The sequence below is a fragment of the Triturus cristatus genome, chromosome 5_1 (assembly GCF_964204655.1).
Source record: "Triturus cristatus chromosome 5_1, aTriCri1.1, whole genome shotgun sequence".
Taxonomy (NCBI): domain Eukaryota; kingdom Metazoa; phylum Chordata; class Amphibia; order Caudata; family Salamandridae; genus Triturus; species Triturus cristatus.
Window position 1 is genome coordinate 906193948 of NC_140587.1, and position 72089 is coordinate 906266036.

The following is a 72089-nucleotide window of genomic DNA, read 5'->3' on the forward strand; positions in this document are numbered from 1 at the left end:
GACAAAGCTATACCTCTCTGAAGAGCTCTAATTAGAGCGAAACACTGTGTCAGGGGTTGCTTTTACTCATTTCAGGTTGGCTTGATTGGTATTTTACCAATTCAAAGCTGTAATACTGTGCCTGGAGTGGTAAATGGCTTTTGTCATTTTACAGCTCGGCAAGGTCAGCACTGTGCTAGTCCTATGCTTAAAGACTTTGCTGTAGAAATGGCAAAAGACTTTGTCCATTTCTATCTCCGCGTGGATAGCACTGTGCTAATCCTATTCTTAAAAACTTTGCTAGAAAAGCAGACATTTGAGGTGAGCAGATCTAGAGTGTTGGAGAGTGCTCTATACAGGAGCTGCTTTCCACCTAAACTTGAGAACTACCCAGAGTTCTCTACTTCTTTTTTGCATAATTTATTTGTCACTCTATGCCTGAAAGGGTATTTTTTTGACTTATACTGGGTGCTCCCTTGTGTCTGGACAAAGCTATACCTCTCTGAAGAGCTCTAATTAGAGTGAAACACTGTGTCAGGAGTTGCTTTTACTCATTTCAGGTTGGCTTGGTTGGTATTTTACCAATTCAAAGCTGTAATACTGTGCCTGGAGTGGTAAATGGCTTTTGTCATTTTGCAGCTCAGCAAGGTCAGCACTGTGCTAGTCCTATGCTTAAACACTTTGCTGTAGAAATGGCAAAAGACTTTGTCCATTTCTATCTCGGCGTGGATAGCACTGTGCTAATCCTATGCTTAAAAACTTTGATAGAAAAGCAGACAATTGAGGTGAGCAGATCTAGAGTGTCGCTGGTGTTGAGAGTGCTCTATACAGGAGCTGCTTTCCACCTAAACTTGAGAACTACCCAGAGTTCTCTACTTCTTTTTTGCATAATTTATTCGTCACTCTATGCCTGAAAGGGTATTTTTTTTACTTATACTGGGTGGTCACTTGTGTCTGGACAAAGCTATACCTCTCTGAAGAGCTCTAATTAATTCGAAACACTGTGTCAGGGGTTGCTTTTACTCATTTCAGGTTGGCTTGGTTGGTATTTTACCAATTCAAAGCTGTAATACTGTGCCTGGAGTGGTAAATGGCTATTGTCATTTTACGGCAAGGTCAGCACTGTGCGAGTCCTATGCTTAAAGACTTTGCTGTAGAAATGGCAAAAGACTTTGTCCATTTCTATCTCGGCGTGGATAGCACTGTGCTAATCCTATGCTTAAAAACTTTGATAGAAAAGCAGACATTTGAGGTGAGCAGATCTAGAGTGTCGCTGGTGTTGAGAGTGCTCTATACAGGAGCTGCTTTCCACCTAAACTTGAGAACTACCCAGAGTTCTCTACTTCTTTTTTGCATAATTTATTCGTCACTCTATGCCTGAAAGGGTATTTTTTATATATATATATATATATATATATATATATATATATATATATATATATATATATATATATATATATATATATATATATATATATATATATATATATATATATATATATTGTTTCCAAAGTTCCCCTGCATCGAGAACGCACACGCACAACAGGTAGGTTACTCTTCCTTTATTAGCAGCTTGAAGGTGCAGTTTCCCCCCGACCAATACGTCCTCATGCCAACGCGTTTCGAAGTGTCTGCCTTCTTCATCATGGGCATCCGCAAGTGACACTGATTTTACTGGCTCGACACCAATACCCCTGCATGCTCCTCCTATTTACAGGCCTCAGGTGTGCCTTTCTTGATAGCTCCAATTTGCAGTGCATGCTGGTCTAGGTAGTCTTAATTCATTTAATTTAAACCCTCCGGTGGGTCTGTGTGTACTTGCGATATTCAAAGGACCAATTTCGCCCTCCAGTGGGCCTCGGGAAGCCACTGCTCCCTCTCAGTACTCTGCCCTGCTGCGCCCGCTACGGCCGAGTGCTAGTTCCCAGCCAGCGGCCCCACATCAGTGTCCAGGGCGGTGCAGTCCTCCACGGCCGGAGGCGCCGTGTAAAAATTGTTTCCAAAGTTCCCCTGCATCGAGAACGCACACGCACAACAGGTAGGTTACTCTTCCTTTATTAGCAGCTTGAAGGTGCAGTTTCCCCCCGACCAATACGTCCTCATGCCAACGCGTTTCGAAGTGTCTGCCTTCTTCATCATGGGCATCCGCAAGTGACACTGATTTTACTGGCTCGACACCAATACCCCTGCATGCTCCTCCTATTTACAGGCCTCAGGTGTGCCTTTCTTGATAGCTCCAATTTGCAGTGCATGCTGGTCTAGGTAGTCTTAATTCATTTAATTTAAACCCTCCGGTGGGTCTGTGTGTACTTGCGATATTCAAAGGACCAATTTCGCCCTCCAGTGGGCCTCGGGAAGCCACTGCTCCCTCTCAGTACTCTGCCCTGCTGCGCCCGCTACGGCCGAGTGCTAGTTCCCAGCCAGCGGCCCCACATCAGTGTCCAGGGCGGTGCAGTCCTCCACGGCCGGAGGCGCCATGTAAAAATTGTTTCCAAAGTTCCCCTGCATCGAGAACGCACACGCACAACAGGTAGGTTACTCTTCCTTTATTAGCAGCTTGAAGGTGCAGTTTCCCCCCGACCAATACGTCCTCATGCCAACGCGTTTCGAAGTGTCTGCCTTCTTCATCATGGGCATCCGCAAGTGACACTGATTTTACTGGCTCGACACCAATACCCCTGCATGCTCCTCCTATTTACAGGCCTCAGGTGTGCCTTTCTTGATAGCTCCAATTTGCAGTGCATGCTGGTCTAGGTAGTCTTAATTCATTTAATTTAAACCCTCCGGTGGGTCTGTGTGTACTTGCGATATTCAAAGGACCAATTTCGCCCTCACGAAGCCGTTTTCCTGAATAAAAGGGTTTGTTAACCTTACTCTTGTGGAGTGCTACTTCGAAGCTTGGGGGTTTTTGAAGAAATAAATACACGGCGCTTCCGGCCGTGGAAGTATGCACCGCTGTTTTCAACTGGACTTTGTCTGCGGGCTGGTTATCAAACTGCGGCCCCTTGCAGCACAAGGGTACAAAGAATGGAAAACGAATACGTGCAATCTGAGGCCCACCGGAGGGCTGAAAATTCATGCAAATTGGCAACAAAAACATTGTGGGTAAATACATGGCTGTACCTGAACGGAAGAATTGGGACTTCCACTCCCGGCATACCGCTTACTGGAAGGCGAGTGCCATATGGGTATTAAAGGTGGACGTCTGTTCCATGTTTTACTTAACTGCCGCCCTATGATTACGGTGCCTGGAGCACTGAAACGCGTCAGGGAGAGAGATTCATTTGGATTCACGAAGCCGTTTTCCTGAATAAAAGGGTTTGTTAACCTTACTCTTGTGGAGTGCTACTTCGAAGCTTGGGGGTTTTTGAAGAAATAAATACACGGCGCTTCCGGCCGTGGAAGTATGCACCGCTGTTTTCAACTGGACTTTGTCTGCGGGCTGGTTATCAAACTGCGGCCCCTTGCAGCACAAGGGTACGAAGAATGGAAAACGAATACGTGCAATCTGAGGCCCACCGGAGGGCTGAAAATTCATGCAAATTGGCAGCAAAAACATTGTGGGTAAATACATGGCTGTACCTGAACGGAAGAATTGGGACTTCCACTCCCGGCATACCGCTTACTGGAAGGCGAGTGCCATATGGGTATTAAAGGTGGACGTCTGTTCCATGTTTTACTTAACTGCCGCCCTATGATTACGGTGCCTGGAGCACTGAAACGCGTCAGGGAGAGAGATTCATTTGGATTCACGAAGCCGTTTTCCTGAATAAAAGGGTTTGTTAACCTTACTCTTGTGGAGTGCTACTTCGAAGCTTGGGGGTTTTTGAAGAAATAAATACACGGCGCTTCCGGCCGTGGAAGTATGCACCGCTGTTTTCAACTGGACTTTGTCTGCGGGCTGGTTATCAAACTGCGGCCCCTTGCAGCACAAGGGTACAAAGAATGGAAAACGAATACGTGCAATCTGAGGCCCACCGGAGGGCTGAAAATTCATGCAAATTGGCAGCAAAAACATTGTGGGTAAATACATGGCTGTACCTGAACGGAAGAATTGGGACTTCCACTCCCGGCATACCGCTTACTGGAAGGCGAGTGCCATATGGGTATTAAAGGTGGACGTCTGTTCCATGTTTTACTTAACTGCCGCCCTATGATTACGGTGCCTGGAGCACTGAAACGCGTCAGGGAGAGAGATTCATTTGGATTCACGAAGCCGTTTTCCTGAATAAAAGGGTTTGTTAACCTTACTCTTGTGGAGTGCTACTTCGAAGCTTGGGGGTTTTTGAAGAAATATATATATATATATATATATATATATATATATATATTCACTGAAAAAAACCAAAGGTTTCACACACGTTATAGTTAGGAATTAGCATTTAAAAAACCTTGCAAATTCACTGAAAAAACCATAGGTTTCACACATGGTATAGTTAGCTGGACATTTCACTCGTGAAAAACCAATGAAATTCCCCCGTTATAGTTAGTTCAGCTAACTATAACTCGCGCGCCCGCAATGCACTGCTGATGACGTCACATATTACATCACTCATGACATGGTCAGTGACATCACTCATGACATCACTGATGACATCGCAAATCAGTGATGTCATGAGTGATGTCACTGACCATTTCATGAGCGATGTAATATGTGACGTCATCAGCAGTGCATTTCGGGCGCGCGAGTTATAGTTAGCTGAACTAACTATAACGGGGGAATTTCATTGGTTTTTCACGAGTGAAATGTCCAGCAAACTATAACGTGTGTGAAACCTTTGGTTTTTTCAGTGAATTTGTACGGTTTTTTAAATGCTAATTTTTGTATTATTTAATTTTAAAAAAATGTTTTATATTAAAAATAAAATTCCTATGTATTCATTTATATATTATCTGTATCTTTTTATTTTTTTTTGCTTTTTTTAAAAAATTTCAATTAGGATAAAGTTGAACAGTTTTTTTATTTTTTGCAATTAATTTTTCTCCACTTTTTTTTTTATATATAAATTCTTGGAGTGCACGCTCTGAGCGTGCTCCTAGTACAATTTCATAAGTTTTTTATGAATACCGCCGTACGTTATTTACGTACGCAAATATACGTTGAAGTGCGCGCTGGGAGCGCGCACCCAGTATGTATGCGTACGTACGTACACATGCGTGCGTGCGTCCTAACCGCTCCACGCGGTTTACTTCCGCATACGCTAAAATTACGCGCAATACCGGTCACGTATACGCGTGTTCAACGTATGCACATGCGCTCCTACGCGTTCGCGCATACGTAATCACGAGGTGTGCGCTCGGAGCTTGCGCAGTGCGCGCACCTCGGGTATATGCATAATAAAACAGCACTTCTTATTGGTTATCATTACTTTCAGTTTCTGATTGTTTCAACACCACACCCAATCCCCTCATGGCAAGTCATTTGATCAAGAATCATCACTTTTGATTGGTTTGAAGTACTTTCAGTTCCAGATTCTTCCCAAACCACACCTACTCCCCTCATTATTAGTTCTGATTCCTTTGGAGAAGGAGCTATTCTGTTGTTGAGAGACAATGGCTGAACAGCAACCATCTTCAGACAGTGACCAGGACACTCTTGAGAGGCAGAGGAACAGGAAGCAGAAAGACAGCTTTATATGGCAGTTTTTCACTTTTCCAGAGGGACAAAAAAAGGTAAATGCACCTAAAGTTACATGTGTACTTTGTCAAAAAGTCTTGTCACGTGGGAATCCTAACGAGAAGTATTCTTTTAGCATTAACACTATGTTGAGGCATGTTGACAAAATGCATCCAGTGACTTTTCGTCGAGCTTCTGGAGCAAACCCTCCTCCTGCTCTACCGACGACATCTGCAGCAGCTCAGCCGAGCACATCTTCAGCAGCTCAGCCGAGCACTTCTTCTGTAGTGGTGCCTTTGCCTTCTTCAACACCTCTTGTTTTGCTAGGTTGTCCACACGCTGCACTGATTGCGGTTAACTTATTTCTCATTCAGAGAAAATTTGATGCCCATGAGTGCAAGTAGGCCATAGATGTTTTTCTTTTTTTTCGTTTTTCTCTTCCTGTTTCCCTCCATTAACTCAAGGGCTCTTTTAAGAGCCACTTATAAACTAAACCCCCCAAAAATTTTTGGGAGGGATTTTTTTTAAAATTTTTTTTGAGGTGCGCGCACCCAAGGTTTTTTTTTAAAAATTAAAAAAAATAAAAAATTTAATGTACAAAAAGAGGTGAAGAAATGGAAACATGAAAAGGGAGGATTGAGTAATACTAATATTTTTCACTTATTTTTTTAAAAAAATAAATTTTTTCGAAAAAAACATTTTTAAAAGTATTTTGCAAGGGAACAGAATTTTTTTTTCTTTTTTCTTTCCAGTTCTGCAAAAAAAGAAAAAAAGTATTAATATTCAATCATACATTACAAAAAGCATTACATGTTTTTACATATTTTACTAAGCAATTTTTTGGCCTTTTTTTGCTGTTTTCAGAATTTTTTATTTTTCACTTAAAATAGTGAAAACAATTGTATTCATCATTTAACAGCGGGCAAAAAAAAAACAATCTGAAAGATTGCTTAAAAAAAGCCCTAAAACTTTCCTCACTAAAATATACCTTGTTAGAAATATTACATCTATATTACAAGTACTTCTCTAGATGAATAAAATTTTTCTAGACAAACCGTCTTTAAACCTTGTTGCAAAAGCACACATGCCAAAATAATTTCTGTCAAAGGAGTCCACAATTGTTTTTATTACTTTTCCTTTAGGCCAAATAGTAATTTCAAAATCCTTTTTAAGTGATATCTTCAATTATAATCCTTTAAAATTACAAAAAATGCTTTCTTCAGATGCAGTTTTTAGTTTTCAAAATTTAGGTTTCAGAAAAATTAAGTAAGAATTGGGAAAATCATAAGGCAAACGTTGCTTGAAAATCAATTGGGAATCATTACACAGTGTCCAGCCTTTTTCACATTTAAGATAAACTGTGTAATGCCCAGAAGTTACAGTAGGTCCTTCATGAAAAATTATTGCAACTGTAACAAAAGTTTTTCCAGAAATTGATAATTGCTGTCCTGTAAACTTCTTTATTAAAGTGTCCAATTTTGAACCATCAGCTCTACAACGTTGCATCATTAAAATTACATACTGACCATGTTTCTGTAAAAATAATGTAGAAAACATTTCAGATTTACATTCAGAACATTCCATGTTGTGATTGGCATCTTTAACTAATTTACTAAAAGTCACTGATTTACTTTGTGGTAATGGTAAAAATATGAACCTTTCTGAATCAACATTACTACTACATGTGTTCATACAGTTTTCACAGCAATGTTCCCATTTGTAAGAGACACCTATTAAGTTTTCTACTTCTACTCCTTCATCTTCAAGTACGCTCAGTATATATATGAAGAATTCCTGTGCATCTTGCTGGACATTTTCTTTAAACTGTGTAGATCCAGAACATACATCTAAAAGATTTCTAACATCAGAAGCACTTTCTATTTCAGTTTTATCATTACTCAGATTCTCATAAAGGAGACTCAGCAGAGAACACAATCTTTTTCCATGATTTACTATTATCTGTTCTAGCAACTTTTCAAGATAAAATACAACATTCAGCACTACATTTGCATAGCAGTTGACACCAGAGCTATTTTCAAAATGGCAACCAACAACTTCTTCAACACTGTCCTTTTTCTTTTTCCTTGCTATCACATCACTGTCCTTTTTTTTTTTGTTCTGTTCATCCACATTACAGATATTCTCAAATCTCCTTTTCCGACAAACAACATGTTTTTCAATCACAGGATACTGACCCAAATGAGGAGCATAGGTTCTTCTTAATCTGTTATACTCCTTTACACAGTTTGTATCAGCACTAACTTTTGAGTCATCAAAGTCTATCATAAATAAACCAGATAATGTTTTCACTCGTGACAAAGCAACATATGCCATACCTTCTTTGAACACAGTAGAACCAATGTTTACAAAAGCACTATCTACAGTCAATCCTTGAGACTTGTGAATAGTTACAGCATATGCTAGAGAAAACGGAAACTGCTTCCTACGTACATATAAGTCTTTCACAAGCATGAAACGAACTGAACAACGACAAATGTCTTTAACTTCTTCTATCTGATCAAATTTTATTTTTAAACATTCAATTCCATCTTTTTTCTGGTAATTAATACAACCCACAACTCTTCCCATAGCTCCATTCACTAAACCTTTTTCTACATCCAAATTTCTCCTTAAAATCACTCGACAATTCATGCAAACATATAGATTTTTTTCTAATCCAGCTGTTTTGGAAATATTCTTCTCTAGTGAATCCAATTTATTTTTCAGTTTGCCTGTTAATGTAAAAGTAATTCTTTCATGCTGAATTTTGTCCTCTGCTTCCATTTTCTTAATCTCTTCCTTTTCCAATTTCAAAAGTTCCTCATTGAATATTGAGCACTCACGTAGTGTTGGTATTAAGCAGATTACAGTATTTTTTTCTGCAATGTTCTGGTATATTTTCTCTGCAACTATTTCTTCATTTGGAAATAAGTTATGTAGCAACCGACTCTGTAATGCTTTTTTGCCAACTTCTGTGAGTAGTCCAATTCTTATATCTTTCAGAATACTAATACTTGCATAATCTTCGTCGTTTGCTTGTCTCATATTGGTAGTGAGTTCTTTGTACTCAAAGAACGACCAAATATTCGCATTACCAATGCTTCCTAATGACTTCTTCGTGTCTTCATGTGTCACAGTATTAAACACTGGTTGTCCTTTAACTGGAGTGAGCTGCAGAAGATCCCCAAAAACGATGACGTGTTTTCCTCCAAATAACACGTCATAGTCTTTCTTAAGAATTTGTTGCATTCTTAAATGCACAAAGGCAAGCATTAAATTTGAAACCATGCTCACCTCATCAATAATGAGAACTTGCATCTTCTTCAACACTCTTGAAACTTCGAGGCATGCTTCTCCAGTTAGCTTGTCGTATTCTATTTTGTTCTCATGCTCCACTGGTAACATTAGCAAGCGATGTAAGGTAATTCCTTTTATGTTATAGGCTGCTAACCCAGTTGGAGCAGTTACCACACAAGACAAATTTGAAGCTGTTTTTTGCTGTAGGTAGCTTCTGATGACTTTTCTCAAGAAACTTTTACCAGTTCCAGCTTGTCCACTCACATACATCCTGATTGGTTCAAATGATGTGCATGAGCACTCTTTCTTTTCATGTAGTAATCCATGATCAATTTTTTGGATGACTTCTTCATAAATTTCTTTTTGTTCTTCATTCAGTTGTTGTTCCAGATTTAGTAAGTCGATTGAATCTTCCTGTGCTTGATTCATAGCCGTTTCTACTTCAGTCATGGCTACTGCAGCTTCATTTTCTATGATTGGTTGTCCTAGGGGATCTTGACTAAGTGTTCCTGAACTGTCTCTAGCTACTTCAGCTGCAATTTTTGCTTCCTGTTCATTTTCTTCATTTAACATTTGGACATAAGTTGTGAAAGTACTGCATTCTATGCTGTCTTTGCTAGCATTAAAAGAATCTTCATAGCTTTGAAATTCTCCCAGTAGTTCGTCCTCTGAACGCCATGGTTTAAACAGCTGTAAAAGAGCCAAGTAGTAAAATTCCTTTTTGTCAGTAGTTTCGCAACTGAGCTTCCTGTGATTTATCAAACTTCCTTTTGTTTGCTTCACCAAACATCCTTCCTCACCAATGACTTTATTTTTTCCATTGTTGATGTCTTCTGTGGCTTTCCGTGAATAAATGTAGTTCTGCAGCACTTCATAGAGACACATGTTCTCAAGATGATGACTTCTCTTTGGGTAATATGTGTCCAACATGTTTGATTTCAAAATATCTGTACTTTCTGGGTCATTCTCGGCCAAATATTCAATTTCTCCAACAGATTTCAGTACCCGATTTCTCATTCCTGCAAGGCCTAAGCTTACCCAAATTATTCTTCTGGATTTCGAGTAAAGACTTGCAGATGATAACCTATCTGAGCATTCGTAGGATCCAATTTCTCGATGCGATAACATCTTTAAACTGAAACTGTACAGCTTCTTACTGACAGTCTTCTCGTGAGAAATCTCTTCCCACATTTCCTTCAATTCTGTTTTCTCAGATTTATAGATGTAAGATGTCACATACCGAGCAACAGCAATAGAATTGTCTGCCACATACTGAATATCCATGTTAGCATTCCACATGGATAAAATGACTGGGTTGAAGTCATTTATAAATTTTGACTCTTCATTTCTTTTTAGGTTGTAGGTATTTTTGGGAGATTTTCTGGTTATAGTATGTCGCACAGCTGACATAAAACTGTTAACTCTTCCTTTTGAAAGAACAGGTCTAGGAAATCCAAATCGACACTTTGTGTAGAATTTATCTTTCGTCTTGTACTTCCGTCGACAGTATTTTCCACACCGATGACTTTGGAAACGTAAAACTTGCTCTTTTAACTTTTTCTCTTCTGTGCTTTTAGGTATAGCACATGTTGCATATTCTTCAATGAAATATAACACTGCTTCATCAGTATCTGTTCCAAACTTTGGGGCATCCTTGATCCACAACAGCATATGAATATGAGGAGCACCTCTTGCCTGGTACTCTTTTCTCCAAAAGAAACCCACTACTTCTCCAAGAGGTGGATTTTTTTTATTGCAGATGAAGGACATCATAGCCTCAAATCTATGATTGAAATATCTGCAAACATTAACTGGATCCAATGAGCACAGTTCTCCAGCTGTCTTGTATTCAATGTTTTTAATGTTTGAATTTGCCTCTCTTAGAAAATCCAGTAAATCATCCCAAGCGTACTCGGCACAGCTTAGGGTTAGAAACCATGTAGGAGTTCCTAAATTCCGTAACATGCATTTTAATTCACCATGGCGTCGGTACCAATATTAATTTGTCCCACGCTGACAAGCCATCAGATTGATCAGTTGTGTTTCCAAATGATCATCTCGGTGCTGCACTTTCTCCATAAAATCCTTAGCAGACACATTTTGTAAATGTACTCCACTTTTTAAAATGTGATTTACTGCATAAGATAATGCAGACAAGTCGCTTTCAAATAAAAGATGGAACAAATAAGGAATACTTTGACGAAATCTTGGATCTTCTGCATATAGTCTTGTAGTCCGATACTCAGAAGCTGGAATCTGTTCTGGACGTTCATCGTATCGTCCTCCTTTTCCTGTAGGAAACAGCTGAGGAAAACATCGAGCTTCCAAGCTCTCCTCCCATACACTTACGGGAGTTCCTTTTGCTTTCTTCATCTGAAACAGATCAATAGTGTCTCCCATAACTTCTTTTGAATGAAGAGGATGTATGCTAAAATGTTCATAAATTTCTTCTTCCTTTGACTTGTCCACTTTTTCAATTTGACCAGTTGGTGTTTCTGTGTCTTCTTGTAAATCTTCTTCTTCTTCTTCTATATAAATTGATTCATACCATTTATTATTTTTTTTCAAATACAAATTTGCTCTTTGTACTTTTCGTACATCCACCAGCTCCTGCCAAATCTTCTTATTCTTTGTCGGTACACCATTAACCAGAATTACTAATGGTTCAGTTTCCAAAGTATCTGCATCAATAGTTTCCATATTTTTTTTCAAATCCAAGGGCAAATACACCACTCTTACTTTTAAACCTCTCAGTAAATCAGAAGGAGGTAATTTACCAGTTTTGGGCTCCATACGTACTATGGTCTGGAACGGATGAACACATTGAATGAGTATAGACTCATATGTATTTAATTCAGAAAGTTCGGCAGGAATAGCATCCAATTCTAAATTATTATGTACAGCTCTGGTCGGCATTCTATTTTCTTCTAACTTATTATAACAGTATTTACAAATACGCTGATCTTCACCCAATTCAAAACAATTTTCAAGAAATATATATGTTGCAAAATCCTTCCACTTATAATTATCTTCATTTTCACTTTTTTTATACAGATCAACATTCCTTGTTTGAATTTTATAATGACTTCTGCGGCAACAAATACAAGTAATATTTGGTCTTTCATTAGAGGTGATAGTAAATTTTGTCATTTCATCCTCAAAATTTTTAGTAATAATGAGTTCTACATTCTGTTCCTCATTTTCCTCATTTACTGTGTCCTTTTCTGCACTTTCTTGTTCTGGACCAAACTACCAAAACTGAATCTCATCAGTAACCTTCACTACATCTGATACAGATCCACGGAACAGAGCATTATTCAACTCATTCAACTTTACTGCTGGACTTTTAGCAAAATACAATGTTCTCACAAACTTTCTCATTTCAGTATGATGAACAGCCAGCATCCTAAAATGATGAAAAACACTTTTACACACTTTTCTAGATAGACAAGCCAGAGAATGTCCCTGCAAACCAGTATTTTCTCTCACTCTGCATGGATCTAGTGTTTGAAGCACCTTCATCTTCTGTTTTCCACTCTTTTTACTATATTCTCTTAGAAAGTCACGTAATTTATCAATAGATTCCTGATGCACAGTACAAATACTACTACAGTTCCAAGTGTACACAGGGGCTTTTGGACGTCTCCCCATAGCCTCAGCAGCCATTACTTCTTCCTCATTTCTTGGGACCATTTTCTCTTTTTGCATCACACAACCATCCTTAACTTCATATGCTCTACCATTGGTGTCAACTGCATGCAACAAACTATTACTTTGAAGATAACTCTCTTCATTAAAAAATGGTTCAGTACTTGAACTGTGTTTCCATTCTCCCAAGAACACTTTACAAAAGTTACTTTTTTTCACTTCTCTTTTCCTTTTGCTTTGTGACTTCATTGCATTCACTAATTTATCTAATCTACGCATCCTATTCAAAATTAGAATAAAAGGTTTTCTTTTTATTTCCAAAGCCTTACTTACAATATTTTCTATAAAAAAAAATTCTTTATAAATGTTGTTTTTTTCTTATATTTTTTCACATCTTTTAGCAAATTTAACATCACTCTTCTATGAAACATTTTTCGACTAATTTTTTGAAAATCTAATTTTCGTGTTAAATCAGGTTGACATACTTCTGATTGTACATTAGCTTTTTTTTGCTGTTGACTCTGTTGTTGCTTTGTACATAAAACTCTCTTTGTTTTACAGTTATTTTTGCCATTTTTTTGTTTTTTGAAAATCTTTTTATCTCTGCTCTGCTTACCAGTAGACTTTTTCTTTTTGCCATCACCAGCTTCTCCTGCTATTTTTTTTTCCCAGTTTTGTCCAGATATACTTGTTGTTGCTTTTCTTTCCTCTTTCTTGTCCTTAAAGGCATTTTTTTTTCACTGTTGCTCAGCAATACCTGCAAGGAACTAAAAAAAAATCCTTTTTGAAATTATAATTCATTAAAATATTTTTTTTTACTTTTCATTTATTTCAAATGTTTTTCCATTTGTCTCTCATTTGTGATTTACTAATGTGTGCACAGTGCTAACCACCACAGTTGAAAAAAAACAAGCTGCCCCTTTCCTGCAAGTGCATTTTTTAACAGAACAACTGCAACACAAATTATATCTGTGGCCACAATTCCTGTGCGCACACAGCCTCATGGTGTGCTTCTAAGCAGAAAACAGAATTTGATTTGCAAATTCAAAGCACATTTACTACTCTGGTAGATCAAGTGATAATTGCTGTTACAGCCTTACACATTTTCCTTGTAGATCACAGAGGCAGAAAAGAGCACATTTCCTAACAGCTACTTCATACCATAAGTATCTGCAACCTGGGTGAGTGTTTAGAGTAGAGCAAAGAAAATGAGGCCTTGGTGACGTTGAATGTGTTTGCATTACACAGTGCTATCTGAAACAGCACACAGAGCTGAGTACTACACATGAGAGTGTTTGAGAAGCTGCTGCGTGTGTGCCAAGAGTGTGTTTCTGAAGACTGTGTATTGTCTGGTGCAAGACAGATGAGCAAAGAGACTTCCAGAACTGCATGAAGACTGCAGGGATATATGTAACAGTGCGTGTTTGCTAAGGGATAATTTGTGTAAACACAACAGGCTGCCCCTTTCCTGGGACTGCATTTCTTACTGAACAACATCTTCACAAGTTAAATCTCTGCCCACAATTCCTGTGCGCACACAGACTCATGCCATCATTTTACACACATAACACAGGCTGCCCCTTTCCCGGGACTGCATTTCTTACTGAACAACAAATTCATAAATTAAATCTCTGCCCACAATTCCTGTGTGCACACAGACTCATGCCATCTTTTTACGCACATAACACAGGCTGCCCCTTTCCTGGGACTGCATTTCTTACTGAACAACATCTTCACAAATTAAATCGCTGCCCACAATTCCTGTGCGCACACAGACTCATGCCATCATTTTACACACATAACACAGGCTGCCCCTTTCCTGGGACTGCATTTCTTACTGAACAACAAATTCATAAATTAAATCTCTGCCCACAATTCCTGTGTGCACACAGACTCATGCCATCTTTTTACGCACATAACACAGGCTGCCCCTTTCCTGGGACTGCATTTCTTACTGAACAACATCTTCACAAATTAAATCTCTGCCCACAATTCCTGTGCGCACACAGACTCATGCTATGTTTTTTTAAACAAAACAGTGTCCCTCAATAGTACCAAATTACTGTTACTGCCTGACACATTTCCCATATCATTTACAGAAGCAGAAAACAGCACATGTCCTAACAGCTCCTTAAAACCATGACCATGTGTTACAGGGTGAGTGATTAGACTAGATCAATTTAAATGAGGCCTTGGTGACGTTCAATGTGTTTGCATTACACATTGCTATCTGAAACAGCACACAGAGCTGAGTACTACACATGAGAGTGTTGGAGAAGCTGCTGCGTGTGTGCCAAGACTGTGTTTCTGAAGACTGTGTATTGTCTGGTGCAAGACAGATGAGCAAAGAGACTTCCAGAACTGCATGAAGACTGCAGGGATGTATGTAACAGTGCATGTGTGCTAAGGGATAATTTGTGTAAACACAACAGGCTGCCCCTTTACTGGGACTGCATTTCTTACTGAACAACATCTTCACAAATTAAATCTCTGCCCACAATTCCTGTGCGCACACAGACTCATGCCATCATTTTACGCACATAACACAGGCTGCCCCTTTCCTGGGACTGCATTTCTTACTGAACAACATCTTCACAATTTAAATCTCTGCCCACAATTCCTGTGTGCACACAGACTCATGCCATCATTTTAAGCACATAACACAGGCTGCCCCTTTCCTAGGACTGCATTTCTTACTGAACAACAACTTCACAAATTAAATCTCAGACAACAATTCCTATATAAACAGAGACTCATGCTGTGTTGGTAGGCATAAAACACAGGCTGCCCCTTTCCTGGGTTATCAATTCTTACAGAACTAATGCTTTTTTCAAATGTGCTGCCATTTTCCTCTCTTTTCTTTCAAAGTGATTTCTGCTAAATGCTAACCATCACAATTAAAAAGAAGCTGTCCTTTTCTTTCATCTGTAAGTCTTACTTTTCAACAGCAACACAAATTAAATCTCTGTCAACAATTCTTCTCTGCACACAGACTCATGGTTTGATGGTAGGCACAAAACAGTATTCCTCATTGTTACCAGTACACATTAACTTATGGTGAAAACATACTCCATAATATTTTACATATTCAAAACAGTTAAATATCTCCCAAAACAGAAAATGTAATTCACAACTTTAAACAAATAATCACAATTCTTTTTTTTATACCTAAATTTACCACAAACACCCCCTCTCAAACTCATAACTCACCTTTAAAATTAGTTAGTTGTGAAAGAAATGTGGCAGTCACACAGCAGTTTATCAGACCAGAATCTCTGTGCTGAACACCTCTCTCCTCTCAGCAGAACCAGTTAATGGCACAGTTTCCCTCTCTTTTTTCACACATATACATGTTAATTTCAAATCTCAGTGCTTCCCACATTTTTTCAAATAAAATCACACATTTATATTGGTTGAAAACTTCAACCCCTTTCCAAATGTACCCTTCCCCCAACTTGTCTTCTGCCTGCTACCATAGCAACAGGTCATGGAACACAGGTGTGAGCAGAGAGGTCAGAAGTTCAGCAGACAATGTTTCATTTCCAAAGAGCAAGAGTGCTTGACTTTTCAAACCTAACAGCAAATCCAAACTAATGTTCTTTGCTCACACATTTTTCTAAACCAATACAAAACATGCTTTTTAAAATTTAAACATACAGCCTAGTTTTTAGTGTAGAATGGTTTGAAACAGCCAATGAGTTCTTTTTATAAAAAAAAGTATGTGTGCCCCCATTTTTCAACTGTCTTTCATTTCTTTTTGCCTTTCTACTGAAAGACACCTCCTGAGTGCATCCATATCTCCTTTGAAGATGTTCACAGTGTGGATTGTAGGTCACAGCTATGTCTTCTGGAGTGAAAAATTTGCAGAAAAAAGAGGTATGGTGAGAGACCTTGCTTTGCCAAATGTAGACATTCAATGGATTGGTCAGAGAGGGTTAAAGTGGCACCAATTAATGCCTTTGGTGAAAACCTTTCTACATCTCCCACAGCCTAACCTTATTATTGTGCACTGTGGTGGAAATGACCTAGGCACTTTAACTGGGGTAGGTCTGGAAATGCTTATTAAGGACACCTTTGTGCAATTGATGTCGCTTTTTCCACAAACTGCCTTCGTATATTCTAACATATGCCAAAGGCAAAAGCGGAACTGGTCCAACCAATTTTGTCCGCAGATTGACAAAGCAAGGAAGCACGTCAACAAATCTATTTCTGCTTTCCTCAGAGACTATGGTATGGATTCTATATACCACAACAACTTGCGTTACAACATGCAAGACATTTATAGAGGAGATGGTGTACACTTCACTGATGAAGGCAACAGAGTCTTCCTCTTGAACTTTAGACTCTGCATCGGTACTTACTTGTAGGTACCAAAAAACAAACAATAAACACAAGGGCTCTTTTTAGAGCCACCTTATATCTAAACACTTAAATGCGATTTTTTATTATTTTTTTTTTAAAGTTTTTTTTCGGGTGCACGCTGGGTGCGCGCACTCGGCGATATTTTTTTTCAAAATATAAATCTTTTTTTTTGCCCTACAAGGTCCTACTGTGACCCCCTTACAATGCCTAGTGGGTCAATATCTCCCCACTCTGCCCCCTTTTCAAGTTCTCCCCCTTTGTTTATCACCCCCTCTTTATACGAGAGACAAAATGGCGGCCACCGCTTCCTGATTTCCACCGATTCGAATGTTTACTGACATCTTAGAACCAATCAGAAGTGCGCTCGCGATCGGCAAGGTGCGCGCACAGGACTTGCTCAGTGCGCGCACGGTACGCGCGTACAGATATATATATTGATTTAAATGCTAATTTCTCAGGAAATACTGAACAGATTTACACCAAACCTGCAAAAGGCACTTCATGGACCTTATAGCTACCTCTCTGCCAAATTTCACATAATTCTGTTCAGCCGTTCGGGCTGTAGCTGCGACTAAAGTCCCTATGGAAAAATGCATGGGGAAAACGTGTTTTGGGACCCCCCTTTTTTCTCAGCCCCCGCTTGACGAATCCCCCCGAAACTTTCAGGGTAGGAGCTGAGCGGAGCGCCCCATTAGTTTTGAAAATTTCGCGAAGATTCGTCAACCGGCGCCAAAGTTATTCAAAATAGAATTTTGAGATTTCCTATGGAAACACGGTCCTAACTATAACTACCTACTGGTGACCGCCAGTAGGTAATATATATATATATATATATATATATATATATATATATATATATATATATATATATATATATATATATATATATATATATATATATATATATACATACATATATATATATATATATACATATATATATATATATATATATTCACTGAAAAAAACATAGGTTTCAGGGGCGTTATAGTTAGCTGGACTTTTCTCTCGTACAAAACCATTGAAATTCCCCCGTTATAGTTAGTTCAGCTAACTATAACTCGCGCGCCCGCAATGCACTGCTGATGACGTCACATTTTACATCACTCATGACATGGTCAGTGACATCACTCATGACATCACTGATGACATCTCAAATGACATCACTGATGACATCACATATGACATCATCCAGTGAATGTGTGTTTTTCTGAAAATTACATTTGTTTTATATATGTATATCTCAAGGTAGATGGAAGAATAAATGGGTATATAAGTGTCCAAATGGATGATTTGTTTTTGAAAAATTTATTGTATAACTGACTGGTTAAGTGTATCTTAGTGAATACATGGCTTAGTGAGTAAAGTTTAAATATGTAAATATCTGTATCAGTCTCTCACTTTGTGTATAAGTGGCTGCATGTGTTGGTGAGTAGCTACATGAGTGTCTATACAGGTTATTAGTTGGTTTTTTGAGTATCAGTATGAGTGTCTGAGTGTCTGTATGGTTTGGTGGGGGGTATTACATAGTGCATAGGTGCATGAATGAGTGACTCACTGTTTATATGTGTTGAAGACAGCATGTGTGCAGGACTGTATGGGTGGATGAGTGTGTGCATGGGTGTGTTAGTGAGTGAATGACACTCTCAATAGTGTCTTTGTTAGTAACTACATATGTTTTGAACTAGTATATGTGACTATTGGAGGGTTATCTCTTGAGTCAATGTTACCTGAGTCTATCTCATGGCTACCCCTTCCGTTGGGAATTACATTAGAAGAAAGCCATGAAGCAATTTCTTTAAGCAAAGGAGGTAAGGCCCCTGGCCCCGATGGGGTTCCGCTGGATTTATACAAAGATGAACCAGCTTTATGGGCTCCCATCCTGGCGAGGATATTCAATTGTGCGGCAGAAACTAATTTCCCGTCTACTTGGGGTCAATCGGTCATTATCCCTCTACATAAGAAAGGTGATAAATCAGAGGCCTCTAACTACCGTCCAATTTCATTATTGGACGCCTCTGTGAAGGTGATGAGTAGGATTTTGCTCAGGAGGCTGGAAGATTGGGCAGCTGATTTTAATATCTTAACTAGAGTCCAATATGGCTTTCGGAAAGGCCTGGGCACATTGGACCAATGTGTAAATTTGGACCTTTTAATTAACAAATATACTGTGGCTAAAAATGGCAACCATTTTTTATGTTTTGCTGATTTGAGCAGTGCTTTTGATTTGGTTAACCACACTATTCTTTGGGAGGTTTTGCTAGACGCAGGGGCCCCGAGGGAAATAGTCCATTTTTTAGCTAGACTTTACGAAAAACTTTCTTGTAAGGTCCGCTATGGCACCCTTGGAGAATGTACCCCGTTTTTCAAAGTGTCTCGGGGCATACGCCAGGGATGCGTTTTGGCCCCGTTGTTATTTTCCCTCTTTATTAATGACGTCGACCGTTCCTTGGTTGACATCCCAGCAGATGCCCCCTTGATTGGTGGTAAACCTGTTCCGCTGTTACTTTACGCGGACGACGCTGTTCTCATATCCCGCACACAGATGGGCCTTCAGCGCCTAATCGATAATTTTATGCAGTTTATTCAAGTTAGGCGGCTCCGCGTGAACAAAACTAAGACGTATGTTATGACATGTGGACGGGCAGCTAAGCAGGTAAAGCATACCTTTTTTCTGGATAAGGAAAAGTTGACTCCTGTCAAGTCCTTTTGTTATCTAGGAATTACATTTAACGATAGTGGGTCTTGGACCTCGGAATTTGATTCTATCAGACTAAAAATGCTGCGGTCTACTGGCAGTATTTTTCGTTTTGCCTCTAAACTCGGCTCACGAAGCATTTTAGACATGATGAACATATACAATGTTTGTTGTGTCCCCTCTGCACTGTATGGGGCAGGTGTATGGGGCCATAGTGTGGGTACATCCCTGCAGAAGGAGGAAAATAAGTTTTTAAGGAGGTTGTTATGTGTCCCCCCTTCCGCTTCCATTCTGCTGATCCATGAAGAAGTTGGGATCGAGTTTATTTCTGATTTAGCAGCAGTCCGGCCACTTTTATTGTGGCGTTCTATTTGGGCTAAACCAGAGACTCGATTTACTCAGGATATCATTCTTGATTGTATAGGCTTGGACCACTCCTCACGTATACAGTGGTTGAGATACATCCACCGCTGGTATTTCCTTCTTTTTAATATTGATGTATTCCGCGAGCCAGAAGAGGTTGTTTCTATTTCAAAAAAAGAAATTAAGACAACGTTCTTAAACTTCCGAAAGGCAGAGCGAGATAAAATTTCTGGTAATCTTATTACCGTGAAATTTTATAAAGATTTAAATTTAACTTCGGGGTTCCAATCCTATCTTGTGTATGTGACCCGTCCCTCCCATCAGTATGTTTTAACACGTGTCAGATTGGGTATTGTTCACCATCTGGTTGCATTTCCAAACACAAGAACCAGTTCAGATATACCCTGTCCGTGTGACAGTATTTCCCGGCAGAATAGTTGCCACTTTTTACTTCTCTGTAAATTTTATCATTCTCTCAGGTTAAAATACCTTAAGCCAATTTTTATTAAATATAATATTCGTACTACAGAAACAGCACTGATACTTTTATCCTCATTAGAGAACGAGGAGATCTGTTTTTTCCTGGCTACTTTTATTCTGAAGTGTACAGTTGTCAGGAAAAGTATTGTACTATAATATTTTGATACTTACCTGTCTGTACCTATGTTATACAGCTGCCAGGTATTGTATTACGCTGCTATTACTGTTTACATTTTTGTCTGTATATATACGTCTTCAAGTTTTATACTATTTTTGTAACTAAAGTATTATTTTTATTTTGTTGATGTCCACAGTATATTATGATTATTTATAAATTTTGATGTACAGCTGCCAGGAAAGGCCCATTGAGTAATTCCTACTGATCTCCTGTCTGTTCATTCATGTACGTTTTGCTTTTATAATAGTACGTTGACCCAAACTGGCAAGATTACTCCTTAATTGTTGCACTTCAGACTTTTGCACAACGTCTTATCATCGTTTCATATAAGTGGTCATATGGTGATTTTAAACATTTTATTATGTATTTTTTTTTTTTTGCTTGTATGATTTGTATGTACAAATCGAATAAAAGCTTTAAATTGACTATTGGTGTATATAAGTGAGTATATGTGAGAGTGAGAGCTTGAAAGAGTTCCTGTATGAATAAGTATGTGTTTCTATAAGTGATTGTTTAAAAGACTAAGTATGTGTAAGTTTCTGTAGAAGTAAGTGTGGTGGTGTGTGTATAACTGTATATACAAGAAAATGGATGTTTGATTCTTTATTAGCATGAGTGACTATGTGTGTGAGTAACTCTATGGATGAGTGGCGTTGTGTAACAGGATGTATAGGTGTATGAGTACATATGATGAGTGAGTACATGTATGAGTGACTGTATAGGACTGTTGGTGAATGAGTGGATGTGTATGTGGATCTTAGAATTACTGAATAGTTGTTGTAACTGGTATTGGTATGTCCATTGTTTTGAAAATTTTAGCTTCTATATTTGAATGTGTGTATCAAAGGTTATATTAGGGGGAGAGGAGGTCTGCCACTCTATCACAAGGATGATGTCATGAGTGATGTCGTGAGTGATGTCATTTGAGATGTCATCAGTGATGTCATGAGTGATGTCACTGACCATGTCATGAGTGATGTAATATGTGACATCATCAGCAGTGCATTGCGGGCGCACGACTTATAGTTAGCTGAACTAACTATAACAGGGGAATTTCAATGGTTTTGTACGAGTGAAAAGTCCAGCTAACTATAACGCCAATGAAACCTATGGTTTTTTCAGTGAATTTCTAAGGTTTTTTAAATGCTAATTCCTAACTATAACGTGCCTGAAACCTATGGTTTTTTCAGTTAATTTCAAAGGTTTTTTGAAAGGTAATTTCTAACTATGCCTACAGAGATAGGACATGTGAAGAAAGAAGAAAAAGCGCACAGAAAGAAAAAAAAGAAATGCAGAAAGAAGCAACATAAGTCCTCAAAGATGAAGAAAAGTGCAGGAAGAAGGATAACGTGCAGAAAGAACAAACAGAAGAGCAGAAAGAAGCCTTGTTGCAAAATCATCCTGTACCCTCAACTTTTTCAGACGGATACTGGTGGTAACTGAGTCTGGCTAACCAGTCCTAGAGCCAGTGCTATGTTAAAAGACACTCAGAATACAGTGAAAACCCCTACATACACTAGGGAACACTATGCGTTGGGGTCTCCCTGTGATTAGCATGACCTCCTCTGTAAGCCCCTAGTATATAATAGGGCAGGGGATTAAAACTACCTCTTAAAAGGCGCCACAGGGCGTGTTTGCACACGTCACCTCAGGCCCCGTCCCCTCCCTTCCCCATTGTGTAAACATGCCCTGTGGCCATTTTAAAATGAGAGATTAAGTCCCCTTGAATCCTGTAGGTCCCTAGGGTCCAACTAGACCATTAGGTACCTCCAGTAAGCGCCACAGAACTGCGTTGCAGAGAGATGTAAAAAGGGGCATGGCCCAGACCACCTCTCTGCAATGCAGCACAGTGGCGCTTACTGGAAGCACCTGGTGGGCTAGTTGGCCCCCAGGGTCCCTCAGGATTGAAGGGGAATTATTTCCCCAACTTAAAACGCACCACAGGGCGTGTTTGCACACATTAACTCTGGCCCCGTCCCCTCCCTTCACCTCTGTGTAAACACGCCCTGTGACAGTTTTTAGTTGGGAAATTAAGTTCATTTGAATCCTGAGGGTCCCTAGGGTCCAACTAGCCCACTAGGTACCTCCACTAAGCGCCACAGAGATGCGATGCAGAGAGGTGTAAAAAGTGGCACGGCCTGGACCACCTCTCTGTAACGCAGCTCAGTGGCACTTACTGGAAGCACCTGGTGGGCTAGTTAGCCCCCAGGGGCCCTCAGGAGTTAAGGGGAATAATTTCCCCAACTTAAAACGCGCCATAGGGTGTGTTTGCACACGTCACCTCACGCCCCGTCCCCTCCCTTCCCCACTGTGTAAACACGCCCTGTGGCCATTTTTTAAGTTGGGAGATTAAGTCCCCTTGAATCCTGAGGGTCCCTAGGGGCAAAATAGCCCACTAGGTACGTCCAGTAAGCGCCATTGCAGAGAGGTGTAAAAAGGGGCACGGCCTGCACCACCTCTCTGCAACGCAGAGCAGTGGCGCTTACTGGAAGCACCTGGTGGGCTAGTTGGCCCCCAGGGTCCCTCAGGATTAAAAGGAAATTATTGCCCCAACTTAAAACGCGCCACAGGGCGTGTTTGCACACGTCACCTCAGACCCCGTCCCCTCCCTTCACCACTGTGTAAACGCGCCCTGTGGCCGTTCTAAGTTGAGAGATTAAGTCCCCTTGAATCCTAAGGGTCCCAAGGGTCAAACTAGCCCACTAGGTACCTCCAGTAAGCGCCACAGAGGTGCATTGCATAGAGGTGTAAAAAGGGGCTTGGCCTCAGAACACCTGTCTGCAACGCAGCTGCCTGGCACATACTGGAGATACCTGTTGGGCTAGTTGGCCCTCAGGGACCCTCAGTATTGAAGGGGAATTAATTCCCCAACTTACAACTGGCCAGGGGGCGCGTTTGCAGAGTGCTGCAAGGAGGGGGCGTGGCCTCCGGCGCAATGCCGGTCTGTTATTTATTTAATTTTTTTAAGAAGGAGGGCTGTGTGGCCCCCCTTCTTTTTTTAATTTATTGGCCCTGGGGACCCCATCACCAGGGCCTGCACCCTAATTTTTTTGTTGAAAAAAATAAATTTGGCCCTCCCAAGGCCTTAATCGGCCCAAAGACCCCAACCCCCGGGTCATGGCCTTTTTTTTTTTATTCTTTAGGAGGGGGGCTGGGTTGCCCCCCTCCTCAGGCCACTTATGGCCCCGGGGACCCCATCCCCCGGGGCCGGCCTTTGTTTTTTATTATTTTAAAAAATATATATTTATAGAAACACCTAGGACATGCTGGAAAAACTGTATGTACCTATCACCATGACGATTTGTGTGATATTCATTAAAAGGCGACTATGCATACAATGAATCCACGTGGAATGTATTTACACCGCTACTGAAGCTCTGACGTGTCTGACGCCCTACCGTGCCTAATCCCGGCGCCCCCACTGGTGGGTAATCTCCAAGTAGACACCCTTGTCATTTATTTATACAAACATGGGTAGCTATTGACGGGCACATTTAATACACACACACACCATGCCATTCAAAGAGGATTTGACAAACATTCGACCAAACTATGCAAGAAACCCCCTTCACGGTTAATAAAACACACATCCACCACCGGATGTGTAATACTTTTTATTTAACTCTCTGGAAAGGAGACAAACCTCACTTGAGAGTCACAGCGTGCTCCTGGCTGAGCCCAATGCTGTGTTACACCCACCAGTGCCCGCCGAGTGCCACACACCACTGTGTTGTATTCCACCAGCTAGTGCATATGCTATGACACTCTCTAGCCCATGTGCACTGTAACACCACCCCGTGAATATGTCATGCCACACTTGCCTTCACACAGGTTATATTGCCCCATCTAACGTGCCTTCCTCGGTGCCTATGTTATAACGCACAGCGCTATGCCATACATATTATAATCTGGGATCCATATCTTTGTCACAGTGCATATGCAACGTTACACTCCCCAGCACATATTTTATATTACAACTTTAGAGACTAGTTAGGTTACACAACACTGCCCTGTGCATATTACACTCCAAGGTGCATATCGCATAGCACGCGCTAGTGCCTGTGTTTCTCGCGCTCTCCAATGAATCTGTCATTGCGCACAATGTATTGCATATTATATTTCACGCCCGGTTCATCTTATATCACACTTTTTGGTGCATAGTTTATACCATATACTATATCTAGTTTTCATTTTCAATCGTGCTCTCAGGACTATGTTCTATATAACTCACGGGCATTACATTTTGCGATGGGGGGTGGTGGGTCAGGGGATGTTTCTGCCAAGTGAGCCCGGAGTCACAGTCACAAACGTCCTCTTCTTCCTGAATAAAAGTGAGATTATGCTGCATACTTGTTCATATTTTAAGTAGTTCGCACAGACACACATTTTAAAAACAATAAAGTTCCTAATACCCACCTTCTCTCAACAGTTAGCTTGCTGCCCCATCCACCTCCTCCCTATCCTCTGTTGTCTGAATCCATGGACTAGCCTCCTCCCTCCTGCCATGCATGGTCTGATGTGCTGCCACTGCCCTCCATTTAGCATGATGTACCAGTCCACTCCTCCTGCCCTCCATTGCCCAATTCTATGGCCCATCATTGACCTCCTGCTTAGGCTCTGTGCTTAGCTTGCTGCTCCTGTTCTCCTTTCCCCCTGCCCTCCGATGTCTTTGTGCATGCCCCTGCTCCATCCTTTTTGACCACCATGTTCTATGGACCTGCCACTCCTATCTACTCTGAGTGTTCTTTTGAGCTGCCACTCCCCTCCCACCTGCCTAGCGTTGTCAGATGAATGTAACCTATCCCTGCCACCTCCACCCTGCCTGTCCACATGCCATGCCCCTATCCCCTTCCTCCTGTCCTCCATAGTCCATTTTACTGCCACACCCTTCTGCCCTCCCTGGTCTGTTGTGCTGCAACTGCTCCTCCTGCCTGCCTCGTGCGGTCTGTTATGAGGCCCCTTCCTCTGAACTCTCTTGTCTGTGCCCAGGTCCTGACCCTCCCTTCTATCCTCCATGGTCCTTTGTGCATGCCCCTGCACCCTCCTTCTTGCCCATCATAGCCATTGTGCTGCCACTAACCCTCCCGCTTGCCATGCATGGTCTTCTGTGCTGCCATGGCACCTCCCACCTTCCCTGTGTGGTCAGCTAGCTGCCCCTGACCCTCTCCCACCTTCCCTCCATGGTCTGAGTGTATGCCATCATAGTCTCACTGTTGCTCTCCATGGTGTGACTTGTTTCTACTGCCCATCCTGCCTGACCTCCATGGTCATCTTGCTGCTCCTGCCCTGCCCCCTTGCCCCCAGCCATCTGTTTCCATGTGCAGAGCCCTATTCCCTCCCTCCTGGCTTGTCTGTTCCATTGTAATGCCCCTGATCCGTCCCCCCTGCCCTTTATGGTCTGTTATGCTGCAGCTTCTCTCCTGTCTCTCCATTATGGTCAGCTAGCTACCATTGCCTCTTTCCCCTCTGTTCTCTGTTGTCCATGTGCATGGTCCTGTCTTTCCCTATTGCTTTCTATGGATTGCTGTGCTGCACTCCCATCCCGCATGCCCTGTGTGGTGTAATGTGCTGCTGCAAACCATGATGCCTGCCCTGTAGGGTCAGTTTGGTGCACTTCTCCATGTCCCGCCTGTCCTCTGTTATCCGAGTCCATGTCCCTACCCCAATTCCTCCTGCCTACCATGATTAAATGTACCATACTTGTGAACATTTTGAACTTGATAAGAGGGAGATTTGGAAAAAAAACTGGGGTATTGATTTTCCCCTTTGAGTTACATTGAAAAAGAGGAGATTGTAGACAGGAGACAGATCAAATAAAGCCCATTTGAGCTTAAAAACATTGGACGTTTCCTGGCTGGAACGGGTCTGTTGGCATGTATGGTTGTACTACCACTGACTCTTCCTTCTGCCCACAATGGTCTATTATATTACCACAGCCTCTCTTGCCAGTCCTGTATTGTTGGTTTGTTGCCCCTGCCCACCTTTCCACTGCCCTCCATAGTCTGTTGTGCTGCCACTGCCCTTCCTGCCTGCCCAGTGTGTTCAAATTGTTGCCTCTGCACTCTCCAACCTGCCTTCAATTTTCAGAGTCCGTGCCCCTGGACTCTGCCTCTCAACAGTATCCCAATGAACAACTAGATTGCTAACATTCTATATTTATTACAAAAGTGTGGAACGCCTGACGTCATCTTGATGTAATCAAAACTGTATTACCTAGAGCATTTCCTTTAGAAATTACATATATGAGAGGGTCTTATTTGCATTAAAAATATGGTTAGTGCTCTAAAAAACTAAAATGAGGACATATTTTCTGAGTTTTCAAATAGCGGCAAAGAACTGGGGAACCAGGTTGGAGTTTCTGATTCAGCTCAACATTCTGTGATTCTGGTCAAATCACTTAATCTCCCCATGTCTATAACCAAAATGAATTTGATCTTGTGTGATGTAACCAATGCTCATGTAAAGCACTCCAATACCTGACAAGTCTGCACTATATAAAACTGCAAATACACAAAAAATAAGTGTTTTGCACACTTCTGTCATTGGGCTACATGTGGGCTACATCTGGGTGATATTTGTGCTGCATTTGGGCTCTTTTGTCTCTGGTGGCCATCTTGGGAGATTTATTTGTTATGAAGTTTCCTAATTTCCTCATTTACTGCAGTCTCCTCAGTAGGAAATGCTTTCAGTTTTTTACTTTGATTCCATCAAGAAGGTATTCATATATGTCACACATTTGCCATAAATTCTGAATGTTAGCACTCTAGTTCCTCATTAGATCACTGTAGTAAAGCTACTGCTCACCACGGAAGTCTGCTGCTGGTATTAAAAGTGCATGTTTCAGTCTGCATATCAGAATATTTTAATGAAATAGAAGAGGATTTGAGAAGTCACTAAAAATGTGCCCTAATTTTTCTTTCTTCAGCACTAATCATAATTTCTATGGCAAAATGAACCCCCTCATTGTGTTCCTTTTTAAATTAAATGTTTTATGTGTTACCAGTTTATTCCAATCAATATGGCTTCAGGTGTGCATACGTATGTCATAAGTAGGACTGTTAGCGCTCTAGTTGTTCTTTAGAACCCTCTGGGAAGCTGCAGTAGAACATAAAGGAATCAACTGACAGTCTCTGTCCTTGTTGGATGTGCATGTTTTACTGAGAATGTCAGACTTCATTCTCACATGACTGAGAAAGATAATGTGAATTTACAGAACATATGCTCTCAGTTTAGCTTATAGATCACCTTCCAAGCCTCTGTGGGAAAAGCATGAGAAAATAGTTTTCTCTCAAACATGATTCATGATATCCCAGCAGAAGGCTTTTTCACATGTAAAATCACCTTAGAACATACCACAATTCCTAAAATGAGTACGGTACCATCAACAAATGATTTATAATGTAACTAACGTCTTAAAACCTTCTATGAACTGCAATGCTTTTTAATGAGGTGCTATCATGTATATTGGTCCCAAGATGGCTGCCAACACTTCTTGGATGAAGTACTGACAGCCAATCAGATCTCACGATGAGATGTGTGGTTAGGCTCCGCCCAGATATATCTATCTTTTTAACTCTAAGTTTCTCAGGAACTACTGAACGGATTTACACCATTTAAGCAACAGGCACGAGTCTGAACTGAGGACTACCTCTTTGCCAACTTCGGTGTAATTCCGTTCAGCAGTTCGGGCTGTAGCTGCTTCAACAGGTCCTATGGGAAAATGCATGGGGAAAACATGTTTTGGGACCCCCCTATTTTCTCGGCCCCCGCTTGACGGATCACCGTGAAATTTTCAGAATAGGAGCGGACCGGAGCTGGCCAAAAGTTTGGAAAATTTCGTGAAGATTTGTCAATTGGCGCCAACGTTATTCCAAATAGAATGTTGGGGATTTCCTATGGAAAATAGGTCCTAACTATAAAACTATATATATATATACATATTTTTAAGTTTTCCTCTGCGCATTCTGCAATAGAATACGGCCTGCGTGTTTAAAAGGAAAACCACGTGGGCAATTCAAATGTCAGAGCGACTGCCTCCCGTGATCAAGGCTCTGGTGAGCTGAAACGTTGGGAATAGTGAGACTCTTTACCTTCGTGTCATTCCACGAATAAAAGGATTTTGAAAGCAACATTACCTGAGTCAGTGCGCTTCTTTTAAAGGTAAAGGAAGATTGTTGGTATATTATCTGGAAGCCTCGCACCAGAAGCACTGGCCGCCCTGCCAAGGTTATGCTCCCTGCGTGGCAATGGAGTTGTTGATTGATTGTTGAAGCCTAACCTGCTTGCCCCTTGAGAAATGATGCTCGTAGTGTGGAAAGTAAGGGAGCAGAAGGAAGAATTTCCAAGACTGCAGGTTATTGCTGCTTCAAAGAAAACGTGGAAATGTCAAAAACGAACTGTGCTGAGAGGAACACTTTATTTTTTGTGCAAAGGAAAAGACGAATATAAGAAAAGCATGCAGGTATTTAACCAAGGACTGTGTTTAAGAAGTACTCTGCATGCATGGAAAGTCGTGAAAGTTTTTCTCTGCGCATTCTGCAATAGAAAACGGCCTGCGTGTTTAAAAGGAAAACCACGTGGGCAATTCAAATGTCAGAGCGACTGCCTCCCGTGATCAAGGCTCTGGTGAGCTGAAACGTTGGGAATAGTGAGACTCTTTGCCTTCGTGTCATTCCACGAATAAAAGGATTTTGAAAGCAACATTACCTGAGTCAGTGCGCTTCTTTTAAAGGAAAAGGAAGATTGTTGGTATATATATATATATATATTCAATGAAAAAACCAAAGGTTTCACACATGTTATAGTTAGCTGGACATTTCACTCGTAAAAAACCATTGAAATTCCCCCGTTATAGTTAGTTCAGCTAACTATAACTCGCGCGCCCGCAATACACTACTGATGACGTCACATATTACATCACTCATGACATGGTCAGTGACATCACTCATGACATCACTGATGACATCTCAAATGACATCACTGATGACATCATCCAGTGACTGTGTGTTTTTCTGAAAATTAAACATGTTTAATATATGTATATCTCAAGGTCGATGGAAGAATAAATGAGTATATAAGTGTCTAAATTGATGATTTGTTTTTGAAAAATTGATTGTATTACTGACTGATTAAGTGTATCTTTTTGAATACATGGCTAAGTGAGTAATGTTTAAATGTGTAAATACCTGTATCAGTCTCTCACTTTGTGTATACGTGTCTGCATGGGTTGGTGAGTAGCTACATGGGTGTTTATATAGGTTATTATTTGGTTTTTTGAGTCTCAGTATGAGTGTCTGAGTGTCTTCATGGTGCGGTGGGGGGTATTACGTAGTGCATAGATGCATGAATGAGTGACTCACTGTTTGTATGTGTTGAAGACAGCATGTGTGCAGGACTGTATGGGTAGATGAGTGTGTGCATGGGTGTGTTAGTGAGTGAATGACTGTCTCAATAGTGTCTTCATAAGTAACTACATATGTTTTAAACTACTATATGTGACTATTGGTGTTTATAAGTGAGTATATGTGAGAGTGAGAGATTGGAAGAGTTCCTGTATGAATAAGTATGTGTTTCTATAAGTGATTGTTTAAAAGACTAAGTATGTGTAAGTTTCTGTAAAAGTAAGTGTGGTGGTGTGTGTATAACTGTATATGCAAGTAAATGGATGTTTGATTCTTTATTAGCATGAGTGACTATGTGTGAGTAACTCTATGGATGAGTGGCATTGTGTTACAGGATGTTTAGGTGTATGAGTACATATGATGTGTGAGTACATGTATGAGTGACTGTATAGGACTGTTGGTGGATGAGTGGATGTGTATGTGGATCTTAGAATTACTGAATAGGTTGTTGTAACTGGTATTGGTATGTCCATTTTTTTGAAAATTTCAGTCTCTTTTTTTGAATGTTTGTATCAAAGGTTATATTAGGGTGAGAGGAGGTCTACCACTCTGTCACAAGGATGATGTCATCAGTGATGTCATTTGAGATGTCATCAGTGATGTCATGAGTGATGTCACTGACCATGTCATGAGTGATGTAATATGTGACGTCATCAGTAGTGCATTGCGGGCGCGCGAGTTATAGTTAGCTGAACTAACTATAACGGGGGAATTTCAATGGTTTTTTACGAGTGAAATGTCCAGCTAACTATAACATGTGTGAAACCTTTGGTTTTTTCATTGAATTTCTAAGGTTTTTTAAATGCTAATTCCTAACTATAACGTGTGTGAAACCCATGGTTTTTTCAGTGAATTTGCAAGGTTTTTTAAATGCTAATACCTAACTATAACGTGAGTGAAACCCATGGTTTTTTCAGTGAATTTGCAAGGTTTTTTAAATGCTAATTTTTTTTTTTTTTCTTCTTTTTTTTTTTTTCATATTTTTATTTTAATTGTCTATCCTTTTTTAAAGACTATGGTTAAATTTTCAAAATTCTACAATATGTTTTAATTTTACCATTTTTTTTAAAATAAACAGGTACAATTTATTAGTATTACATATTTTTTTTTTTCCTTTTTTTTTAAAATTTTTGTTTTTTACCGTGCGCGTACGGTAAGCGCACGTCTTGCTGTAATTACGTTAGATTTCTACGCTGTTTGCGTTCATTTACGCAATTTGCGTAGACGCACGTCACGCGCGCACAGCGCGTAACGCGTACGCTGCACGCGCACGTTACGCGGAAGTGAAGGGGCGTGCCTGTTTTGCGCATGCACGCGTGCGCGTGTCTTTTTTGCGCGCATGCGTACTTTTGCCGTAAGCGCACCGTAAGCGTACGGTGGGTCATGTGATCATGAAACACAACTTTTGATTGGTTGAAACTACTTTCAGTTCTAGAACTCTCCTACACCACACCCATTCCCCTCATTTCTGCTTGTGATCCCTTAGGAGAAGGAGCTGGTTTGTCTTTGTGATACGATGGCAGAACAGGAGAGCCCTTCTGAGAGTGAGGCTAGCAGCACTACCTTGAGGCAGAGAGCGAGGAAACAAAAGACCTCTTTCATATGGGAGTATTTTTCTTTTCCAGAGGGCCAGCAAAAGGTAAATGCACCCTTAGTGACTTGTAAGCTGTGTGGCCGTGTACTTTCAAGAGGGAATCCCGACAGGAAGTATTCCTTCGGGAATCACACCATGTTGAGACACCTTAAGGATGTACACAGAAGGACACATGCTCGACTTACTGAAGGTAACCCTTCAGTAAATCAACCAAGCACATCCACAGCAGCTCAGCCTGGACCATCATCTGCAGTGCCGAGTCCTTCTTCTGCAGGTCAGGTGAGCCCTTCATCTGTGGGGGGAGCATCTCCTTTTTCTTCTCCTCAGGAAATTAACCCTCGGTTTCTGAGGGTTGAAATACGGTGCGCCACTTGTCATGATCTAATTTGTTATAGGGAGACCAGTATTTCCCTAGTGAACAATAAAATAGATCAGCACACTTGTCGTACCGTCTAATATTCCCATTCTTTCTTTCCTCTGTCCCTGCATGAACACAACGGCTCTTTTAAGAGCCAACCTTACCTTTCATCTATTTTTTATATATGTTTTTAAAACTTTTTTTTTTTTTTTTACCGTGAAAATGTGATTGTGGAGAAGTGGAAAAAAGGGACCATGATATTTTTGACTTACCATACCCACTCAAACAAATATTTATTCATTGAAATTTTTTTTTAATTGCTTTAAAAATGGTTCTAGTTTTCGAAAATTTTCTATCTCAATCTGAAAAAAAAGAAAAAAGTATTAATATTTAAAAAAACATTTTATAATACAGTACACATATTTACATATTTTTCCCAAAAAATTTTTGCCTTTTTTTGCTGTTTTCAGAATATATTGCATTTCACTATAAATTGTGAAAGCAATTGCATTCATCATTTAACAGCGGGCAAAAAAAAAATTAACAATCTCAAAGATTGTTTTAAAAAAGCCCACAATCTCTTTTTGCATAAACATAACTTTATAGAAATGCATAATATTCTTCAAAAATATCATCTAATATCAATACTTATTTCTTTAAAATACCGTCTGATATTTTTGTTTCAGAAGTATAATCACAAAAATATATCTCACATAACTCCACAATACATCTGGTTCCATTTCCTTTAGGCCAAATAGTAATTTTAAAATTCTTTTTTGATTAAATTTCCAATGTTAATCCAATAACATTCTAAAATTTAAATTGTGCAGATGTTACCGATTTTTTCAAAATTTTTGGTTTTCCAAAGTTTCATTTAAAATTGAAAAAGTCCACATTACAATTGGTTACCTTTCCATTAGGCCAAATGGTAATTTGTAAAATCATTTTTTTTGAAAATTCCACTGGTAATCCAATAAAATGGTAAAATTGTTTTGTCCAGATGTTGCCAAATCTCTCTAAAATTTAGGTTTCAGGAAGATTAGATAGGAATTTGCTAAATCAAAAGGCAAACGTTGCTTAAAAATCAATTGGGAATCATTACACAGTGTCCAGCCTTTTTCACATTTAAGATAAACTGTGTAATGTCCAGAAGTTACAGTAGGTCCATCATGGAAAATTATTGCAACTGTTACAAAAGTTTTTCCTGAAATTGATAATTGCTGTCCTGTAAACTTCTTTATTAAAGTATCTAATTTTGAACCATCAGCTTTACAGCGTTGCATCATTAAAATTACATACTGTCCGTATTCCTTTAAAATTAACGTTGAAAACATGTCAGATTGACACTCACTGCATTCCATGCTATGATTAGCATCTTTAACTAATTTAGCAAAAGTGACTGTTTTACTTTCTGGCAATGTTAAATAAATAAACCTTTCAGAATCAACATTAGAGCCACATATATTATAACAGTTTTCACAACTATGTTCCCATTTATAAGAGAGACCAAATAAATTTTTAATGGGAACCCCTTCTTCTTCCAGTACCTGAAGAAAAAACATCAAGAATTCCTGTGCGTCTTGCTGTACATTTTGAGAAAACTGTGTTCGTCCTGAACATACATCTAAAAGTTTTCTAATTTGCATTACTGAGTCCAACCTCAAACCCTTAAAGTATTCTTTATTTTTACCAGTACACCTTAATTTATGGTGAAAACATAGTCCATATTATTTTACATGTTCCTCACATTTAAATTTCTCCCAAAACAGAAAATAATAAACACAACTGCAACAAAAGGAATTCCATTTCTATTATTCATTTCTTAATTTACCATATACATCCCCTCTCAAACTCTAAACTCACCTTTAAAATTAGTTAGCTGTGAAAGAAATGTGGCACTCAAACAGCAGATTATCAGAGCCAGGATCTCTGTTCTTTACACCTCTCTCCTCTCAGCAGAACCAGATAATGGCAAAGTTTCCCTCTCTTTTTTCCACACATATACATGTAAGTTTCAAATCTCAGTGCTTCCCCCTTTTTTTCAAATGTAATCACACATTTCTATTGGTTGAAAACCAACCCTTTTCCAAAAGTACCCTTCCCCCAACTTGACTTCTGCCTAGTACCCTTCCCCCAACTTGACTTCTGCCTGCTACCATAGCAACAGCTCATGGAACACTGCTGTGTGGAGTTAGGTCAGAAGTTCACCAAACAATGTTTCAATTCCACAGAGCAAGATTGCTTGACTTTTCAAACCTAACAGCAAATCCATAGTACTGTTCTTTGGTAACACATTTTTCTGTACCAATACAAAACATGCTTCTTTTAATTTACACATACAGCCTAGTTTTTATTCTAGAATGGTATGAAACAGCCAATCAGTTCTTTTTTTTATGAAAAAAATATGTATGCCTCCATTTCCAAACTGTCTTTCATTTCTTTTTACCATTCTACTGAATTACACCTCCTGAGTGCATCCAGTTCTCCTTTGAAGATGTTCACAGTGTGGATTGTAGGGCACAGCTATGTCTTCTGGAGTGAAAAGTATGCAGAGAAAACAGGTATGGTGAGAGACCTTGCTTTACCAAATGTAGACATTAAATGGATTGGTCAGAGAGGGTTAAAGTGGCATCAATTGATGCCATTGGTGAAATCCTTCATGCAAATCCAACACCCTGACCTCATAATAGTGCACTGTGGTGGCAATGACCTAGGCACTTTGACTGGGGTAGGTCTGGAAATGCTTATGAAGGAGACCTTTGCACAACTGTTTTCACTTTTCCCAAAAACTGCCTTTGTGTTTTCTAACATATGCCAAAGGCAAAAATGGAACTGGTCCAATCATTTCTGTCCGCAGATTGACAAAGCAAGAAAGCACGTCAACAAATCTGTTTCTGCTTTCCTCCGTGACTATGGTATGGGTTCCATTTACCACAACAACTTGCGTTACGACATGAAAGACATTTATAGAGAAGATGTTGTGCACTTCAATGATGAAGGGAACAGAGTCTTCCTCTTGAACCTTAGACTCTGCATCGGTACTTACTTGTAGGTACCACTAAAAAATCACTTCATAAACACAACGGCTCTTTTTAGAGCCCCCTAATATCTAAACACTTAAATCTGCATTTAATTTCATTTTTAATTTTTTTTTTTACCGTACGCGTACGGTAAGCTTACCGTACGCGTACCCCGCGATTTTTTTTAAAATCAATAAATGTTTTCTTTGTACTTTTCTGTCCTTCTTTGACCCCCTTACAAATGTTAGGGGGTCTGTAACTCTCCTCCTTGCCCCCTTTTCAAGATATCACTCTTTTTTTTCTGAGCGAAACACACGAAATGGCGGCCGCCGCTTCCTGGTTTCGACCGATTCGAATGTTTACTAAGATCTAAGAGCCAATCAGAATCGCGCTCGCGCACACCACCGTACGCGTACCGTAAGCGCACCGTAAGCGCACCGTAAGCTGGCTCAGATATATATATTGATTTAAAGGCTATTTTCTCAGAATCTACTGAACAGATTTACACCAAACCTACAAAAGGCACTTCCTTGACCTGAGGACTACCTCTCTGCCAAATTTCTAGTAATTCTGTTCAGCCGTTCGGGCTGTAGCTGTGTCTAAAGGTCCTATGGAAAAATGCATTGGAAAAACCCGTTTTGGGACCCCCCTTTTATCTCAGCCCCCGCTTGACGAATCCCCCCGAGACTTTCAGGGTAGGAGCGGAGCGTAGAGCCCCACCTATTTTGAAAAATTCGCGAGGATTTGTCGACCGGCGCCAAAGTTATTCAAAATAGAATGTTGCGGATTTCCTATGGAAACAGGGTCCTAACTATAACTACCTACTGGCAGCCAGTAGGTAATATATATATATATATATATATATATTATCTACTGACGGTCGCCAGTAGATAGTTATAGTTAGGGCTGTGTTTCCATAGGAAATCTCAAAATTCTATTTTGAATAACTTTGGCGCCGGTTGACGAATCCTCGCGAAATTTTCAAACCTAATGGGGCGCTCCGTTCAGCTCCTACCCTGAACGTCTCGGGGTGATTCGTCAAGAGGGGGCCGAGAAAAAGGGGGGGTCCCAAAACGCGTTTTCCTCATGCATTTTCCCATAGGACCTTTAGACACAGCTACAGCCCGAACGGCTGAACAGAATTAGTTGAAAATAGGCAGAGAGGTAGCCATAAGGTCAAGGAAGTGCCTGGTGTAAATCTGTTCAGTATTTCCTGAGAAAATAGCATTTAAAAGCATATCAATATCTATAAACGCGCAGGGTGCGCTCACTGAGCAAGCCCTGTGCGCGCACCTTGCCGTGCACAAGCGTAATTCTGATTGGTTGTTAGATGTCAGTAAACATTCGAATCGGTCGAAATCAGGAAGTGTCGGCCGCCATTTTGTCTGTCGCACTGAAAAGGAAAGGTGGAGCCCATGAATAGGGGGCAGGGTAGGGAGTTCTTGACCCCCTAGCCATTCTAAGGGGGTCACAGTAGGACCACGAAGGGCAAAAAAAATAGATTTTATTTTTTTTTAAAACATCGCGAGGTGCGCGCACCCAGCGCGCACCCGAAAAAAAACATTAAAAAAAATAGAATGAAAAATCAAGTTTAAGTGTTTAGATATTAGGTGGCTCTAAAAAGAGCCCTTGTGTTTATTTAGTGTTTTTTAGTACCTACAAGTAAGTACCGATGCAGAGTCTAAAGTTCAAGAGGAAGGCTCTGTTCCCTTCCTCATTGAAATGTATACCGTCTCCTCTATAAATGTCTTGCATGTTGTAACGCAAGTTGTTGTGGTATATAGAACCCATACCATAGTCTCTGAGGAAAGCAGAAACAGACTTATTGACGTGCTTTCTTGCTTTGTCAATCTGCAGACAATGTTGGTTGGACCAGTTCCACTTTTGCCTTTGGCATATATTAGAATATACAAAGGTAGTTTGTGGAAAAAGTGACATCAATTGCACAAAGGTGTCCTTAACAAGCATTTCCAGACCTACCGCAGTTAAAGTGCCTAGGTCATTTCCACCACAGTGCACAATAATAAGGTTAGGCTGTGGGAGATGTAGAAAGGTTTTCACCAAAGGCATTAATTGGTGCCACTGTAACCCTCTCTGACCAATCCATTTAATGTCTACATTTGGCAAAGCAAGGTCTCTCACCATACCTCTTTTTTCTGCATACTTTTCACTCCAGAAGACATAGCTGTGACCTACAATCCACACTGTGAACATCTTTCAAGGAGATGTGGATGCACTCAGGAGGTGTCTTTCAGTAGAATAGCAATATGAAATGAAAGACAGTTGTAAAATGGAGGCATACATATTTTTTTTTTAATAAAAATAACTCATTGGCTGTTTCAAATCATTTTACAGTTAAAACTAGGCTGTATGTGTACATTTTTAGAAGCATGTTTTGTATTGGTTCAGAAAAATGTGTTCCCCCAGAACATTACTTTGGATTTGCTGTTAGGTTTGAAAAGTCAAGCACTCTTGCTCTTTGGATTTGAAACATTGTGTGGTGAACTACTGACCTCTCTGCTCACACCAGTGTTCCATGACCTGTTGCTGTGGTAGCAGGCAGAAGTCATGTTGGGGGAAGGGATGATTTGGAAAAGGGGTTGAAAGTTGCAACCAATAGAAATGTGTGATTCCATTTGAAAAAATGTGGGAAGGACTGTGATTTGAAATGAACATGTATATGTGTGAAAAAAGAGAGGGAAACATTGCCATTTACTGGTTCTGCTGAGAGGAGAGAGGTGTACAGCTCTGAGATTCTGGCTCTGATAATCTGCTGTTTGAGTGCCACATTTATTTCTCAACTAATTAATTTTAAAGGTGAGTTATGAGTTTGAGAGGGGAAGCATGTAGTGTATTTTGATATAAATAATAGAAATGTCATTTTTCTTTTAAAGTTGAGTTTTACATTTTGTGGTTTAGGAGATATTTAACTGTTTTGAACTTGTAAGATATTATGGAGTATGTCTTCACTGTAAGTTAAGGTGTACTGCTATCACTGAGGAATACTGTTTTGTGCCTAGAATCACATCATGAGTCTGTCTGCACACAGGATTTGTTGTCAGAGATTTAATTTGTGTTGCTTTTGTTCTGTTAGCCTTGCACTCACAGAAAAGGGGTAGTTTGTTAACTTAAAGTGTGATGGTTAGCATTCAGCAGAAATCAGTTACTCACAAATGAGAGGCAAATGCAAACACATTTGAAAATAGTATGGTACATTTTCCTACTACTTTAAAAGTTGTGTTTTCATTTTATGTTAAGGAAGATATTTAAGCGGCTTGAACATGTTATATATTATGGATTATGTCTTCACTATAAGTTAAGGTGTACTGGTATCACCCAGGAATACTGTTTTCTACCTAGAATCACACCATGAGACAGTGAGCACACAGGAAATGTTATCAGAGATTTGATTCGTGTTGGTCTTGCTCTATTACCCTTGCACTCGCAGGAAAGGGGCAGCTTGTTTTTTGTAACACATGGTCATGGTCTCAAGGAGCTGTAAGAACATGGGCTCCTTTCTGTCTGTGTAAACTATAAGAAAAATGTGTCAGGCTGTCACAGTAATTATCACTTGCTCTACCACAGTACTAAATGTGCTTTCAAATTGCCAAAGGAAATATCGCTTTCTGCCTAGAATCACACCATGACTCTGTGTGCACACAGGAATTGTTGTCAGCGTTCCAATTTGGGTTGCTGTTGTTCTGTAAAAGTTGCACATTCAGGAAAGGGCCAGCTTGTTTTCTTCAAATGTGTTGGTTAGCACTCAGCAGAAATCAGTATCTCAAAAATGTGAGACAAATGCAAACACATTTGAAAATAGCATGGTAGATTTTTCATCAATTCTTGGAATGGCTGAGGTGGTTCCTACATGTTGAAAAGTCTAATTAACCCTTACCACACATGTAGTCTTATACACATGTCTGCACTCTTCATGCAGTTGTGGAAGTCTCCATGCAGATCTCTCTTGCAGCTGACAATACACAGTTTCCAGAAACACACTCTTTGCACACACGCAGCAGCTTCTCGTACACTCCCATGCATAATAGTCAGCTGTGCGTGGTGTTTTAGATAGTAGTGTGTAACGCAAACAGATTCAATGTCACCAAGGCTCATTTCCTTTGCTCTAGTCTAATCACTCACCCTGTAACACATGGTCATGGTCTCAAGGAGCTGTTAGAACATGTGCTCCTTTCTGTCTGTGTAAACTATAAGAAAAATGTGTCAGGCTGTCACAGTAATTATCACTTGCTCTACCACAGTACTAAATGTGTTTTCAAATTGCCAAAGGAAATATCGCTTTCTGCCCAGAATCACACCATGACTCTGTGTGCACACAGGAATTGTTGTCAGCGTTCCAATTTGTGTTGCTGTTGTTCTGTAAAACTTGCATATTCAGGAAAGGGCCACCTTGTTTTCTTCAAATGTGTTGATTAGCACTCAGCAGAAATCAGTATCTCAAAAATGTGAGGCAAATGCAAACACATAGCAAACACATTCAACGTCATCAAGGCTGATTTCCTTTGCTGTAGTCTAATCACTCACCCTGTAACACATGGTCATGGTGTCAAATAGCTGTAAGGACATGTGCTCTTTTCTACTTCTCTAAAATATAAGAAAAATGTGTCAGGCTGTCAGAGTAATTATCATTTGCTCCTCAACAGAAGTACATGTGCTTTCAAATTGCCAATCAACTATCGTTTTCTGCCTAGAATCACACCATGAGTCTGTGTGCACACAGGAATTATTGTCAGAGATTTAATTCATGTTTCTCCTATTTTGTAAGACTTGGACTCGTAGGAAAGGATCAGTTCATGTGATAGGATTTGAAAAGTTGAAAAAAAAATTGAAATTAATTAAAATTACATAAAGGTATTTTTTTTTAGTTTTTTGCAGGTATTGCTGAGCAACAGTGAAAAAATATAAAGATGCCTATAAAGTCAAGAAAAAGAAAAGGAAAGAAACAACAACTATATTTGAAGATGACTGGTAAAAAAAAATAGGAGGCGAAGCGTGTGTTGGAAAACAGAAAAAGTCTTCTGGTAAGCAAACTAAAGAATTTTTAAAAAATATCTTCCAAAAAAAAAAAAAATTATCGAAAGATAAATTCAAACAGTGTTTCAAGTACAAAACTACAACAGAGTCGACAGCAAAAACAAAATGCTAATATAGACTCAGAAGTTAGGAAGAGTGACTTAACATGGAAAATAGATTTTAAAATCATTCGTCGAAAAATGTTTCAGAGAAGAGTTAAATTTGCTGAAGGATGTGAAAAAATATAAGAAAAAAACAAAATTTTATAAGAAAAAGAAATTAATTGAAAGTATTGTTACCAAGGCATTAGAAATAATTAAAAAAAACTATTCATTTTAATTTTGAACAGGATGCGTAGATTAGATAAATTAGTCAATGCAATGAAGTCACAAAGCAAAAGGAAAAGAGAAGTAAAAAAAAAAACTTTTGTAAAGTGTTCTTAGGAGAATGGAAGCATAGTTCAAGTACTGAACCATTTTTTAATGAAGAGAGTTATCTTCGAAGTAATAGTTTGTTGCATGCAGTTGACACCAATGGTAGAGCATATGAAGTTAAGGATGGGTGTGTAATGGAAAAGGAGAAAATGGTTCCAAGAAATGAGGAACAAGTGATGGCTGATGAGGTTATGGGGAGACATCCTAAAGCCCCAGTGTACACTTGGAATTGTAGTAGTATTTGTACTGTGCGTCAGGAATCTATTGATAAATTACGTGACTTTCTAAGAGAATATAGTAAAAAGAGTGTTAAACAGAAGATTAAGGTGCTTCAAAGACTAGATCCATGCAGAGTGAGAGAGAATACTGGTTTGCAAGGACATTCTCTGGCTTGTCTATCTAGGAAAGTGTGTCAAAGTGTTTTTCACCATTTTAGGATGCTGGCTGTTCATCATACTGAAATGAGAAAGTTTGTGAGAACATTGTATTTTGCTAAAATTCCAGCACTAAAGTTAAATGAGTTGAATAATGCTCTGTTCCTTGGATCTGTATCAGATGTAGTGAAGGTTACTGATGAAATTCAGTTTTGTTACTTTGGTCCAGAGCAAGAAAATGTAGAAAATGACACAGTGATTGATGAAAATGTGGAAGAGAATGTAGAACTCACTGTTAGTAAAAATTTTGAAGATGAAATGACAACATTTACTATTATCTCTAATGAAAGACCAAATATTACTTGTATTTGTTGCCGGAGAAGCCATTATAAAATTCAAACAAGGAATGTTGATCTCTATAAAAAAAGTGAAAATGAAGATAATTATAAGTGGAAAGATTTTGCAACATATATATTTCTGGAAAATTGTTTTGATTTGGGTGAAGATCAGCGTATTTGTAAATACTGTTATAACAAGTTAGAAGAAAATAGAATGCCAGCTAGAGCTGTACATAATAATTTAGAATTGGTTGATATTCCTGCAGAACTTTCTGATTTAAATACGTATGAGTCTATACTCATTCAATGTGTCCATCCATTTCAGACCATAGTGTGTATGGAGCCAAAAACTGGTAAATTACCTCCTTCGGATTTACAAAGAGGTTTAAAAGGAAGAGTTGTCTATTTGCCATTGGATTTGAAAAAAAATATGGAAACAATTGATGCAGATACTTTGGAAACTGAACCATTAGTTATTCTGGTTAATGGTGTACCTACAAAGAATAAGAAAATTTGGCAGGAGCTGGTGGATGTACGAAAAGTACAAAGAGCAAATTTGTATTTGAAAAAAAAAAAAATGGTATGAAGCCATTTATATGGATGAAGATGAAGAAGAAATACTAGAAGACACAGGAATACCAACTGGGCAACTTGAAAAAGTGGATAAGTCAAAAGAAGAAGAAATTTATGAACATTTCAGCATACATCCTCTTCATTCTAAAGAAGTTATGGGAAACGCTATTGATCTGTTTCAGATGAAGAAAGCACAAGGAACTCCCGTGAGTGTATGGGAAGAGAGCTTGGAAGCTCGTTGTTTTCCACAGCTGTTTCCTACAGGAGAAGGAGGACGATATGATGAACGTCCAGTACAGATTCCTGCTTCGGAGTATCGGACTACAAGATTATATGCAGAAGATCCTAGATTTTGTCAAAGTATTCCTTATTTGTTCCATCTTTTATTTGAAAGTGACTTGTCAGCACTATCTTTTAGTATTCGAGCTGCTTTTCCTGCTGGAACTCCTCTTACCTGGGCTGCGGGCGGCCGACCTCTGCATTACCGGTCCTGCTGCAATTCCTGTTTGTGCACACGCCACTGTTACACCCTGGTGAGACTCGGAGTCCCAGGGTGCACCACACTACCCCAATCATCATCAGCTGTCGTGGGGGGAGGCGTGTCCATCGGGCTATAAAGCGCTGCCTCGATCCCCGCGGCGCGGGATGAGCTGGTGACTATTTTTAGTATTCGAGCTGCTTTTCCTGCTGGAACTCCTCTTACCTGGGCTGCGGGCGGCCGACCTCTGCATTACCGGTCCTGCTGCAATTGGGGACGCGCTTAAACTGGTTGGAGTGTGAGTGTGTGTTTTACTCACCACCGTGAAGGGAACGCTGTGCTCAACGGGTGAATTCTCCTGCCCCCAGCTACTTTCTTCGCCACCGTGAGGGGAACGGCTGTTAATAACTACATTTCCCAGCTCCACCTGGGCCCGGCGCATTGCCCGACGTCACCAGAGCGCGCCTGAGCCCTACAAAACACGTCTGGTGCCTCCGCAGCGCGGGACGCGCTTAAACTGGTTGGAGTGTGAGTGTGTGTTTCACTCACCACCGTGAAGGGAACGCTGTGCTCAACTGGTGAATTCTCCTGCCCCCAGCTACTTTCTTCGCCGCCGTGAGGGGAACGGCTGTTAATAACTACATTTCCCAGCTCCACCTGGGCCCGGCGCATTGCCCGACGTCACCAGAGCGCGCCTGAGCCCTACAAAACATGTCTGGTGCCTCCGCAGCGCGGGACGCGCGCGGGTGGCGCCCGGGCGAAGCCCGGGCCAAGGGTGGGCCCGTCCTTGCCCGTCATAGGCCGAAGGAGGCCGGGCTGGGCCACAACTCTTGGTCGCGGACACCGGGTTAGTTTGGATTTCTATTCCCCGCTGGTTATTTGATTTCTGTTTTTATATGTAGCATTCAGCCATAAGCTGTGCATAGAGTGTTCTATCTTTTAATAAATACTGTTTAGTTTTTAGCTATTTCTTTGTATAGGGGTTCTTTCCTGCACTATACCAGCTTGTTAGGCTGCACCTGAACTATGGGGAAACACTCTAAACCTTCATCGAGTCGCCCTATGACTAGACAACTAGCTATTTCAAATCCGCCGCTCCCAAGTCTTACAGCTATAGATAAAATGCTGCAGAAAACAATTGGGGTGGTTGCTACAGCCATTGAAAACACGGAAAGACGGCTGTCCATTACCCCTGCATTTACTATGGCACCCCCTTTTGACGGTTTGGCTGATTCGTCTTTAAATCAGGTGGACATGGAAGCTATGTCATCTATGTTGCCCTCCTTTACCCACCTACCTTGTGCACAGGTGATATTAGACGAGTCTGAGCAAGCGGAAGTCGGCCCATTATCATCCTCCTTGGTTTCCATAGTGGCCCCCAAGAAGCAGGTAAAGCCAAGGAAAAAAAAACAGAAAACCAAAAAAAGGAGCATACATCCTGCCCCCTCTGCAGCTAGGCCTGCCCTTCCAGTTCTGGCCCATCACCCTCCCATTTCTAACCCACCGGTCTGGGCTTCTGATTTATTAATAGACCTACAGTCGCATATAGACCACTCCCTAAACCTTCTTTTAAAAACCCTGTCATCTAAGATCGACAGGTTGGTATCCTTAATCAATACCAAAGGCATTGGGAAGAAGCAGCCAAATCACGATCTACTGCATAACTCTGGTAGTATGGAGGGTGTTGGTACCCAAGCCACGATTAACAATCCCACTCCACAGGGTCAGTTTATTTCCCCCTCGCACCCTGCTCCTTCTGTTTTAGTTCAGCCACCTTTGGCGCTGCCATCTCCCCCTCCTCTTTCTGCTGGTCCCCCTATGCCCTCGATCACCTCCCGAGTTTCTATTGTTCCACCAGCATGTGATCAGTCCCACAGTAATAAGGATCTTATTCCACGGACCCCTGGTGGGGGTAGGCTTCTCTCTAATATGGGTGGGAATTCAGCTCCACGGAGCCTGGCTGATTCCTCTCCCCTTGTACAGCTCCCCCCCGAGGTAGCACCCTATGTGATCGTGCTTACAGGAGTTCCTCCACTAACAAATGCTAAGGGGGAAACATACTATGAACTAAAAAATAAAGTCATCCACTGGTTGTCTAAAAATAGACCATTGAATGGAGTTGGTAGAGGGGAGATCCTTTTTGTTCGCAGGGTTAGCTGGCTAGGGACTCGACCAAAGGACATCGGTGGGGATTGTGTCCTAATTAATTTTAGGGACCCTAGAGTAGTCGGCCATATATTGGATCTGGGCGGGAAGTTTAAATTAGGTTCCATTGACACTTGTCATTTGGGGTATTTCTACCCCCATCCCAATGTTCTGAACCCTGTGGAACTACCCTACTTCCACCAAGCCTCTCATAATTCCTACTTCAATATCCCGGTTGTCAACCGTTTTGTTGTGCTTAGTTCCGTGGATTGACCACCATCCCTGAGGCATAACAAGGGAAGGCACATGCATACGGGGGGGAGTTTGGGCAGGGAGGGCCATGGTGTGGAGATGGATCTCTCCTTGGCTGTACCTGGCACCGGGATAGGACTCACTTCCACCTCTTTTTTGCTTCTGAACAATAGCTCCACGGAAGGGCGCTCTGAGTTGGGCCCCCTTGAGCATATTGCTTCTCACTGTTCCCCCATCTCTCTCCCCTTGGTGGCCAGTTCCCTCCGCACACCTACACGTAGACCTTTAGTAGGGTCTTGGAATGTGGCTGGATTGGAGTCCAAACTCTCTGACCCTGAGTGGGGAGAGTTAATGGACAATTATGATATTTGCCTATTCCAAGAAACATGGCTACGGCACATTCCAGTGAGGGCGGGCTACGCATCTTTTTCTGTTCCTGCGGTCCAAGGTGCCAGGGGCAGACCTTCGGGGGGGTTAGTTGTTTGGGTTGCAACCCACTTAGGTTGCTCTGCAAAGCCCGCAGATTCAAAGTCCCCTGATATCTTGTGTCTGTTACTTACCTTCCCTGACGGTTATTCGCTGGTAGTACTAAATGTCTACTTGCGTCCCTATCCGGCACAGCTAGGTCTGTCGATTCTTGGTGCCCTAGATGATGTATTACATTCCCTTCCCCCTGCGTCTCATAAATTAATAGGTGCGGATTTTAACTGTCACTTTGAACCCCTCCTTGGGATTCCCTCTCCTACTTGTGATGAGGACGAAAACTATAAAATTCCAGATCCTACCATCTATCCTGCCAAACGTCTTCTCCCACTAGCCCTTGAGATCAACAAGCTTGCCATTGCACATTCCTTGAGGGCTTGCAATGGTAGACTTTGTCCTGATGTACCGGGTTCTTTCACCTTTAATAGACCCGGGAATTGTTCGACTATCGACTACATCCTGGTGAATGTGGAATTTTGGGGCTATTTAGCAGCTTTTTTTGTTATTCCTAGGGTCGATAGTGATCACAACTTATTGACATTGGAACTGGTAAATAATATTGGTGGCAGTGGAGTCCCACAGGGCCTAACACCATCAAATAGTGAGAACTTGGTGCTAGCTGCAGGAGGTAGACGGATTAGGTGGGCAAGGGTCGTGACCGATGAGACAAAGCTTGCAGCATTATATACCAGTGTCACTCGCTCCCTGGAGGCGGTTTCCCACCTTTTGAGCCCCAATGGGGATATCCGGCAGAACCATCTCCTAGACTTCCAGAATATTCACAAGGAACTCCTCGGTGGCCTGGTTGGCTTTTTCTACAGTTCTAGTGTCCCAAGGCCAAGGGTTTCAAGGCCTGAGCATTGGTACAATAGTTCTTGCAGGCTGGCCAAGACTGCCCTGATCAAAGAGGTAAAAAAGGGTACACAGTCTAGTATCCAAGCTGCGAGGGCCTTCTACAAAAATCTGATTAAGGAGGCAAAATCTGAGTGGGAGGATCTAAGGTGGCAAAATATGAAGCAAGCATTAGCAGATCGTGACTCGAGGGCTTTTTGGAACATTGTTCGAACTGGCACGGCAGCATGCAGCCCCGCTATTATCCCCAATCTCAGTGAGGAGGTCTGGCTTGCCCATTTTAAACCCCTTTATTCTCTCAGTAACCCTAGTGGAGGATTTGACCCGGTAATCCAGCCTAATGACACTGTAATTAATCAAATGGACCAGGAAGATTCAGTGAGTCGATCCTTCTCCCTTCCAGAAATAGAGTTGGCCCTTAGCACCCTATCAGTAGGGAAAGCTCCGGGGCTCGATAGGATCCCTGGTGATCTGTATAGAAGCGAATTAAAAATTTGGGCCCCTTACATTCGGGTATACTTTAATGCCATTCTGCAGGGCCTTGAGATCCCGGATACCTGGTTGGGAGCAGAAATTATACCCATTCATAAAAAATCTTCCCCTTTGGATCCAGCTAATTATCGCCCCATAAGTTTGATCGATGTCTTACAGAAGCTGTTTGCCCGAGTCCTTTTAACAAGACTGCAGACCTGGATGGAGGACCATCAAATCCTAACCTCCCTCCAGGCGGGGTTTCGAGCAAAGGTTTCTACCATTGATCAATTGTTTAGGCTACAGTTGATTTATTGGAAGACAGTCAGTATGGGTGCAGGCAATCTTTACTTGATTTTTGTGGACCTTCGGTCCGCATTTGATATGGTCCAACGGGAAAAACTATGGGTTTTACTATTAGAGATGGGTGCTCCCCCCTACCTTTGCCATCTATTCAAACGTCTGCATGAAGGCACTTATGCAAGGGTGAGATTTGGGAGATGCGGGGAAATTTCAGGGCCATTTCCGGTTGAAAAGGGTGTGAGGCAGGGTTGTGTCCTGGCCCCCACTCTCTTCTCCCTTTTTATTAATGGGTTGATTGAGCATCTCTTGTGCGCCGCCAATTTGGATTCCCCAATCCTAGCGGGGCGTAAGATACCGGCCCTAATGTTCGCGGATGATACGCTCCTGTTGTCTAAATCTTACATGGGCATCCAGCGTACATTAGAGGCCTTCTGCTCCTTCTGTAAAAAAAGGGATCTGGAACTGAACCTATCTAAAACAAAATGTATGGTTTTCAGCTCTAATTCAACCAACTGTCCCCACCCTAAGATGGGAGATGTTGAGCTGGATAGGGTTTCTACTTTTGATTATTTGGGGGTGACCCTCAATGACAAAATGAAATGGGGGTCTCACATGGCGAAGGCAAATTTGAAGCTAGCGCAATCAGTGGGGGGTATCCTGAAGGTTTTTAATAACACTTCTTCTAAACCTCTGGGCCCCCCCATGGAAATCTACAAATCCCAAGCAAGAGGGGGTGCGCTTTACGGCGCTGAACTCTGGGGATATTGTACTCCTGCTTCCTTATCGTCAATTGAGAATTCTTTTATTAGGCGACTGCTGAAACTACCCGCGAGTACCCCCTTAATTCCCTTGAGATGGGATCTAGGTTTAGTTCCTATAGAAGAGATTGCCCTGAATCGCCCTCTCCCGTTCTGGAGACGACTCTGGTCAACGCCCGAGCTTGCAAGTTATAGGTATGATCTCGGCGATATACTGTCAAGGGGAAAATTGGAATAAATTCCTTGGTTAACATATGTAAAGAACCTTTGTTATTTCATAGGGATGGGGGACCTATGGTCCGCACCGGAAGAGACAAGCCGCTCACTATCTAAGAAATCATTGCGGGAGGCTTTACAATTGTACCGGAAGGAAATTTTACTGCATTCCTCTCTGGGAAGGCTTACTGACACCTTTCTGGACATTAAGATTAGTCCCCAGTTCGAAGTTTTCTTGGATGTTATCCAACCCCCTTTGGCAAAGAAACTTTACATTCAGTTTAGACACGGTTCGTTACCACTGAGGGCCTTTACATATAGATGGTCTAATGCATCTGATCCCTTAAGCACGTGCCCTGTATGTATTGATATTTGTGAAACAGAGCTGCATGTTGTTCTTTTCTGCCCTTTATATAACAAGACAAGGAAGAAGTGGATCATCCAGCTCTGCAAGTCTAGGGGTCTCAGGGACTATCAGGAGGTGTTTAGAATCCTGAAGTGCGACACTACCCCATTGATAGTGTTTGCGATGGCTAAATATCTTCTTTCTATGTGGTTCACCAGGTCCAAAAAAATGCTATCTGCCACATAACTCTCTTGCTCCTAGTATTGTTATTACTGTTACTATAGAAGCTTGTGGTGTAGTGAGAACAATTTGGGCCTTGGTTACAGTTCCAACAATATGTTCTTATGTGGAAAAATTCTGTTTTTAATTGTCCGTGTAATTTTTTACTACAAAAATTTTTATGTTTTGATGGATTATACTCTATGCAATGTCTATTTAATCATGTTTTATTGTACATAATTATTTATGTCTTTTTATGGTATTTTACCGAAATAAAAGCTTTGACTGACTGACTATCTTATGCAGTAAATCACATTTTGAAAACTGGAGTACATCTACGTAATGTGAATGCAAAGGATTTTATGAACAAAGTGCAACAGCGAGATGATCATTTGGAATCCCAATTGATCAATTTGATGGCTTGTCAGCGTGGGACTAATGAATATTGTTACCGACGCCATGGAGAATTGAAGTGTATGTTACAGAATTTAGGAACTCCTACATGGTTCCTTACCCTAAGCTGTGCTGAGTACGCTTGGGATGATCTTCTGGATTTTCTTCGAGAGGCAAATTCAAATATTGAAAACATCCAATACAAGACAGCAGGAGAATTGTGCTCATTGGGTCCGGTTAATGTTTGCAGATATTTCAATCATAGATTTGAGGCTATGATGTCCTTCATCTGCAATAAAAAAAATCCACCTCTTGGAGAAGTTGTGGATTTCTTTTGGAGAAAAGAGTATCAAGCCAGAGATGCTCCTCATATTCATATGCTGTTGTGGATCAAGGATGCCCCAAAATTTGGAACAGATTCTGATGATGCAGTTTTAAGTTTCATCGAAGGATATGCAACATGTGCTATACCTAAAAGCACAGAAGTGAAAAATTTAAAAGAGCAAGTTTTACGTTTACAAAGTCGTCGGTGTGGAAAATACTGTCGACGAAAGTACAAGAGTAAAGATAAATTCTACACAAAATGTCGATTTGGACTTCCACGACCTGTTCTTTCAAAAGGAAGAGTAAACAGTTTTATGTCAGCTGTGCGACATACTATTACAAGAAAATCACCTAAAAATACCTACAAGAAGAAAAGAAGAGTCAAAATATATAAATGACTACAACCCAGTCATTTTATCCATGTGGAATGCTAACATGGATATACAGTATGTGGCTGACAATTCTATTGCTGTTGCTCGCTATGTCACATCTTACATCACTAAATCTGAGAACACGGAATTGAAGGAAATGTGGGAAGAGATTTCTCACGAGAAGACTGTCAGTAAAAAGCTATACAGTTTCAGTTTAAAGATGTTATCGCATCGAGAAATTGGATCCTACGAATGCTCAGATAGGTTATCATCTGCAAGTCTGTACTCAAAATCCAGAAGAATAATTTGGGCAAGTTTAGGTCTTGCAGGAATGCGAAATCGGGTACTGAAATCTATTCGAGAAATTGAATATTTAGCAGAGTTCGAAACAGAAAGTACAGACATTTTAGGAACAAACATGTTGGACACATATTATCCACAAAGAAGTCATCACCTTGAGAACATGTGTCTCTATGAAGTGCTGCAGAAATTTATTTTTAAACGGAATGCCACAGAAGATATCAACAATGGAAAATATAAAGTCATTGGTGAGGAAGGATGTTTGGTGAAGCAAACAAAAGGAAGTTTGATAAATCACCGGAAGCTGAGTTGAGTTGCGACACTCCTGACAAAAAGGAATTTTACTACTTGGCACTTTTGCAGCTGTTTAAACCATGGCGTTCAGAGGACGAACTACTTGGAGAATTCCAGAGTTATGAAGATTCCTTCAATGTTAGCAAAGACAGCATAGAATGCAGTACTTTCACAACTTATGTTCAAATGTTAAATGAAGAAATTGAACAAGAAGCAACAATTGCAGCTGAAGTAGCTAGAGACAGTTCTCAAGACAGTCAAAGGTCTGGGACATTCAGTCAAGATCCTCTAGGACAACCGATCGTCGAAAATGAAGCAGCAATAGCTATGAACGAAGTGGAAACAGCTATGAATCAAGCTCAGGAAGATTTAGTAGACTTAACATATTTGGAGGAGCAACTGAATGAAGAACAATAACAAATGTATGAAGAAGTCAGACAAAAAATTGATCACGGATTACTACATGAAAATAAAGAGTGCTCATGCACATCTTTTGAACCAATGAGAATGTATGTAAGTGGACAAGCAGGAACTGGAAAAAGGTTCTTAATTAATGTAATTAGAAGCTACCTACAGAAGAAAATGGAATCCATTTTGTCTTGTGTTATTACTGCTCCAACTGGGTTAGCAGCGTATAACATCAAAGGAGTTACCTTTCATCGTTTGCTAATGTTACCAGTAGAGCGCGAGAACAAAATACAGTACCACAAACTAGTAGGAGAAGCATGCTTGGAAGTTTCAAGAGTATTGAAGAAAATGAAAGTACTCATTATTGATGAAGTTAGCATGGTATCAAACTTAATGCTTGCCTTTGTGCATTTAAGAAAGCAGCAAATTCTGAAGACAGACTTTGACGTGTTATTTGGAGGAAAACACGTCATAGTTTTTGGAGATCTTTTGCAACTTACTCCAGTTAAAGGACAACCGGTATTCCATACTCTTACACATGAAGACACGAAAAAGTCGTTAGGAAGTATAGGCAATGTAAATATTTTGACATATTTTGAGTATAAGGAACTCATTACCAATATGAGGCAAGCCAATGATGAGGACTATGCAAGTATTCTGAAAGATATAAGAATTGGACTACTCACAGAACATGGCAGAAAAGCATTACAGAGTCGATTGCTATGTAATTTGTTTCCAACAGAAGAAATAGTTCCAGAGAAAATATACAAGAAAATTGAGGAAAAAAATACTGTAATCTGCTTAATGCCAACACTACATGAATGCTCTGTATTCAATCAAGAACTTTTGAAATTGGAAAATGAAGAGATCATAAAACTTGAAGCTGTGGATAAAATAGAACATGAACGAATAACTATTATATTGACAGGCAAATTGGGTACTAAATTGGATTCTCTGGAGAAAAACATTTAAAAAACAGCTGGTTTGGAAAAGAATCTTTATGTGTATGAACTGTAGAATAATTTTAAGACGTAATTTGGATGTAGAGAAAGGTTTAGTGAATGGAGCTATGGGAAGAGTTGTGGGTTTTGTTAATTACCAGAAAAAAGTTGGAATTGAATGTTTAAAAATAAAATTTGATCAGATACAAGAGGTTAAAGACATTTGTCGTTGTTCAGTTCGTTTCTTGCTTGTGAAAGACTTATATGTACGTAGGAAGCAGTTTCCGTTTTCTCTAGCATATGCTGTAACTATTCACAAATCTCAAGGATGAACTGTTGATAGTGCTTTTGTAAACATTGGATCTACTGTGTTTAAAGAAGGTATGGCATATGTTGCTTTGTCACGCGTGAAAAAAATATCTGGGTTATTTATGATAGACTTTGATGACTCAAAAGTTAATGCTGATGCAAACTGTGTAAAGGAGTATAATAGATTAAGAAGAAGCTATGCTCCTCATTTAGGTCAGTATCCTGTGTTTGAAAAACGTGCTGTTTGTCGGAAAAGGAGATTTGAGAATATCTGTAATGAGGATGTACAGAAGAGAAAACAAAAAGATAGTGATGTGACTGCAAGCAAAAAGAAAAAGGACAGTGTGGAAGAGGTTGTTGGTTGTCATTTTGAAAATAGCTCTGGTGTCAACTGCTACGCAAATGTAGTGCTGAATGTTGTATTTTATCTTGATTTTTTGCAAGAGCAGATAATACTAAATCATGAAAAAAGATTCTGTTCTTTGCTGAGTCTCCTTTATGAGAAGCTGAGTAATGATAAAACTAAAATAGAAAGTGCTTCTGATGTTAGAAATCTTTTAGATGTATGTTCTGGACGTACACAGTTTACACAAAATGTCCAGCAAGATGCACAGGAATTCTTGATGTATATCCTGATGGTACTAGAAGATGAAGGGGTAGAAGTAGAACATTTATTTGGTGTCTCTTATAAATGGGAACATTGTTGTGATAACTGTATGAACACAAGCAATACTAATGTTGATTCTGAAAGGTTCATATATTTACCATTACCAGAGAGTAAAACAGTGACTTTTAGTAAATTAGTTAAAGATGCTAATCACAACATGGAATGTTCTAAATGTAAATCTGAAATGTTGTCAACGTTATTTTTAAAGAAATATGGACAGCATTTAATTTTAATGGTACAACGTTGTAGAGCTGATGGAACAAAATTGGAAACTTTACTAAAGAAGTTTGTTGGCAACCAAGTATCTATATCTGGAAAAACTTTTGTAGCAGTTGCAATAATTTTTCATGATGGTCCTTCTATAACTTCTGGTCATTACACAGTTTATCTTAAATGTGAAAAAGGATGGACACTGTGTAATGATTCTCAATTGATTTTCAAGCAACGTTTGCCTTATGATTTACCCAATTCTTACCTAATTTTTCTGAAACCCAAATTTTAAATACTAACATCATCATCGGAAGAAAGCATTATTAAAATTTAAAAGGCTTAAAATTGGATATTTTGCTCAAAAGAGATTTTAAACTTACCATTTGGCCTCAAGGAATGGTAAAACAAACATTTGTGGACTTCTTTGACAGATATTATTTTGGAAAATGTTCTTTTGTAACAAGGTTTACAGACGTAATTTCTTGAAAATTGTTATTGTTCTTAAAAGGTATTTTTGACATTTCTATTAAGGTATGTTTTAGTGAGGATACATTTGGGGCTTTTTTAAACAATCTTTCAGATTGTTTTTTTTTTTTGCCCGCTGTTAAATGATGAATACAATTGATTTCACTATTTTTAGTGAAAATCAAAACATTCTGAAAACAGCAAAAAAAGGGCAAAAAATTGTTTTGCTAAATATGAAAAAACATGTACTGTTTAATAAAGTGTATTGTTGAATATTAATACTTTTTTTCTTTTTTTTAGAACTAGAAAGAAAATTTAGAAGATGTAATTCAGTTATCTTTGCAATTGAATAAAAACATTTAATTCTAAATTATTTATTTTGATGGTCAGGTAAGTTTAACATATCTGTATGTGTCACTGGTTTCGTTTCATGCTTCCTTTTCTTCACCTCTCCTTACTCTACTTTTCTCATTTCTCTTCTCACTCTCTCTTCCTGCTTTACTACTCTTTTGTAACTCCCTCACTCCTTCTCTACTACTCCCCTACCTTTACTACCTCCATCACTAATTTTTCATCCATGTTTCTTTTTCTGTATGCATATGTCTTAGTCTTTTTAACTGCCTTACTCCTTCTCAGTTGTTTGCTCTCTGTGTCTGTATCTGTCACTCTCTGTTTGTCTGTTTTACCGTTAATTTCCTTAACATCTCTGGGGCACATTTACAAGCCACCTGCGCCACCACTACGTCAATTTTCTTGACGAACTAGTGGTGCAGGGTGCTTTTCCATATTTACAAGGAGAGGATAAGCCTCTTTGTGTGTCTTTTCCTCTCCTTGTAAATACAGGCAATTCTAATGCAGCACTAAAATGAGCTATTATCTTTTTTGGGTACCTATACATAAATACTGATGCAGAGTTTAAAGTTTAATAGGAAGACTCTCTTCCCTTCATCTGTGAAATGTACACCATCTTTTTTTAATTACTTTGCCACTCCCCTCTCTTTGTCAGGGAGTCCCTGAAGGTTTACTAAAGGTGAAAAATTTTTTTTTTTTTTTTTTTAAAAACCCATTGGGTGCGCGCTGAGTGCGCGCACCCTAAAAAAAAAGAAGAGAAATAGATTCTAAAAAACAAGTTTTTGTGTTTTGATTTTAGGTGGCTCTAAAAAGAGCCCTTGAGTTAATGTAGGGACAGAGGAAGAGAAAAACGAAAAAAAAAAAGAAAACTTTGGCCTAGTGCAAGGGTGCTCCTCAAATTTCCTCTGAATGAGATCAATACTGCTCTCACCCATAGTAATAAGAGTACCACAATCCATGCACCGTGTACTCATCCTCCCAAAACAAGGACGAATATCCAGAGGTGTGTTAGAAGGTGAAGGTACCATTGCAGAAGAAGTGCTCGCCTGAGCTGCCGAAGATGTGCTCGGCTGAGCTGCTGCAGATGTCGTCGGCTGAGCAGGTGCAGGTTTTGCTCCAGAAGCTCGACGAAAAGTCACTGGATGCATTGCCTCAACGTGCCTCATCAAAGTATGAATACTAAAAGAGTACTTCTTGTTAGCATTCCCACGTGACAAGACGCGCTGACACAGTTTGCAGGTGACCTTTGGTGCATTCACCTTTTTTTGTCCCTCTGGAAAAGTGAAAAACTGCCATATGAAGGAGTCTTTCTGCTTCCTCTGCCTCTGTCTCTCAAGAGTGTCCTGTTCACTCTCAGAAGATGGCTGCTGCTCTGCCATTGTATCTCAAAAACAGATTAGCTCCTTCTCCTAGGGAATCAGAACTAACAATGAGGGGGGTGGGTGTGATTTTGGAAGAATCTGGAACTAAAAGTACTTTGAACCAATGAAAAGTGATGTTTCTTCATCACATGACTTGCCATGAGGGGATTGGGTGTGGTATTGAAACAATCTGAAACTGAAAGTAATGAAAACCAATTAAAAGTGTTGTTTTATTATTAACACAACCTGAGGTGCGCGCACTGAGCAAGCTTCGAGCGCGCACGGTGCAATTACGCATGCGCGAACGCGTATGCGCACATGCGCTTACGTACTATGCGCGTACGTAACGCGCATACGCAGCACGCGCGTATGCGCGAACGTCAGCACGCGTACTCTATCTTGTGTTGGATGTTAATGTGACAGGGTGCTCCATGCCTGTCCTGAACGAAGCCACCCTGCAGGGATGGGGGCTCCTAGCAAAGTGGAGAAATGCTTTTGGAACTAATTTGGGGAACATGTCCCGCTCGCCTCCTGTTTTCAGCATATGGAAATTTCCTGCTTATACTTGCATGGAGGTGAGAAAGGGAGACAGGAGGAGAAGTGTCTGCTCTAACCATTTCCTGGAGACTCGAGCTGTTCGTGGCAATTTTGACAGCATATCCTTTGAGCACAACAGCAATTACGAAATGAAGCCTCCTGGTAACTCGTGACTATTGCTAATTTTTAAATGTGCATCTGACAATATTTTCATGTGATGGTTTTCAAAAACGCTATTGAGCACGATACAATTGCAACATTACATGACAGGAAATGTACTGACACTTCAGATGCACTATGGGACATTGATGCTTGTACTAAAGTCACGTGATGAACTGGGACTCAAGACCCTTTTCACTGTTTATATAAATTGGCTCACCTGTGATCAAGGCTGATTGGACAGCCGAAACGCGTAAGGAAAGAGTGATAATGCTGCCTCCCAGAGTGAAATTAAAACGCTGGTGTTTCAAGGATGTGGGCTTCGATACTCTTTCTTGTGTTGGATGTTAATGTGACAGGGTGCTCCATGCCTGTCCTGAACGAAGCCGCCCTGCAGGGATGGGGGCTCCTAGCAAAGTGGAGAAATGCTCTTGGAACTAATTTGGGGAGCATGTCCCGCTCGCCTCCTGTTTTCAGCATATGGAAATTTCCTGCTTATACTTGCATGGAGGTGAGAAAGGGAGACAGGAGGAGAAGTGTCTCCTCTAACCATTTCCTGGAGACTCGAGCTGTTCGTGGCAATTTTGACAGCATATCCTTTGAGCACAACAGCAATTACGAAATGAAGCCTCCTGGTAACTCGTGACTATTGCTAATTTTAAAATGTGCATCTGACAATATTTTCATGTGATGGTTTTCAAAAACGCTATTGAGCACGACACAATTGCAACATTACATGACAGGAAATGTACTGACACTTCAGATGCACTATGGGACATTGATGCTTGTACTACAGTCACGTGATGAACTGGGACTCAAGACCCTTTTCACTGTTTATATAAATTGGCTCACCTGTGATCAAGGCTGATTGGACAGCCGAAACGCGTAAGGAAAGAGTGATAATGCTGCCTCCCAGAGTGAAATTAGAACGCTGGTGTTTCAAGGATGTGGGCTTCGATACTCTTTCTTGTGTTGGATGTTAATGTGACAGGGTGCTCCATGCCTGTCCTGAACGAAGCCGCCCTGCACGGATGGGGGCTCCTAGCAAAGTGGAGAAATGATTTTGGAACTAATTTGGGCAGCAGGTCCCTATCGCCTCCTGTTTTCAGCATATGGAAATTTCCTGCTTATACTTGCATGGAGGTGAGAAAGGGAGACAGGAGGAGAAGTGTCTCCTCTAACCATTTCCTTGAGACTCGAGCTGTTCGTGGCAATTTTGGCAGCATATCCTTTGAGCACAACAGCAATTACGAAATGAAGCCTCCTGGTAACTCGTGACTATTGCTAATTTTTAAATGTGCATCTGACAATATTTTCATGTGATGGTTTTCAAAAACGCTATTGAGCACGATACAATTGCAACATTACATGACAGGAAATGTACTGACACTTCAGATGCACTATGGGACATTGATGCTTGTACTAAAGTCACGTGATGAACTGGGACTCAAGACCCTTTTCACTGTTTATATAAATTGGCTCACCTGTGATCAAGGTTGATTGGACAGCCGAAACGTGTAAGGAAAGAGTGATAATGCTGCCTCCCAGAGTGAAATTAGAACGCTGGTGTTTCAAGGATGTGGGCTTCGATACTCTTTCTTGTGTTGGATGTTAATGTGACAGGGTGCTCCATGCCTGTCCTGAACGAAGCCGCCCTGCAGGGATGGGGGCTCCTAGCAAAGTGGAGAAATGCTTTTGGAACTAATTTGGGGAGCATGTCCCGCTCGCCTCCTGTTTTCAGCATATGGAAATTTCCTGCTTATACTTGCATGGAGGAGAGAAAGGGAGACAGGAGGAGAAGTGTCTCCTCTAACCATTTCCTTGAAACTCGAGCTGTTCGCGGCAATTTTGGCAGCATATCCTTTGAGCACAACAGCAATTACGAAATGAAGCCTCCTGGTAACTCGTGACTATTGCTAATTTTTAAATGTGCATCTGACAATATTTTCATGTGATGGTTTTCAAAAACGCTATTGAGCACGATCCAATTGCAACATTACATGACAGGAAATGTACTGACACTTCAGATGCACTATGGGACATTGATGCTTGTACTAAAGTCACGTGATGAACTGGGACTCAAGACCCTTTTCACTGTTTATATAAATTGGCTCACCTGTGATCAAGGCTGATTGGACAGCCGAAACGCGTAAGGAAAGAGTGATAATGCTGCCTCCCAGAGTGAAATTAAAACGCTGGTGTTTCAAGGATGTGGGCTTCGATAATCTTTCTTGTGTTGGATGTTAATGTGACAGGGTGCTCCATGCCTGTCCTGAACGAAGCCGCCCTGCAGGGATGGGGGCTCCTAGCAAAGTGGAGAAATGCTTTTGGAACTAATTTGGGGAGCATGTCCCGCTCGCCTCCTGTTTTCAGCATATGGAAATTTCCTGCTTATACTTGCATGGAGGTGAGAAAGGGAGACAGGAGGAGAAGTGTCTCCTCTAACCATTTCCTGGAGACTCGAGCTGTTCGTGGCAATTTTGGCAGCATATCCTTTGAGCACAACAGCAATTACGAAATGAAGCCTTCTGGTAACTCGTGACTATTGCTAATTTTTAAATGTGCATCTGACAATATTTTCATGTGATGGTTTTCAAAAACGCTATTGAGCACGATACAATTGCAACATTACATGACAGGAAATGTACTGACACTTCAGATGCACTATGGGACATTGATGCTTGTACTAAAGTCACGTGATAAACTGGAACTCAAGACCCTTTTCACTGTTTATATAAATTGGCTCACCTGTGATCAAGGCTGATTGGACAGCCGAAACGCGTAAGGAAAGAGTGATAATGCTGCCTCCCAGAGTGAAATTAAAACGCTGGTGTTTCAAGGATGTGGGCTTCGATACTCTTTCTTGTGTTGGATGTTAATGTGACAGGGTGCTCCATGCCTGTCCTGAACGAAGCCGCCCTGCAGGGATGGGGGCTCCTAGCAAAGTGGAGAAATGCTTTTGGAACTAATTTGGGGAACATGTCCCGCTCGCCTCCTGTTTTCAGCATATGGAAATTTCCTGCTTATACTTGCATGGAGGAGAGAAAGGGAGACAGGAGGAGAAGTGTCTCCTCTAACCATTTCCTTGAAACTCGAGCTGTTCGCGGCAATTTTGGCAGCATATCCTTTGAGCACAACAGCAATTACGAAATGAAGACTCCTGGTAACTCGTGACTATTGCTAATTTTAAAATGTGCATCTGACAATATTTTCATGTGATGGTTTTCAAAAACGCTATTGAGCACAATCCAATTGCAACATTACATGACAGGAAATGTACTGACACTTCAGATGCACTATGGGACATTGATGCTTGTACTAAAGTCACGTGATGAACTGGGACTCAAGACCCTTTTCACTGTTTATATAAATTGGCTCACCTGTGATCAAGGCTGATTGGACAGCCGAAACGTGTAAGGAAAGAGTGATAATGCTGCCTCCCAGAGTGAAATTAAAACGCTGGTGTTTCAAGGATGTGGGCTTCGATACTCTTTCTTGTGTTGGATGTTCATGTGACAGGGTGCTCCATGCCTGTCCTGAACGAAGCCGCCCTGCACGGATGGGGGCTCCTAGCAAAGTGGAGAAATGCTTTTGGAACTAATTTGGGGAGCATGTCCCGCTCGCCTCCTGTTTTCAGCATATGGAAATTTCCTGCTTATACTTGCATGGAGGTGAGAAAGGGAGACAGGAGGAGAAGTGTCTCCTCTAACCATTTCCTTGAGACTCGAGCTGTTCGTGGCAATTTTGGCAGCATATCCTTTGAGCACAACAGCAATTACGAAATGAAGCCTCCTGGTAACTCGTGACTATTGCTAATTTTTAAATGTGCATCTGACAATATTTTCATGTGATGGTTTTCAAAAACTCTATTGAGCACGATACAAATGCAACATTACATGACAGGAAATGTACTGACACTTCAGATGCACTATGGGACATTGATGCTTGTACTAAAGTCACGTGATGAACTGGGACTCAAGACCCTTTTCACTGTTTATATAAATTGGCTCACCTGTGATCAGGGCTGATTGGACAGCCGAAACGCGTAAGGAAAGAGTGATAATGCTGCCTCCCAGAGTGAAATTAAAACGCTGGTGTTTCAAGGATGTCGGCTTCGATACTCTTTCTTGTGTTGGATGTTAATGTGACAGGGTGCTCCATGCCTGTCCTGAACGAAGCCGCCCTGCACGGATGGGGGCTCCTAGCAAAGTGGAGAAATGCTTTTGGAACTAATTTGTGGAACATGTCCCGCTCGCCTCCTGTTTTCAGCATATGGAAATTTCCTGCTTATACTTGCATGGAGGAGAGAAAGGGAGACAGGAGGAGAAGTGTCTCCTCTAACCATTTCCTGGAGACTCGAGCTGTTCGTGGCAATTTTGACAGCATATCCTTTGAGCACAACAGCAATTACGAAATGAAGCCTCCTGGTAACTCGTGACTATTGCTAATTTTTAAATGTGCATCTGACAATATTTTCATGTGATGGTTTTCAAAAACGCTATTGAGCACGATACAATTGCAACATTACATGACAGGAAATGTACTGACACTTCAGATGCACTATGGGACATTGATGCTTGTACTAAAGTCACGTGATAAACTGGAACTCAAGACCCTTTTCACTGTTTATATAAATTGGCTCACCTGTGATCAAGGCTGATTGGACAGCCGAAACGCGTAAGGAAAGAGTGATAATGCTGCCTCCCAGAGTGAAATTAAAACGCTGGTGTTTCAAGGATGTGGGCTTCGATACTCTTTCTTGTGTTGGATGTTAATGTGACAGGGTGCTCCATGCCTGTCCTGAACGAAGCCGCCCTGCAGGGATGGGGGCTCCTAGCAAAGTGGAGAAATGCTTTTGGAACTAATTTGGGGAACATGTCCCGCTCGCCTCCTGTTTTCAGCATATGGAAATTTCCTGCTTATACTTGCATGGAGGAGAGAAAGGGAGACAGGAGGAGAAGTGTCTCCTCTAACCATTTCCTTGAAACTCGAGCTGTTCGCGGCAATTTTGGCAGCATATCCTTTGAGCACAACAGCAATTACGAAATGAAGACTCCTGGTAACTCGTGACTATTGCTAATTTTAAAATGTGCATCTGACAATATTTTCATGTGATGGTTTTCAAAAACGCTATTGAGCACGATCCAATTGCAACATTACATGACAGGAAATGTACTGACACTTCAGATGCACTATGGGACATTGATGCTTGTACTAAAGTCACGTGATGAACTGGGACTCAAGACCCTTTTCACTGTTTATATAAATTGGCTCACCTGTGATCAAGGCTGATTGGACAGCCGAAACGTGTAAGGAAAGAGTGATAATGCTGCCTCCCAGAGTGAAATTAGAACGCTGGTGTTTCAAGGATGTGGGCTTCGATACTCTTTCTTGTGTTGGATGTTAATGTGACAGGGTGCTCCATGCCTGTCCTGAACGAAGCCGCCCTGCAGGGATGGGGGCTCCTAGCAAAGTGGAGAAATGCTTTTGGAACTAATTTGGGGAGCATGTCCCGCTCGCCTCCTGTTTTCAGCATATGGAAATTTCCTGCTTATACTTGCATGGAGGTGAGAAAGGGAGACAGGAGGAGAAGTGTCTCCTCTAACCATTTCCTTGAGACTCGAGCTGTTCGTGGCAATTTTGGCAGCATATCCTTTGAGCACAACAGCAATTACGAAATGAAGCCTCCTGGTAACTCGTGACTATTGCTAATTTTTAAATGTGCATCTGACAATATTTTCATGTGATGGTTTTCAAAAACGCTATTGAGCACGATCCAATTGCAACATTACATGACAGGAAATGTACTAACACTTCAGATGCACTATGGGACATTGATGCTTGTACTAAAGTCACGTGATGAACTGGGACTCAAGACCCTTTTCACTGTTTATAGAAATTGGCTCACCTGTGATCAAGGCTGATTGGACAGCCGAAACGCGTAAGGAAAGAGTGATAATGCTGCCTCCCAGAGTGAAATTAGAACGCTGGTGTTTCAAGGATGTCGGCTTCGATACTCTTTCTTGTGTTGGATGTTAATGTGACAGGGTGCTCCATGCCTGTCCTGAACGAAGCCGCCCTGCAGGAATGGGGGCTCCTAGCAAAGTGGAGAAATGCTTTTGGAACTAATTTGGGGAGCATGTCCCGCTCGCCTCCTGTTTTCAGCATATGGAAATTTCCTGCTTATACTTGCATGGAGGTGAGAAAGGGAGACAGGAGGAGAAGTGTCTCCTCTAACCATTTCCTTGAGACTCGAGCTATTCGTGGCAATTCTGGCAGCATATCCTTTGAGCACAACAGCAATTACGAAATGAAGCCTCCTGGTAACTCGTGACTATTGCTAATTTTTAAATGTGCATCTGACAATATTTTCATGTGATGGTTTTCAAAAACGCTATTGAGCACGATACAATTGCAACATTACATGACAGGAAATGTACTGACACTTCAGATGCACTATGGGACATTGATGCTTGTACTAAAGTCACGTGATGAACTGGGACTCAAGACCCTTTTCACTGTTTATATAAATTGGCTCACCTGTGATCAAGGCTGATTGGACAGCCGAAACGCGTAAGGAAAGAGTGATAATGCTGCCTCCCAGAGTGAAATTAAAACGCTGGTGTTTCAAGGATGTGGGCTTCGATACTCTTTCTTGTGTTGGATGTTAATGTGACAGGGTGCTCCATGCCTGTCCTGAACGAAGCCGCCCTGCAGGGATGGGGGCTCCTAGCAAAGTGGAGAAATGCTTTTGGAACTAATTTGGGGAGCATGTCCCGCTCGCCTCCTGTTTTCAGCATATGGAAATTTCCTGCTTATACTTGCATGGAGGTGAGAAAGGGAGACAGGAGGAGAAGTGTCTCCTCTAACCATTTCCTTGAGACTCGAGCTGTTCGTGGCAATTTTGGCAGCATATCCTTTGAGCACAACAGCAATTACGAAATGAAGCCTCCTGGTAACTCGTGACTATTGCTAATTTTTAAATGTGCATCTGACAATATTTTCATGTGATGGTTTTCAAAAACGCTATTGAGCACGATCCAATTGCAACATTACATGACAGGAAATGTACTAACACTTCAGATGCACTATGGGACATTGATGCTTGTACTAAAGTCACGTGATGAACTGGGACTCAAGACCCTTTTCACTGTTTATAGAAATTGGCTCACCTGTGATCAAGGCTGATTGGACAGCCGAAACGCGTAAGGAAAGAGTGATAATGCTGCCTCCCAGAGTGAAATTAGAACGCTGGTGTTTCAAGGATGTCGGCTTCGATACTCTTTCTTGTGTTGGATGTTAATGTGACAGGGTGCTCCATGCCTGTCCTGAACGAAGCCGCCCTGCAGGGATGGGGGCTCCTAGCAAAGTGGAGAAATGCTTTTGGAACTAATTTGGGGAGCATGTCCCGCTCGCCTCCTGTTTTCAGCATATGGAAATTTCCTGCTTATACTTGCATGGAGGTGAGAAAGGGAGACAGGAGGAGAAGTGTCTCCTCTAACCATTTCCTTGAGACTCGAGCTATTCGTGGCAATTCTGGCAGCATATCCTTTGAGCACAACAGCAATTACGAAATGAAGCCTCCTGGTAACTCGTGACTATTGCTAATTTTTAAATGTGCATCTGACAATATTTTCATGTGATGGTTTTCAAAAACGCTATTGAGCACGATACAATTGCAACATTACATGACAGGAAATGTACTGACACTTCAGATGCACTATGGGACATTGATGCTTGTACTAAAGTCACGTGATGAACTGGGACTCAAGACCCTTTTCACTGTTTATATAAATTGGCTCACCTGTGATCAAGGCTGATTGGACAGCCGAAACGCGTAAGGAAAGAGTGATAATGCTGCCTCCCAGAGTGAAATTAAAACGCTGGTGTTTCAAGGATGTGGACTTCGATACTCTTTCTTGTGTTGGATGTTAATGTGACAGGGTGCTCCATGCCTGTCCTGAACGAAGCCGCCCTGCAGGGATGGGGGCTCCTAGCAAAGTGGAGAAATATATATATATATATATATCGCAAAGATTCCTTTCACTTCTCCCTCGGTCTCCCAGAGGTTTCCGCAGGTAAGGATCACAGCACCACAAACGACACTCAAAGTGGTATTTATTCTTTTCAAGTTGAAACAAGGTGTCACACACGAAAAAGACGGTCTACGCGTTTCGGCACTTGGCCTTCGCCTGGACCATAGAGTCACAAAGCCCAGAGTGTTTATTTAAAGTGCCAGTGTGAGTACTTTTTAAATAAACAGTGAAGACATACTGGACATTTGAATGCAACGATAATTGTTTTAAAGTAAGAGTTTGATTAATCTCAGAATGTATTTCAAATTAATCCATATTTTTAGAAAGGAAACATAGAATTTCAAATTGCAATTATGTTACAAAGTTAGTGCAAAATTAAAGTCATGGTGAAGTACCATTTTCTTGGGAGGAGTATATGCTTACCTGATGCTTATCATGCATGGTAAAGGCATCTGGGTAGTAAAGGCTGCGTTCATAGATGCTCTTCATCGAAAATCATGGAGGTCATTAGCTCATGTTCAGACCAACTCTGCCATATCTTCCTCAGAGGCTTTAACCGCCACTGGAACAACACAAATGATCCTTTAGTCTGCTCCTTTAAGGCTTCCCTCTCTGATCTCAACTTCTCACAGGTATATAAGGGTCCTACCCACAACAAGGGCGCCACTCTTGACCTTATCATAGCTAAAGACAACATCATACAACTGGGTGACATTTTACCCTGTGACTGGTCGGATCATCATCAAATTTCCTTCCAAATCCTGGAAAAGGTCTAGTGCAGACAGGAACAACCTTTTAAAGCTAAACAACTGACTCACAATCTGAGAGACATCAACATCAATGTTCTAACTTCCATCACCAAGAATAGGCTTCAGCCTCCTCCTAACATGACCAACCTTGACAATCTTTCTGATCACTACATTAGTACTGTGGCTAATATTTTCAACAGTTGCGCCGAAAGTAACTCAAAAGGATTCCAGTCAAACAATCCAAACCTTTGTTTAATGGTGCCCTAAATGATGAACGTCGCAAACTTAGGCTCTCAGAGAGGCTTTGGAGAAATGCGCCCACCACCATAAGCTTCTTTCAGCTTAGGAAGGTGAGAAGTACATACAACAAACACAACCGCATTGCTAAAACCGACCATTTCAGGGCTCAGCTGGACAGTACTAAAAATAGACCCAAAAAGCTCTTTGAAATCATCGAGCAACAAGCTTGTAGTGTAGTTCCTATTTCCCTAATAGGCTCTGCTCTTTGGAATAACATACCCTATAGATTTGGCATGGAACTGAGGTCAGTATGCCCCCATTGAGTATATTAAACTTAATTAATTTGTACCAGCTAACTCAGAGGCCACTAGAAACTCCTTGTAAACAAGAAGGGAGTAGTTTCTGGCAACCGCATAAACATGACAACTTTGTTTCCCTTTAGAATCGGAACACTCTCAGAATCGTGGAAACAACAGATAACAGTTTCACTCAGCTAATTGTGCATGCTTAGTTTCTTCAGAGTTACACAGAAAGAATAGATGGGCGTTTCAATAAAAGAATTTATTGAACAGTCTTGTTTCTCGTGTAAGAGATATGAGCTGTTACAATCACAAGACAGTATGCAAGATATATTATGTACAGTGTAAGCAGTAGAAAGAAAAAATACTGCGCTAGCATTATCTTTTAGCTATGACACATATATTCATATACATAGATAACATATGCTGAAAATGTGAGTACTCATGAGATGCTTCTCTAACTAGTTCTACCCCAGTGTACCTAACCTAAGTGTAGTACAAGGTAAGAAGTAGGTGATGTATGCTATAGTCTGGTATGCTACGTTTAGTATGGCAAGATTCCCTCTAGGTTCTAGTCAGCTCCATACCTTGAGAATGAGTGAGGTGGGAATCTCTTTCCGGGTCGCAAACTCAAACACCGCACGGAGGGAGTCAGAACACTGGAAGCTGGATTCTCTGCAAGAAGGGATGATAGCGTCTCTTGTCAGTGCATCAGGCCGGGACACGGGCTCTTCTAAGTCGAGGTCTCCTCCTACTTGCTTGGGCAAGGAAAGGTATATTTATACCCGGTAGGTGCCCTGGAATGTTAGCATTGACGTAAGGTCGGGCAGAGGAAGATGTCAGGAATGAACCCTTAAGGAATAGCAGTTCATGCCTAATAAATGAGTTCTTGGAGAAATCAATAATCCTGTACTAGGGGAACTCCCAAGAGCATAAGGGTCTGGTTTCTAAGAACTTGTTGTGACGTTGGGGTGGACGGATGTAGGTGACCATGCCTGTATTTGGATAGCATGGCTAATGCCTAAATAAGGACTGGGATCTTATGCCTATATAAGGGCAATGCGAATTGTGTCTATATAAGGACATGTATCAGGAAAACCTATATACGGACACCTAAAGCGGAATACAACAAGCTACCCACTCTTCCAATCCTATCTCGACTCCCATGACCTCGCTTCTGAGTGGGGAGGACTTCTCAATGCACTTCTCTGAAAAAACAAGAAAAGTTTAACTGGAGCTGCAACCGGACACGTCCATTTTAAGGCCTGAGCCTGCGGAGCCATCGGTAGTGTCTTTACCCATTGGTTAGTCTCCCAAAAATGATGCCTCTTGGAATTCCTTTCTCCTTCCGGATGTCACGGAGCTGCTCCACGCTATGGCGTCCATAAAACCTTCAAACCATTTCAGCGATCCACTACCTGCTATGTTTTTTTAAAGATCTCAATTTGGCTATTTTTCCACTTTGGTCCCAAGTCATCCATGAATGCAGGGGAAGATCCCTGATTGCCTCAAGACTGGGCAAGTCACACCCCTCCCTAAAAAGCCCAACACTGATTTATCTGATCCTAACAACTTCCGACCCATCACCAGCATCATGACTCTAGCTACATTGCTTGAGAAATGCATCCACACGCAGCTCTGCAACCACATAGAGAAATTTCGACTCTGTCCTCTATCAATCGGGTTTCAGAGCAGGGCACAGTACTGCAACTGCACTAACTCACATTGTGGATGATGCCCTGAGATCTTTTTATCAAAATCTCCCTTTTCTTCTGATACTTCTTGACCTGTCCCCAGCATTTGACACCATCAAACATGATAACTTGATTACTCTTCTTCAACAGAGGATGGGTCTCTCGGGCCTGGTCTTAAATTTGTTTGCCTTTTTTTTGCATAACCGCATACAAAGAATCAAAGTTAACCATTCCCTTGCAACCAATACCCCTGACCCGATTGGAGTTCTTCAAGATTCTGCACTCTCTCCCACTCTTTTCAACCTTGTTAAGGAACCACTTACTGACATTCTGAACCATTCTAACATTTATTACCACATTTACGCGGATGACACGCAACTGAACTTGAAGATTTCCTCTCCAGAGGACATAAAAATGTTAAACAACGCAATCTCACAAACTCAACAATGGTTAGTCCAGAACCATATTTTATTAAATACTCTCGAAACCGAATTCCTTCTGATTGCCCCACGCAACCACTCTGCACCTACCCTTGACTCGCTTAAACAACTCACTGCTCTTAACTGCACCCCTCATGTGGTTGACTCAGCGAAATCCTTAGGCATTACCTTGGACAAATACCTAAATATGCATGCGCACATCAGTGCAACTATTAGGGGAGCCAATTTTCAACTAAACACCCTTAAGAAAATCAAGCCTTTCCTTTCCTTTCCCCTGAAGACATCTGGCCTGCAGAACAATCCCTGGTTATCTCTCGTCTGGAATATGGTTTGGTGACCCTTGCTGGGATTCCTAAAGCTAGCTTGGCTCCACTCAGAGCCACTCTAAACGCATCGGCCAGGCTCATCACTGGCTCCAGAAAGCATGACCACATTAGCCCCGACTTTATGCAACTAAATTGGCTGTCTGTCGAAGCTAGGATACGTTTCAAGATAGCCTGCTTGATGCATAAAGCCATACATTATAACACCCTGGTTTACTTGGCGAAAAATCTTGAACTATCTGGCTACTGTCGGAACTTAAGAAGTACGTTCACCCTACTTTTGAAACCTCCCAAACTCAAAAAGAAAAGAACTTACATTCGTGCCTTCTCCTGACTTACTCCAAGAATTTGGAACACTCTTCCTCCCAAGATCAGATCCTTCCCCTGCATCTTTCAAGAAACATGTCAAATGGCTACTCTTGAGTGAACATTCACAGAATCAACCTATACTCCTTCTCAAGCCCCCCTGTCTATAGATTTTGATACTTATTTTACACTGTTGTTGGATTAAATTATGCTTGTCTGTTAAATTGTTATCTCACTCTATGGACCTATTGAAACTGTACTGGTTGGGCCGACTCACCAGCCCCTAACCTTGATTGTTTCCCCCTTTTTCTTTGACAGTGTGTTGACTTAACTACATCATTTGTACCATTGTGTTGGTTTTATTTGTGCTTTCACCACTTTGTACAGCTCTCTGATACCCGTAAGGGTCACGTTCGCGCTTTGTAAAAACGTTTCAAAATTCTGAAAACGGAATGTTAAAAAGACCATTTTACTCACAATTTAATAAATAAACATTCTGTCAGGTTCTAATTCACACGGAAAAATAAAATTCAATACATATTTTCTATTAAATTTTCGTTAACCTCAAACAAACGTATAAATTCAGCCAACCACCAATTTGTGCTCAGTGGCACACTGACTTCCCTGGTGAGCACACGCATCTGCAGTAGTAGGAGAATTGTGATAACTTTCACCTCAAACACTGTCATCTATTGACTAAAGTAAGTGAAAGTTTAAACAAAACATATTTAGATAGACAGCAAATAATTAATAAACCTAAACCTAATTGAATGCTTAACATAAATCAGATTTAGGGGCCTATTAAAATGTTGGTCATAAAGCCTCTGATCTTAGGTCAGAGGCTTTACGACCGACATCGTCGGTTTCAATTCTGACTGGCTGATTACATTACAGCCGGTGGGAATTGAAACCAGGCGGTCCTTCCAGCTGGCTTCCGACAGGCTCAAGGAGTCCGTTGGCCAGTCGGAACTGGCCTGTAATCCATATGGACGGCCGTTTACACCGTCCAGATTATGATGCACAGTTTCCGGCAGGGTTTCCATACCGGGCATGAAAACCTTGCCGGAAAGCGTGTTTGGGGACCACTAGCAGGGCCCCCTTTCCCTCATGGGCTCAGGTTGGTAGGCTGTTAATCCCTGCACCTTGTGCAGGCACCTTTAGGTCCCTGCCATGGATTGCAGGGATTAACACAATCTCCCATTTCTATTTGTGAGTTTGTGTTACGGACGGTTTATGGGCTAACACAAGCTCCCATAGAGAAATGGGAGAATGTGATCACACCATGTGCGGTCGCATCATAATTAGGCAGTTGGCACAGTCGACTGGTCGGTCGGTCCCGTTTCCAGCACTGTGTCGGTCAGAGGAAGCTCTGACATCTGACATCATAATAGGCCCCTTAATTTTAAACAAAAAAAAAGCTCAAACGGACATATTAACTTTTTTTCCCAATACAGATTTTGAAGAGACACATTCACATACCAAAATTAATTTAAATCTCTGAGGAAATCCATCAGTAAGTTCAAGCAAAAGTATTTTTATAAGCTAAAAAAGTTAACAAAGTTTCATTTTTAAATAGTTAATATATATATTGTGAAAAATACTGGGCAGCAGTCTGAGGCAAAATTAGTGTTGTAACTCTCCAGGGTGCTTACCTCTGGAAAAATGCTGGTCAATGGTAGGTGGCAAAATTAGTATTCTAACTCTGCCGGGTGTTTGCCTCAGGAAAGATGCTAGTCAGTGATGGTGAACAATTCTAATGCCACAGGGTGCTTGCCTCAGGGAAGGTGCTGGTCAGTAGTAGGGAGAAGGCTTACTATTATAACTCCACTGGGTGCTAGCCTCAGGGATGGTGCTGGTCAGTGTTGATGGGTAAACTTACTATTCTAACTCCACTGTTGGCTTGCCTCTGTGAAGGGGCTGGTCAGTGGCGGGGAGCAAAATTAGCATTCTAACTCCACTGTGTGCTTGCCTCAGGGAAGGTGCTGGTCAGTGGTGAGGGATTAACTTAGTATTCTAACTCAGCAGGCTTCGTACCTCAGGAAAGGTGCTGATAAGTAACAGGGGAAAGCCTTACTTATGATGGTACTGGTCAGTGGTGGGGAGCAGAAACTCTAGTCTAACTACACAGGGTGCTTACATCATGGAACATGCAGGTCAGCGGGGGGGTGCAAAACTAGTATAAATGCAAAGAGTGCTTGTCTCTGAGAAGGTGCTGGTCAGTGGTGTGGAGCATAATTCATATTCTAACTCCACATGGTGCTTGCCTCATGAAAATTGCTGGCCACTTCTTGCTTTGCTAAAAAAAAATATGAATACATACAAACATTATCTTTTTTTACACAGCTCTAATAAAATCTAAAATCAATAAAATCAAATCCATCAACGGGACTACAAAACATCCTCTCAACCACTTATTGAACAATATGAAGGCCTTTCACAGGTAAAATAACCTGAGGGCTGATTACGATGGCGGTGAGACCGCCACCGACAGCCCATAGATGACTGTCTGACCGCCATCGTAGACAAGTTTCCCACCCGCCATATTACAATGGCGGGCGGTGTGATGGCGGTCGGTGTGGAAACATCCACCGCCATGCATCTGACTGATTCCTTGAGCCCGCAAGTGCGGCAGAGGGCCTTGCAATCCCTTCAATGGCGGTGGTGCCTCTCAGGCACCGCCATAGGGATTAAGATGTCCCTCCCCGCCAACCGTTTCATGTCGGTTCACCCGCCATGGAAAGGCTGGCAGAAAGGGTAATTGGGGGCACATAGCGGGTCCCCTTCCCCTGGCCCTTGATTTTGAGTGTACATATCCCTGCACCATGTGGTGAGCACCTGCATGGTGCCTGCCACATGGTGCAGGGATATGTTACCTGTCTATTTTTTGTACTGTGATGTGTGCTGCAGCACCCTCCACAACACAAGAGATAGACAGTGTGACTGCCTTGGAGGCGGTCGCATTGTAATCAGGTTGACGTGACAGCCGAAATAAATCCGCCCGCCATCCTAATCCCCCCCTTAGTGTTGCAACCAAAACTAACACTCATATTTATTTTTAGGAAGGAAAAAGCCATGTAAACATCATTCATTAAAAATCCACTTTTCCTTTTAGACCTACCCAACATCACCCAGAAGGGAGAAACAAAATAACCAAAAACAGCTGAAGAAACCAAACTACATCAGCCAAATGACAAACAAGCAAACAAACGACCCTTACTAAGGTGAGGCATAATACTTCAACTATATGAAATGCTTCTTTATCTTTCAACTGAAATCAACAACAAAGCATATTAGAAAATGACAGCTGGGAAAATCTAAATCAAAGAATGTAATAAACAACCTGTTCTTAGAAAGCTTAATACACAACCAATTAACTTTGAACCATGTTTTGCAGGTTGTTATCAACAAAAATCTATACTGAAATATATATAGTCAAGGGTAAAACTGACAAAGTTTTCTTTGCATTTAAACGTTCTTTAAAAAAAATATAGCGCTAAAACTCTTTTTCTCCCTTCTTTTACAGACAAATACATAATGGCATCAGGAAGACGAGACAACTATTTGAAATCCCACAGAGAAAATCGACTCCTAAAGTACGATGGCTACCTTTAGTATAAGGGTAGATTAACTGAGCCCAGGAGTCATTAGATGTGGGTGCAATATTACTCATCCCATTGCACAGGCCGAGTGGTTACTATTAGTGACACTGTTGAAAGGACCACAGAACATAAGCACTCTGCCTCTGCAATGGAGATCGAGGTTAGAGAAAGCATTAGCCAAATGAAAGAACTTGCATCCACCTCCAATGAACCCTATGGTGCAGTTTTGAGGGGGGTATCCCAACACATTCCTATACATGTAGTGAGTTGTATGCCCGCAATATCAAAATTACGCAGAATTATAGAGAGAAAAAAACAGGCAAGTAACCCCCCAACGTGTAACACCCCAAACATACTTTGATATTAACATTTCTCCTGAACTAACTGTTACTAATTAAACCTTTCTTTTGTATGACAATAAAAACCCTCACAAAAGAATACTAATCTTTAGTGCACCTAGTAACCTTGTTAAATTGGGGACTAGTGATATTTGGATGATTGATGGGATGTTTAAAATCCACACCCAAATGTACACTATTCACGCCTACATTAATTACACTGTAGTTCCCTTAGTGTACAGTTTATTCCCTTATAAGCAAACTTCAACTTACACTGAATTATTAACACGAGTAAAAACTAAAACACAAAATAAAAGTCCTAAAAAAACGATAACTGATTTCGAATTATCAATGATTGACACCATAACCAAAAAGTATCCTGATACCCAAATTCAAGTATTTTTTTTCACTTTTAACAGGCGTTTTGGGGAAAAATTCAAAAACATCCTTAGTTGATTACCATACAGTAAACTGCAATTTCATTTAAAAAACAAACGTCTTCTGCTTTGTTACTACTGACTGAGTGGATGAATACTACACATCAATTAATGAATCTGACTATTTTACTACAAATGAAGACAAATTGAGCACACTTCAAAATTACTATGAGGACACATGGATTTGCCATCTAAGCAGGTTGGGTCGCAGGAGGAATCCAAGGTCTCCTGTGAAGTAGTAGGACCGTTACATGACCTGCTTAGAGGGAG